The 70,949-nt window shown below is 50.7% G+C and overlaps 1 protein-coding gene and 1 long non-coding RNA gene across 2 annotated transcripts; one reads left to right on the top strand and one right to left on the bottom strand.

The window, feature by feature from the left end:
• Positions 1-4,566: 4,566 nt before the first annotated feature.
• On the top strand, positions 4,567-10,672 carry LOC144123032 (uncharacterized). Its single transcript, XR_013312972.1, has 4 exons — positions 4,567-4,628; positions 4,766-4,854; positions 8,415-8,441; positions 10,583-10,672. It is a non-coding gene; the product is annotated as an uncharacterized LOC144123032 (long non-coding RNA).
• A 32,172-nt stretch (positions 10,673-42,844) lies between these two features.
• LOC144123806 (uncharacterized) lies at positions 42,845-60,451 on the bottom strand. Its single transcript, XM_077656552.1, has 3 exons — positions 60,222-60,451; positions 59,423-59,949; positions 42,845-42,852 (listed from the first exon to the last, which is right to left on the bottom strand). Exons 1-3 carry the CDS (start codon positions 60,449-60,451, stop codon positions 42,845-42,847), a joined length of 765 nt encoding a protein of 254 aa, XP_077512678.1.
• Positions 60,452-70,949: the final 10,498 nt, after the last annotated feature.

The following is a 70,949-nucleotide window of genomic DNA, read 5'->3' as shown; positions in this document are numbered from 1 at the left end:
CTATTATATTTATTACAAATGAATCTAGCCGCGGTCCTTTGGAATTTTTCTAACCTAGTTATGTATTTGCAAGTGAAGGGGTCCCACTGACAGGAAGCGTACTCCAAGCATGGTCTGAATAACGCTTTGTATGCTGCTAATTTAACATTTACAGGGACTTTTGAAAGCTTACGCCGGATAAACCAGAGAGACCTAAAGGCTTTGGTGCAGATGTTATTAATATGGGTATCCCATCGTAGATCTTCTTTAATAGTAAAGCCTAGGTATTTTACTGCCGAAGATTTTTTAATGAAATGCCATCAACTGAGTAAGACTGCAGCATAACTGTTTTGGTCCTGCATATACGAAGAACTAAGCACTCACCAGTATTTAAATAAATGCCCCATTTCGGGCACCAGTCCGAAATTTCTTCGAGACTTTTGTTGAGCTTAATTTGGTCGGTTTTAGATTTAACTGAGGTGTAAAGAACGCATTCATCTTCGAAAAGCTTAATCTTAACATCACTGCTTACAGCGTTTACGATATCATTAACATAAATAAGAAATAGAATTGGCCCCAATACTGAGCCTTGTGGCACCCCTGAAGTTACTGGCAGGGTCTCTGAGCAGGACTTGTCAACTTGAACATATTGACACCAGTTTTCTACATAATCCCTAATACATTTAATGAGTGTACTTATTATTCCGATGGCATAAAGTTTCTGTAATAATTTATTATGAGGGACTTTATCAAAGGCTTTGGCATAGTCTAAGAATATAGCATCGATTTATTCTTTGTTATTAACAGCGAGTGCGAAGTGCGAACATACGCTAAGTAGTTGTGTCACAGTAGACAAGCCACGTTGAAACCCGTGCCACGCGTCTGATAAGAGATTATTTTCTTCCATAAATGCAGTCAAGTGGCGGCAGATAATGTGTTCTAGTATTTTACAGCTTGTCGAAGTCACGGAAATCGGGCGGCAGCTGGAAACAGACAATCGATCTGTTGATTTAAATATAGGGATGACGCGGGCATTCCCTGAGTCTGACGGAACAGAGCACTGCTCTAGCGAAGCCTTGTATATTATCAACAAGTAGTGCGAAATCCATTCAGCATAGCGGTGCAGAAAAACTGCGGATATCTTATCAGGGCCATCTGCTTTTTTAGCGTCAAGATGAAGCAAGTTAAAAATACCTTCCTGGGAAACAACGACATCAGACATGCGAGACCGGAACCCTTCTGGCTCAGTAATAGCACTGTTATCTTTCAAGCGTATACGGATTGAAAGTATTTGTTAAATTAATCTGGAACTGTTTAAGCATCTGAAACCGGTGAGCTGTCAACCAATAATGAAATGCTGCTGGATTTATTGCCGCTTAAGTACCTCCAAAATTTATCTGGCGCTTCTTTAAGAAATTTTGCGTAAAGTGACGGTGCAAAAGGTGTCCTTAACTTTTCTCATCTCAGTTTTCAGCGCGGTACTTATCGTGTTCATAACAGAATCCCGAGGTCGACCTGAGCGCCTCATTCTCTTAAGGTTTCGTTTCATATGAACCTTTTGTCTCGAAACCCAGGGATTATGTTTTTTTAACCCTTTCGAGAACAAACATTGCAGTACAATGATGGCAAATTTTTTAAAACTTACACCACAATGCATTGACATTTTCCTCAGCCCTAAAACAATCCTAATTTAATTCTAAGTAGTCGACAATGCTCACCTTATCTACCCTATTGAAATCTTTCACAACAACCGTGGGCTTATTTTTTGCAGAACACTTTTGAAAGGAAAAGCTGGCAGACACTAACTTGTGATCTGAGAGACCATTCATGACATCAACGGATCTACATTTCATTGCAGTGCTTATAAACAATAAGTAAAGTGTATGACTAGTTGTAGCAGTAGTCCTGGTTGAAGCAGCAGCAATCTGAGCCAGGTCGAAATAAAAAGCAATGTTCAAAAGAAGGTCAGAGTGCATAGAATTCATGCCCATTGCATTCATGGTTGACCACTCAATATTCGGTAAATCAAAATCCCCAGCTAAGACAAATTTTACGTGCTCCCCCCGGAAACGCAGTACATAGTCATATAGTTGCTCAAGAAACCCACGATCTGTTGTTAGAGAACGGTATACAACACCGATAACAATAGCATTACCGTAGAAACTAAGTTTACAGAATATACTTTCGTGATCGGGAATAGCCGGTAAAACAGTCACGTTCATGCTTTCCTTAACAACAATGGCTACTCCACCCCTTCGGGAATGTCTGCCACATCTTAGTATTTTGTACGACGGGGGAATAACTTCATTATCAAGGACTCCCGCATGCAGCCAGGTCTCCGTCAGCAACGTAACGTGTGGGTCATGGCCATAAACTAGCGTTTCAAATTCAGCTAACTTATTTACAACACTTTGTGCATTTATTTAGAAAAAGCAATCGCAGAGGGTAAGTGTTACTCTCTTGTCAATTTGACGCTTCGTTTGCGGCCATCCACCGGGTGATTATCCGATCGGTCCACAGCATAGATTGGCTTTCATCATCTTGCACTGATTCTTCGTCTGGATTCGTACGAGATCTAACAAACTTGCGTCTTTCGTTCTTGACCTCATCTCACACGTACTACGTTTCCTTGTTGAAAACTAGCTTGTCATATGCGTACGACTGTCTTCAACGATTAACCTAGATTCCTTCTTATTTTTTGAATTCTCGTTGAATAGTCGTTAGACATCGAAAATATAGTTTTCTTAAGTTTCTTTGCATTTCTCAAGAGCTCAGTATTTTCATTGTAGTCATAAAAGCGCATCATCACTGGACGCGTATTGTTCAACCCCCTTCTTCCCAGGTGATGTATGCGCTCAAGACTGCTAACTTTGATTCCCAGTTTCTCCAAATATTTCACTCAAAACAGTATCTCTCAGTGAATTCGACGTTTCATCTGCACATTCTTTCATTCCATTACTGATAAAATTATTGTGCCCACTTCTGTTTTCAAGGTCATCAATTTTCCTTACTAGTACTTAAGTCTCGTCTTTCAGCTTAGAAACAAAACGCTCACACTCTGCTACCCTTTGCACAGCATCTGAGAAGGACTGGAGTGTCTGTTCAATTGAAACCAGCCTTTTGTTTGTTTCTGAAACATGAGATTCTAGGCTTTCCCGAATAGACTTAAGCTCATTTGAGGTCACTTTTTGGTTTTCGAGAATAGCTTCCAGCTGCTCAGAAACCGTACGATTGGGGCCGAGGTTCATCTCGATATCCCCGCTTAACAAAAATACAATAGAGCATAACGATTCAAAACAACCCGTGACGCATTCACACAGAACCCTTTGGCAACGGACCCCAATCAGACACGAGGTATCACTTTTAAAATCGAGACCACTAGGTTTTCTACTAACATGCGCAAAAGTGATGAACCAGGTCAGACGCGTCTGCATCCTTCCTTCAGTTCCTTGCCCACTGAAGAAAAAACTGGAGGGGCGGTGCCCATCGGCTCAAGTGATGACGATGTTGCTCCGAAGTGCCTTTGCGGAACAGGAAAATGTTCGAAATTCCAAACACCACTCCCGATCCGCTGGACGTCACTGTCAGAGAGCGACACAACCCGCACTTGTGGATGAAGCTTGTAGATTGGCGGCGTCCTGGCGTGATTTACCCCTTGGGTGGCTAACAGTTCATTGCATGCAGTCAGAACCTGCGCAAAAATGATGAACCAAGTTAGACGCGTCTGCATCCTTCCGATTGTCCCTTGCCCACTACAGAAAAAAACTTGAGGGGTGGTGCCCGTCGGCTCAAGTGATGACGATGTTGCTCCGATATGCCTTTGCGGAACAGGAAAATATTCGAAATTCCAAACACTACTCCCGCTCCACAGGAAGTCACTGTCAGAAAGCGACACAACCCGCACTTGTGGATGAAGCTTGTAGATTGGCGGCGTCCTGGCGTCATTTACCCCTTGGGTGGCTAACGGTTCATTGCATGCAGTCAGAACCGGCGCAAAAATGATGAACCAAGTTAGACGCGTCTGCATCCTTCCGATTGTCCCTTGCCCACTGAAGAAAAAACTTGAGGGGCGGTGCCCGTCGGCTAAGGTGCTGACGATGCTGGTCCGATATCCTTTTGCGGAACAGGAAAATGTTCAAAATTCCAAACACCACTCCCGCTCCACAGGAAGTCACTGTCAGAAAGCGACACAACCCGCACTTGTGGATGAAGCTTGTAGATTGGCGGCGTCCTGGCATGATTGAGTCCTTAGGTGGCTAACGGTTCATTGCATGCAGTCAGAACCGGCGCAAAAATGATGAACCGAGTTAGACGCGTCTGCATCCTTCCGTTGGTCCCTTGCCCACTGTTTAAGGGCACTCGAAACTTCTTACTCAAACTTTTTTATGCAGTTAGTCTGCACTTTAGTCGAATTTAGCGAAGAGCATATTTGTGCACTTTTCTTTCTTGATTACACACACTCGCACAAAGAAATTGGCGACTGCTAGTCGCAGCGATATAGGAGCGCCGATTATGGCAACTAGTTTCATCGCAAGGCGATGTTACCAAGCAGTAAAACGCAACTTGCAACATTTTTCTACTTTGCAGGGCTGAACCACGACCGGATCAAGGCTATGCTGCAGTGCATGGGAGAACACATAGACTCGGAGGTACTTGTCAATTCATCGGTTTGCGTTTCATGTATTCGGACAACGAGAAGCACGCAGTGCACAGAGAATGCTTGAGTTCTTTTTTTTTAGAGTATTGCCAGCTCTGAACTATATGTAACGCGTTATTTTCTTCGCAGCTCAAGGGAAAGGCTAGAGACATCATCCACAGCCAGGGGACAACCTGACCGAGGTTCTTAAGAAGCAGTGCGATGCTGAAGTGGACTTTGTGAGTACACTGTCATGAGAGTGTTCTCAAATACGTTTCTTTAGTAATTCCTTCTGTGAATCCTTCTCGCTAAAAACCACTTCCAGTTCCTCAAGTGGAATGAAGTTTATTAAAATATTCAGTTTGATTTTGAAGGCGACTCTAAGGAAGACGACGAGCATATGCGCGAGCCGCATGGTCATCGCCTGGTGCACGCTCCTGGCTAGACTATCTCACATCGAACTGCTGTTGGCCCTGCTCCCGTTAAGAAGCTTCTCCGAATAAACCCCACCTTAAAGCAACAATTACTAATAAGTGCTTGCCGAAAGATGTCTTTGGTTCATCAGTGTGCATTTCGCGTAGCTTACCAAATATTAATAGTTTTTAACAGCCTTTCGCCTGTAGGTTTTCCGACATTCCATATTCTAAAGACTGCGTTATAGAATACAGGTGCTGACCATGGTAACCGCATTATACTTACTGGAAGAGCATTGCACTACTATTGATGTGAACGCATGTTTGTGTGAAACAAAACTAACATTCACAATGCACTTTTGAAAACCTTCCACAGTATTACGAGCTTAATACTGAGATGCCGCTCAATTCGCCGCTGCGTTTGAAACAAAAAAAAGCTGCGCGTGTCAATAGAATTGCATAACCAGGCATGCGGTGCGGCCTGATCTCGGTGGCCAGAACCAACAACGCACTCCCTCACCAGAACAGGATCTGGCCACGTTGGTGTAGCTTGACCACAGCCTCCTATGATTAAATAAATTAACCCTCGGCCCTCAGTTCGCAGCGGCTGCGGAGCAACTGACTTAGGCGGCGGCCAGACCTGTCACGCAGTGTAGGGTGCTAAAGATCTCTGCCTCCGGACTGGCCGCCATACGAAATTGAGCCTGGCAACTTTTAAATCTAGTACCTTATCCATTAAGGCTATCCAGGAGGGCTGTTCGAGCAACTAGCGGGTATTAAATGGGATGCCATGAGCCTTAGTAAGGTTAGGAGTACAGATGAGATGTACACAGTACTAACGGGCGGGCACGTTCTTTGCTATCGCGGATTACAAGTGAGACGAGAACTAGGTGTGGGATTCCTCATCAATTACGATGTATCTGGCAACATGCTGGCAACAGCTGGCATCAGTACAGTGTACTGATGGGCGACTTCAAAGCGAAGGTAGGCAATAAGCAGGCCAGAGACCATGTGGTAGGCGACTATGGCGACTATCACCGGCACGCTGGTCGGTGATCGTACAAGGTAGTTCGTAGTATAAAGAGCACCAATTGTGTCTTCGCACGCTCAAGAAGTACTTTGGTTTGGGCTAGTTGGTGCATCGCTTCTAAATGCGCCTGTCCTGTTGTGTTCTTGTGTCTCTTTTGTCCTTGTGCTTTTCGCGCCGTCCTGACATCATCTAGAAGCTTCGCATGCTCGCCCGGCGAAACATTCCCGGCTGTGCCAGTCAACTTCAAACTACTTAACGGAAATCGTTTATTGGGGACGGTAGACAAGGTACAAGGCAGTTAAGAAAAATTGCTGATGGCCTAGCTCTGTTAGGCCAGGATATAGGTAGCGAAAGCGCGGAGATTTCTGCATCGGAAGAGTGCATTCGCTAGATGCGCCTTTATTCATGGTTAAAGCTTGAGCCGTCGTAGCGGAGTGGCAGCGTCTCCGCCTCAAACGCCAAAGGCCTTGCTTCGATTCCGAGCCTCAGCACAGGATGTTTTTTTTTTATTCAGTGAGTGGGCGGGGGGTTTCAGTGGCTCCCATAGATGCCGCCACCGAATACGTTGGTTAGCGGTGAAGCGCAGGCTGTGTTAAGGCGCGTTTATGCTCCGGCGTGGCGCGCGCGCGCGCGCTGCACGGCGACGTCACGTCGGCCAAAGCGACACCCTCTATACTCCAACTGCGCTTGACCGGCGAAGCGTTCGGCGGCTTCGGCGCACTCTGACCGCACTGGCGGAGACTTGGAGCATGTCTCTATTTCGCGCCGCATGCGCCAGCCGCCGCCGACCCGGCCAGACTGATTCGGCTCCGCTGCGAGGTGCGTGTTGTGACGTAATTCAAAAGCTTTGGCAGTTGGGCGGAGCTGTTTTTTTTCGAGCTCTCGGCTTCACGGTACAGATCACAGTACATCCATTCACAGTACAGATCTGCAGGTACATGCAAGTGGGCGAGAGAGCCCCATCCAGTGGACCCGCTCGATTCAGCGGAAGCCGTTGAAGCGCCGTGCGTCGTCTTTAGTTTCAAGCCGCCAACTTTAAACGCGACTGCCCTTGAGCACCATCCGTTTCTCGTGGCAAAAAAATAAATAACTTGGCCCTTGCAACGATGGGATACCTCGACGCCGCCTGTTTCACCGTGCAACCGCACCGTTCAAGGAATCACAGTCCGTTGTCCCCAAAGCCGCGGCCAGCCTCTGGTGGGCGCAACGCGCCGTCCTGGTCCTGGCCCCTCGCGACTCCCCACACTGGGTTTATGATATTTAGTTTGCAACGGCTGCTCACTGAGGAAGGGGGCAACGACCCGCCGGCGCCTAACCTAACCGTGCTCCCTCAAAAGAATCGCAGGCTCTGTGGGGCTGAGGTCGTTGAAATGCGGACCGGAGTTTTTGCGAGAACTACGTCGTCGGGTTCGGGAACGGGATCCATCGTAGCGCTGGCAAGACGCTGGTGCAAACGTAAACGAAGCGACGGTAGAGACCCCCGATAGATGCCTTCAACTTGCGGCGGCGGTAGCTTTCATTTCGGCTGCTGCTAGACCGCACCGCTAGCCACCAGAAATCACGGAGTCTGTGTTTACGTCCCGTTTCACGTCACTCCGTCCTATGACGTCATAAGAGTTCTCCGTGACGTCATAAGAGTTCTCGAGCTTGAATCGCAGCGGCGGGAAAAACGTTTTCAACTTCGAATCTAAATTGTATTGAAATAAATGCATCTTTCGCCCCGGACAAGCGGCAACAAGGCCATGAAATGCCGAATTATCCGATTATTCTAACAAAAAAAAATTGTTAGAGTTCTCCTCAGTGCCCCTTTAAAACCTTGCCACATTTCCTATAGTTCAGATGACATCGGTAATCGCCAAGTGCGGCTCCTGTTTAGTAGTACGACAGCGAACATCGCTGCAATATTGCAGTCATAGATACGAGCCTATATTGTCGTTATGGATTATGAAAATCTCGCTATTCGTAAATTTTTTCGAACACTTGTTTAGTTTTAACGAATTAGCCAGTCACCCAGTCTCCCTCTTCCGTCTAAAGAACGACTTTACTAGAAAATTGTTAGCATCTCAATCTGTGCATGGCCTCTCCCACAAAACATACGGTGAAACGCCAAAAAAGAGCGATGTCTCCTCATTTCCTCATTTCAGTTTACTGTATACAACAAAATGTTTTCGAGCAGGTTTGCAATTTAAACTGCAGACATGGCTTATTGGGCATAGATTTTGCTGATGAATCGACGCAGATGTAAACATGATGGTAAATAGACAATTTTTTCTTGGCAGTGACACCCTGAGCAAAAATCTTTGCGAGAGTCACTCGATAAGTGCACCTTGAATTAGATTTTTTTTCCCTTTCACAGGGCGACCTGCTCAAGGCGTTTTTCTCCGTGAGTAGATTTTCACTCACTTTTTAATTGCTGAAGCGTACTCCCTGCATCATTAAACACATCTCTGCCCGCACTCGTCTATACCTACTGCAGTGCATAAACACCGACTTTAGTGACATCTGCGCCGTTAACTTCTCGGCTCAGGTACGTTAGAACAAAGATTGACAGAAAAACAGTGACGTTCTTCAGATACCACGCCCAGTAATACATTGCTGAAACTGCCCCGAAAAGGGTTACCTCATCGAACCTTGCAGGAAAAAGGGTGCCTGGTTTTAAACGGAAACGTACGAAGCGCTCATTGATCTGTTATCTAAATTTGTGCTTCTCCTTCAGTAGCGCTCCTTGGTTTTCCATCGTAAAACATTCCTATTAAAAGCTTTGATGCTGCGTTACTGTATTCTCCCGCTTTCACAGAACACATCATAATATACACGAAATATACCGCAAAATAATTACTCACAACCAGTATTTACTCCTGTGCCCACGTAATTTTCACGCCTTTGAATTACGTAATGTTATTGCGCCGATAGTTCCGACCCGCATGTGACAATCAGCTGCAGTGGTAAGGACGCAGGCAAACAAACATCTCATTTATATTCTTGTTAATGGAACCAATAAGTGGAATATCAATTGCAGCAGGAAGCAAAATACGGGGCTGCTAATGACTTTCGCCCTCGACAGCTCTATACTTTTCTGCAAAAATAAAAAGAATGGTTGAATAGAAGGACAATTAGGGCGCATTTATCTCCGAGGTGAACTGGGTTGGGTAGAATGAGGCGCAAAGAACACGGTACGGAAAATAATGCTCACGGAGCGGTTAGCATTAAAATAGGGCATTAAAAACAACGACTTTAGCGACGTCTGCGCCATTCATGTTTCTGATAAGGTCCATTTGCACAGAAATGAACGGCACTAAAAAGGTGCCATAAGTTTTGCTCTAGTTCAGGAGCAAAATCTGCTCCAGTAACGCAAATGTGCATATAAATTTCACAAACCTGCCACTTCGAACTATTACGTCGCCTCTTGAGTTCAATTTTTGTCGCAATTTTACTGCATTCTCTGAGTGAAAGAGTACAACGCTGCCTCAATATCACTGACATAACGGCGCCGATGTTGTGTTACAACCTGAGTAAAAGCTTTCTTAGCGTTTTGAACCAGTGGAGGTTAAGCGTGGAGACGACGAAGGGTATAGTGGGCTCCCTATGGCACTGAGTTAACTAGAGAGCAGCAATTTTTAACAAGAGGATGCAGACGGCTCTGAGAGAATTAAAAAAAGAGCTGCAGCACTGAAGAGAAGAGCACTTGGCCAGCTCGCCGAAGTAGTTGCGTTCGTGCGTTATCACTCGGATACTTTAGAAGAGTCCCAGAGGGCTTGGAAGCAGCAACAAAAAAAAGAGGGAGGAAGACGTAAGCAAAACATGAGAGCGCACACATGCTCAGCGCGTGCCTGAATGTGGTCACCACCGTCGCGCTTGCTGGCCGAAGGTAATTCCGCACTCCACGCGCTTGCAATAGGAGAGATGTAAAAGACCCCGGAAAGGCCCTCGCAGAGTCTACAGGACAAAGCTAAAAGAAATCAATCGAAACAATTGGCTGGCCAAGCATGGCTCAAGAAGAAGGCGTGGGATTCAGTCAGACGCAAAGCAATCAACGCATTATGTTGCGTAGTGGGCGATTCCTAATCTAAACGGGCGTCCGTTTTGCGCACTGAATCACCTAAAGATGGAGAGAAAAGATCTTTTCACAAACCCAACTGGTCATTGTGAATTCCACATGTACGGATAAAAAAATAAGTACAACCCTATCTGGCATTTTTCTCGCTCTAGACAGCTATTTGGGGGGCCCGAAGCTTCAATGAATTATTCTTTGAACTTTACTTATAACTGCTCATTAGACAAGGAACACAGGGCTCCCCAAAACGGAAATCCGGTTACTCACACTCTGTTCTTGAGTTGTTTTAGTGGGTCGCGATAATAGCGCGGACGAGGAAGCGGCCTTATGAGCCGATGATGACAGCTGTAATCAATAAAAGGTCTCACCTTAAATGCACTCAGTGATTAAGAAAGACTCTGATAACAGACCAGGGGCTTTCTAGTAGCACGAATGATTTTTGACGTGCCGCTGCTTTTTCTTTCTTTCAGGCCGAGGAGGCGGAAGCCATCACAAAGACGTGCAGCGAGTGCAAGCCTGGCCAAAGTTGACGTGGATCTATATGCCTAGTGACGCGTCCAACGCAGTGTTCGGAAAGCAGCCACTTTAGTTTTGCAGAACTTCATGAAATAAATGTTGTCGTTGAACCGATAGATGGGCGATAAATAATTTATGGGCCCCACCATTGCGATCTGCAGCGCGGATCTTTCCACCGCGCACGCAGACGCACATTTTGCTTCAAAAGGCTTGCGGTTGTTCCCTCCAACACCGCTGTATTCATGTGCTAAAGCAGGAAAGCATCGTGAGGGGTAAATTTTCTCAGAAGAACTAGTCGTTTGTACAATTGACAGTTTTCGACAGGCGAAATCAGCAATGTGCGGCAACGGTAGCGATTCAGCCGAATGTTCCTCTCCCGCCATAGCTAGCGCGAACGTATACGCCTTCATCGTCTTTTGGCCGCAGGTTCTACGGCAGAACCGTACATGTATAATGAGGAAGCGTAGCCGCATGAGGAAGACATGTGCTCCATATGCTACATGTAGTCTCGCGAGATGAGTGCCACCCCATGTGCGCGTAGTCTCCTCTAACCCAGGCCACTCCAAGCAATTTATTGCATTATGCGGGGGCTCAGTAGTTACGGCCAGAGGTGGGCAAATGCCTTCACTTTTACTTTTCTTCTCTCACCCTCAAATTAAAATTCATGGCCCTCCCGCACCCTTGCCCTCATTTTGAAAATGGATCCGGCCCTCCCTCGCCCTCACCCTTACTAACAGTCATTTTAAAATTCGACTTGTATTTTCTAGTCTGCAACTTTTGGCGATATTGCTGAGTAATAAACATACAATACAAGCCTTCAAGGCTCTGTTGAACGAGAGGCTAGATGCTTATACTGTTGTGTGTGAGCTGTTTGGCTAATACGTGAGACAAAACCGAGACAGTTAAGAGTTGGGCCCTATACTATCACCCTGGCTTTACTTCTGGAACGCACTGCATGCATACATGTGCCCTGCAGTTATAGCATTTCATTGTTATCTATATTTATTTTGCTTATACTGCAATGTCCACTGGTGATTTTAGCAGGGTGGGATACAGATAAGTAAGCGCAACGTAATAACACAGGCAATGAACAAAAGAACAAAGTAGAATAAAGTAGCTTGAAATTTTTGGAAAATAAGCATACACAACAGATTTTTAAACAATACTGGAAAGAAACGTCAACTTAGAAGATTTAGAAACGTGGTCATTGGTTAGGAGATTCCCTTCAATTACTGTTCGTGGAAAGAATACTTAAAACGGTTATTGCGCCTGGTAAATGGCGTTACTGTGCGCCAATGTATTTGCCTAGTGGCGTAACGAGATGAAAACGAAATTATTCTCGTGAGATCTGTCTTATAGTAACCGTTAATAAATTCAAAGACGAAGTATAGTCGTGACACACGGTTTCTTTGCGTTAATGGGGGCAGGTCCGCTTTGGTTAACAGTTCTGCCACATACGTACGTCCAAATCTGTTTTAATTGAAGCGAGTTGCTTTTCATGGCACCATTTCTATCTTATTAGTGTAGGTTTTAGCGAAAGTGTCCCAAAAAACGCATGCATAGTATAGTATCGGCATAATTATGTTTTTGTATGCGAGCAGTCGGACAGAAGGAGTAGGAAGTCTCAAAGCTCTCCACAGAAAGAAAACTTTGCGCTTAACATTAGCCACTATGTAGTCAATGTGCTTAGTCCAAGTGAATTCATTAGTGATAAAGAGTCCGAGATACTTATAATGTATCTCCAGAAAAGCTTGAAAAAAATTCCAATAGGTTGAATGGTTAGGCTTTTTATCTAAAGCGGCGTCTGCAGTAGTGAGCAGTACAGCTTTGTGGTCCGATACTCTATCTACTATCTGGCTATTTGTTTTGGCAGTAATTGATCCGCTAAGAAAAAAAGAGGTCGAGCATTGATTGAAAATTACCCTGAAATGTGCTATTTTCTTCTCGAATCTGCAATAAGTCGAAGCCAAAAGCAATGTCCAACATAGCTTCACCTTCGGGGTCGTGCTTTTTAACTGAAAAAGTTGACCAGTCTACTTCAGGCAAATTAAAATGTCCTGACAGTATAATACGATTATCGGGTTTAACATTCGTGCACGAATATTTTTTCAGTTCCTATAATACGGCAACGGTAGAGCTGGAGGGCCTGTACATTGCCCCAATAATATATCTAACGTTTCCACAGTACATTGTGCGAAAAATGCACTCTACATTGGGTACATCAGGCATTGGTAAAATTCACAGGGATTATTTAAACCGAATGCTGACATCTTCACCTCTACCATCACGATTCTTTCGGTACGAACTGTAGCCAGTGGTAACGAACTCACTGTCAAACATTGTTAAGCCAAGTTTCTGTCAAAACCGCTATTTCAGGCTCGTGCAAAAGTAGAAGGGCCTCCAGTTCACTTGTCTTGTTTATGACACTTCTGCAATAAACATTTAGTATTTTCAGGGTCTGAAGTCTCATAGTCCGGAGTCGGTTTGATTTCTTTCTAAGCCTAAAGCGAGGAGCTCTTGTTTCATCCCAACCATACAGTACGGTTTTAACGCTTTGCGTGTCATAAATTAGCTTTAAAGCTTGGCGCCCTCTTTGGCCAACGGACATATGCAAAAGTGATCATCTCCTTTGTTCTCTCCCCTTTCTATCTCTCCCTCCGTTCCCCTTCCCGCGTGTAGGGTAGCATACTGGGCGCTGCCTAGTTAACTTCCCTGCCTTTCCGTCTCTCTCTCTCTCTCTCTCTCTTGGCGCCCGCTTTCCCCTCTTCTTCACAGCTTTTCCATTGCTGCTTCAGTATTTCCCTAACTCGTTTAGAAAAGTCCTCAGCTAATGATTTTGAGCTTTTTTGGTGTTTAGATCTTCAGCTGATTTTGGTGTTTTGAGTTATCGTAATTTCTAAATTTTTCCACAGAAGTCCAGGAGTTTGAAAACGACTGGTCGCGCCTTCTTTATTTCTTTTTTACCCACCCTCTGGCATATTTCCACACCACTCACTGTTAAACCTTGTTCCAGAAAAACACACCATAAATTACTTCCTTTCCCGGTTCCTCGCTAGTCTCCTCACTAAGCTGTTTTATTTCTTAAATGATCAGGTTACTTGGCCTGCCTCTGTTTCCTAAATCGTCTATCTGGTTCCTAACTGTACTAAGCTGCTCCTGAAGTTCCGATATTGCCGATTCCATGCCTTTTACCTACGTGGCTAAGACATTTAGGCCCTACAGCTATTTCTCAGTGCCTTCAATCCACAGCGTTAAACCGAAACGTTGATTCTCAATTATGTTTTGAGACGCCTGCAGGCCCCCCATTGCTGAATTAATCTTGCTCTGGCCTTCTAGCAATTCCGATAGCATTTGCTTTTTAATCGGGCCAGGATTTGTTTCAACACCGCCACAAGGCAACAGAATTTTTGATAATGCGATCACGCAAGAAAGGAAACGCTGAATACACAGTGGGCAGGGCAGCAGCACTAGAAAGCGATCATCACTCCCGCAGCAATGTGCAGATTTGGAATCACTAACCTGTATGGCAAAGCAAAAAGGATTGCTTAGTATGCTGCCTCGTTTGCTGCCATGCCCACTGTGCTAAAATGGGCTCCTAAAATCAATCAGCGCATTGTTGTGTATGTGTACAAAAACTAATGTAAGAGTAGTTAGAAAACAATTCAATAGCGTTTACCAGGATAATTACAATAAATGCTAAGCACAGAATAGACCAAGAACGAGGAAATTTTGTAGGCCGCTTAATTACCATCACCAGACGACATTGCGATTGCACTGGATCTTTTCAGTTTCACTGCTTCTAATTTTCCGCCATTTCGTGCAGTTTGCTACATGCTCGTCTGATGACACTTCCACGCCCACGGTTGGAAAATGATGAAGCCCACGCTTCCAAACTACAGCGTGAGAGACTGGCCCTTTCAACAACAACTCTCGTGAAAGCGGCTACGTGACGAAGACAATGACATTGCAAGCACAGCGCGAGAGTTGGTCAGTTCGTAAAGTCATGAGGTTAGTGTTCCTTCCAACTGATTGTTCAAATTAGGAAAATGTATCAACCGACCGACTTTAAGCTGGGGCGGCAATCCTTCTTGGTGATTCGCTCAGCGTATACTTCTCGTTTACTGCTCTCTTTTTGCGATGTGTTTCGTGGCGTATCCTAAATGCTTTATAAATAATTCAGTTAATGTAAATAACATATATTTTCAATCTTACAGATGTCATACTTAAAGAAACGCTGTGGCAACGGCGTAGTGGTCTGAAGTAGCAGCCAGCAGAACTGATTTTTTAGTGCCGCCGCGAGTTCGGATCCCGCTCCCCCAGATTTAATTTTTTTGTTTATTTTGTGTCTTCCCCCGTTGCGGTGCCGGTGTTGTATCCCGTACCGTTGGGGAACTGCCCGGTCCGACTGCCCGGAGCAGCCGGAGCACCACCACGTCAAGCACCCGCCACCTACATACTTCGACCAACTCCCCTTTATTCCAGTTCAATGATGAATATATATACAGATGTGCGAGTCAGCTGACCAGATAGGGCGCATGCCTAGCGCCACCTAGTTTATACAAACATAACTACAGAATACAATACCACATTATTCCCCCTCAAAAGAGTTAGCAACTAACACTGGAAAAACACAATAAACACTCAATGTCTTTCATAGTCTTTAAACCACACTGGTGGTCTTCTTTGTCTCGTCGAATGCCTCAGTCCTGGAACGTCCCTTTCAACTGGCGTCTGAACAGATGGCTGCTGGGGTGGGTCGTGGTTCTCCTGCTGTGGTTCGCCAAGTGGTTTTGCTGATTCAGGCGAACAACTTTTCGGAACTGTAGGTGGTGGAACTGGTTGGGGGCAAGGTACCAGCCGACTCCGATTCCATGTGCGGCCATCATTGAGCTTGTAGGTATCTTGACCACATTGGTCCACAATGGTGAATGGACTCGAGTAGCTCAGAGCGCCCTTAGGCACGTGACCAGGCAACTTGACTCTCACCGGTTGACCTGTTGTTAGTGGAGAGTACTTTGCAGCTCGTCGACGGTCAGTGTAAGTCTTACTTGCTTGTTGCCTTTGTGCTACTCTGCTGTGGATGGACTTCATCGCTGCCTGCGGATCTTGAAAAAACTCTTTACCTGGCGCTCCTACAAGATCAAGTTTTGTTCTGGGATGACGGCCGTGAAGAAGGACGGAAGGCTTCACTCCTGTGGTCGCATGCGGTGTGAAACGGTAGACTCCCAGGTATTCGGTGATAGCTTCCTTCAAAGGCCGATGTTCCTGTGCGCAGACTTGAACGTACTCTTTGAGTACTCAATTAAACCTCTCTACCTGCCCGTTAGCTTGCGGATGATGGACTGCCGAATACGTATGAGCGATGCCACGTTCCTTGAGGAAACTGTCAAACTCCAAGGCTGTAAACTGAGCACCATGATCACTCACAATCTCGTCTGGATATCCTTCCCTGCTGAAGATGCTTCGCAGAAAGGAGATGACTGTTGCAGTTGTCACCCTTGCTGAGAAACAAACCTCAGGCCACTTGCTGTAGTAATCGATGGCTGTAATGGCAAAACGGCAATCTGCCGGCACTTCGGAAAAAGGGCCCACAATATCGATGCCTAGCTTCTGCCATGGTGCAGATGGGAATGCAACTGGCTGCAGAGGTGGTGTCACGGGTTTTGCAGACTTGTCAACAGATTGGCATACCGCGCAGGATGCAATGAATTGTTCTACTTGCTTGCACATAGCAGGCCACCAGTATTGCTCACGTAGTCGCTGCTTTGTCCTCGTTATTCCCGGATGAGACTCGTGGGCTGCGTCAAGAAGCCGTGCTACGAGGGACGAAGGTACTACAAATTTGTCACCACGAAGCAGGAGGTCTCCAACGACTGAGAGCTCAGTTTGCACCCGGTAGAACGGAACTGCTTCAGCAGGCAACATCTTCACTGCGGGCCATGCCGATGTCACCCACTTTATAACCTGCTGCAGCAACGGGTCCTGCATCGTTTCAATGACAAACTCTTCATGAGTAATGCATGTTGAGACAACACAAACAGTCTCTTCTTCCTCTTCCTCCACACGACCTGGAAGGGGCATCCTTGAAAGAGCATCAGCAACAGTATTCTTGTCACCCTTGTGAAATTCAATCGTGAAGTTGTATGCCAACAGCCTGGCGTGCCACCTCGCAATCCGGAACGGTCGGCGACCTACTCCCTTTGTACTAAGGAGTGTGACCAGAGCCTGGTGATCGGTGCGTAATATGAATGAACGACCCCAAAGGTACACTCTCCAATATTCGCATGCCCACAAGCAAGCAAGGGCTTCCAATTCCCCTACAGAATACTTCTGTTCCTGTGAAGTAAGCCTGCGAGAAGCAAAAGCAATCGTCACCAGTTCATCATTCCTTGTCTGTTGCAACACTGCTCCCAAGCCAATGGATGAGGCATCCGTAGTGACAATAATGTCACCCGCAGGATCAAATAGCTGTAAACATCTTGTGGCCAGGGAACATTTCAGTTGCTCGAAACAAGCTTGTCTTGCAGGGTTCCATGTGAATGTGGCATTCTTACGTAGCAACTCTCGAAGAGGCTCGACAACCACCGCATAGTCAGGTATAAATTTGGCGTAGTAGCCTACCATGCCCAAGAATGAGCGCAGAGTACAGACATTTGTTGGGGCTGGCACAGCCTTGATGGCGTCAATGTTACTTTGTAAAGGGCGTATTCCCTTGTGACTGATCCTGTGACCAAGGAAGTCGACTTCTTGCACATTAAAAATGCATTTGTCATTCAACTTCAATCCAGCCTTTGCAATCAAGTGCAAAACTTGTTTCAAATTCTTGAAGTGCTCTTCACGTGTGCTTCCGTACACAATGACATCATCTATGTAGCACAAAGTGTTTTTGCAGTTCTGCAAAATAGTGGCCATCATTTTCTGAAACGCAGACGGTGCTGATGCAAGACCGAAACAGACGCGCTTGAATCTGTACAGTCCACTATCGGTTATGAAGGTAGTCAGTTCCCTGCTTTCAGGGCTTAGCAGAACTTGGTGATATGCAGCTGCTAAATCAATCTTTGAAAAGTAATTTGCGCCATGAAGTTTGTGCAATATTTCTTCCGTGTGCGGCAGTGGAAATTTGTCAACGACAATCGCTTTGTTTGGTTCGCGCAGATCGACACAAATTCTTATCTTGCCGTTTTTCTTTGCTACTACTACGATTGGAGACACCCATTCAGACGTGTCAATCTTTTCTATGACATCTTCTTGCTCAAGGCGCTGCAGCTCTTCGCGTACTCGGTCTCGCATTGAAAATGGCAAACGCCGCAACTTAGCAACAACAGGCGTGATTCCTTCTCTTATCTTGACCTTATGGACAAAATTTGTTGCAAGCCCTAACTTGCCATCAAACAAGTGCGGAAACTGGCAAAACAGTTCACGGTCAAGGCCTTCTGGCGCTTGCGTAATATGGGTGCATTGCAATGACGTACCGTTGATTTGCAGACGCAGCGTTTCGACAGCGTCGATGCCGAGAATGTCAGTACCGTCCTTGACGACGTAGAAGAGAATGTCGGCCTGCCGATCCTGGAAGATGACTGGCGCCGTGAAACACCCCTCGATGGTTATTCTGCGGCGAGAGAAATCGTAGAGTGACGCTGATGTTGGCTGCAAAGGGAAGCGTTTCAACCTTGAATACGTGGCGTTCGACAGAATGGAGACAGCAGAACCCGTGTCTACGAGGAAACGTATAGGAACATCTTGTACGAAGACTTCTGTGTGTATCCCTCCTTTGCACTGCCGGTCGAGAAGCAACACGTTGAGATCGCCGGATGCACTGCAGGTGTCGACTTCTCGGACAGCAAGGGCCCTTTCGTCAGGCATGCCGCTTCTACAGACACGCTGAAAATGTCCTCGTTTGCCACATTTGCTGCAAGTTTTACCCCGCGCCTTGCATGTCTTGGAATCTGCAAGATGCCCTGAAGACCCGCAACGGAAACAGGACTTCGGCTGCTGCGAACGCGGTAACTGCGTTTCTGAGCGGCATGGCATCCGATGTTTTTCGACCTTTTGAACGCTCGCAGCCGATGACTGCAGCTCAAGTGAGTATTTCGTGGCTTCTTCGATACTGTTTGCAATAGCCAGTGCGCGTTCAAGAGTGAGCGAAGTGCCTTCAAGCAGTAAGCGTTCCCGAAGAACAGGGTTGCACGTTTTCGCTACAAGTTGGTCACGAATAAAATCGTCAGCCTGCTTACCGAAGTCGCAACTTAATGCCAGCTCACGCAACGCCGTGACGAACGCTGTTGCAGTCTCCCCGGGCAGTTGGGTGCGTTGTCCGAACCGATGCCGCTCCACGACGACGTTCGTTTTAGAAGTGAAGTAAGCGTCCAACGTAGCCACCGCTGCATCGTACTCGTCGCTCGTACCGCTTCCTTCCTTTCCTTCTGTAGGCGGCGTCGACGATTTCTCCTCCGGCAACGCGTAGTACAAGCGTTGGCCTTCCACAACCAAACAGTGTAGCAGCAAAGCTTTACGGCGCGCAGGTGGGTGAGCGTCGCTCCCGGACGCCAGGAGATAGTTCTTGAAAAGGCGGTGCCACTGCGTCCAAGGAATGGCGGGCTTCCCGGGCGTCGGCAGGAACTCGGGCGGTTGATGCAGGCTCATTGCTTCCGCGTTCGGTTACTTCACCACTCGTCGCCAACTGTTGTATCCCGTACCGTTGGGGAACTGCCCGGTCCGACTGCCCGGAGCAGCCGGAGCACCACCACGTCAAGCACCCGCCACCTACATACTTCGACCAACTCCCCTTTATTCCAGTTCAATGATGAATATATATACAGATGTGCGAGTCAGCTGACCAGATAGGGCGCATGCCTAGCGCCACCTAGTTTATACAAACATAACTACAGAATACAATACCACACAAATTAGGAAAATGTATCAACCGACCGACTTTAAGCTGGGACGGCAATCCTTCTTGGTGATTCGCTCAGCGTATACTTCTCGTTTACTGCTCTCTTGCTGTCTTTTTGCGATGTGTTTCGTGGCGTATCCTAAATGCTTTATAAATAATTCAGTTAATGTAAATAACATATATTTTCAATCTTATAGATGTCATACTTAAAGAAACGCTGTGGCAACGGCGTAGTGGTCTGAAGTAGCAGCCAGCAGAACTGATTTTTTAGTGCCGCCGCGAGTTCGGATCCCGCTCCCCCAGATTTAATTTTTTTGTTTATTTTGTGTCTTCCCCCGTTGCGGTGCCGGCTTTCCGCTGCAGTGAGGCCTTTATGCGGTCGTTTAAAATAAAATATTACTGAGACCACTTAAAAATAAAACAGCTCGTTAAAATTAAGCATTTGGGCTGAATAATAGTATCCACAAACTACCCGAGTCTGGAGTGAACAATTCTTGTGGTTGCCATTTTAGTGCTCTATTGCTTCCAATTCGCCCAAAACTGGTTGTCTGTCTGTCCGAAGCCTGCTTCTAGTATGTGGGCCACCTTGATCGCGCGACGTTGTGACGTCATCACAAGCTGCCCATCGGATTGTGAGAAAACTGTGCACCGTGGCAGTTCAATTAATGATCAGTCGCGAGAGATTCCTCAGGAAAAACATAGGTCTCACAAGCCCCACCGATGGCAGCACCTGCCATCGCAGGGCAGTGGCGCGTAGCTTAACCGCTGCACCACTGCGCCTGGAGCGGAATCAGGATTCCCAGGTGTCTGTGAATGTAGAGAACGACCGATTCTACCGCAGTAGAAGTCTAATATGATGCAATAACACGCAAACTTACATCGTATGATATATCAACCAAAGCAAGCATGTTCAGACAAAGGAACAGCATAGAAATCAAGATAAACCATGCGAAACAAGACTAACGATGCTAACGCACGATAATTCATGGTTTCATCGCCGAGCCTGCCAGCAGCAGCTATTGCTCTATATTTATTTGTTTTTGTCCTACGGCCCCCACATCATTCTCTGACTATGGAACAAAGTCGCCTCTAAGACTTAAACTACCGCCACATGAGCATGGCGCCATATACCTACGAGTAAATCAACAGAGGGGTACACGGGGATGAGCTGTGTGAAGGCATTGCGATACAGGTGGGGTTGGAAGAACATACGACAAAGTAAGAACGATAAAAAAAGAGAGCATGGAAAGAATGAACAGAAGAAAGAGCGAACGAAGGCTTGAATCACCGTGGCTTGAATGCACCCCTATGGATGCTGACGCGTTCAAAGCTTTTGAAGGACCTGGATATTCCGCGAACGAATTCTCGTTTCTTTTTACATGGTGCACGAAAGCAGAATACACGTGCTGTTCGAGAAACGCTGTGGCAGAGCCTCGAAATGGCGCTTATTGGCCCCTACGGCTGAAAGGGAGTCGTATTGTGGCTGCCAGCATATATTTATTTCTCGATAGCTAAAGTGCGGCGCACATGTGTGGACACACCTTAGAACCGAAGTTTTACTGCAGAACGCCGACTCGAATGGTTTTATATTTCAGAACGGCTTTATAACTTAAGAATGGTTTGAGAGCAGGCGTGTGCTTTGGTGATAGCTAGTTAGCGCTTGCGCATTGCAGAGAAAGAGCTAGAGCTGTAAACCGTTAGGCCTTTGCGTTTAGTCTTTCAAGGCAACAGGATACGACCGAAAACGTAATTAGTAAGAACCTGTGAGACACTCTAAAAACAATCGGTAATGAGATAATTCTGTTGTTGAAAGAAATGCGCTGACATAACGTAGTTGGGATTGCTTACAATGTGATAAGCAATGGAGTGACAGCCGATGCTTACAAGGATTAAGACAGCGTGGTTAGTTATCGCCACTGCTGTGCATGATTTGCATGATCTAAACTGAAAACACGCTACAAGGCAGTCAGGACAGACAGGCAGGGCAGAACGGTGGTCCTAAAATTGACATACAGAAAACCAAAGTAATGTTCAGTAGTCTTTAAAGGGAACAGCAGTTCACATTCAGTAATGAGGGGCTGGAAGTGATAAGGGAATAAGTCTACTTAGGGCAGGTAGTTACCGCTGGTCCTGATCATGAGGGAAATAACTAGAAGAATGCGAATGGCGTGGAGCGGATATGGCACGTTTTCTCAGATCATGAATGGCAGTCTACAAATATCCCTCAAGAGAAAACCATACGACAGTTGTATCTTACCTGTACTCATTTATGCGGCAGAAACGTGGAGGCTAACGAAAAGAGACAAGCTTACATTAAGGGTAACCCAGCGTGCAATGGAAAGAAAAATGAAAGGTGTAGCGTTAAGAAACCGGAAGCGGGCAGGATGGGTGAGGGAACAAACAGCGATTAATGACATCCGAGTCGAAATCAAGAAAAAGAAATGGGTTTGGGCAGGGCATGTAATGCAAAGGCAAGATAACCGCTGGTCCGTAAGGACAACATAGTAAATTCCAAGAGAACGTAAGCGTAGCAGGGGGCGGCAGAAGGTTATATGACAGGAGGCACTGCGCTATTGAAGCAGAACGACCACACAGTTAATACTCGCAACACAGACACTAGGTTAATTCCCCCCTTTTCGCACTGACTATAATTTCCAAGCATTACAGCACTATCTTCCAATTATTTTAAATAGATATAAAGATATAAATAACCCTACTAAGAAAGCATTGCGTGAATTATTTCTTCAGAAATAATTCGTGACTTTTCATTCGCGCCCAAGTACAGCTGTTCCCTTGTATGTTTTGCAAATTTCTTTTTTGCACTTCGGTATTTTCATTAATGATGATGTTGGCCTTTTTGACAGTCCTGTTTTTCTGAAAACTGTAACCTGATTATGTGTTCGCTTTTTATTTTGTGTATGTAAAGATTTTCAACTGAATCTGCTCCTTTTTTTTTTTACTGAGTCTGCTCTGTGCCTTGTAACGGCTGCCTGGGCCTCGTCAAGCTGTTTACCTACAGATTTTTGTCCAGGCAGCCAGCCAGAATTTTCTGGGAAATAAATGGAATTCAACTGAAAAAAAGGTGGGCGGATGAGATTAAGAAGTTTGCAGGCAAAGGGTGGATGCAGCTGGCAAAGAACAGAGTTAAGTTGAGAGACATGGGGAAAGCCTTTGGCCTGCAATGGGCGTAGTCAGGCTGACAATGATGATAAAATAACTGGAACTGTTGGAAGCGGCAGTGCTCAGTCACCAAATTTCACCACCCAATCCCATTTTTTCATCTAAAGAAGCCAAACATCTGCAACAAGCAACTGGTTTCCTGGTACAACAGCCGAAGTGGCTGCAAACACTTTGTTCTCCTGAAAATGCTGCACAAGAGCTCTGTTGTCAATTCTGCTACAACTTCCGCTACTATGTGCGGGACGCGCCGCGTGAGCTCTTGAATGGAGAGAGGCCAAGGAGCCCTGAAGAAGACGGATGGGGAAAGCAAATTTTCGGATTTGCACGGAAAGACTAATGGCTAACAGGGCGAAAAAGAAATGACATGTAGAAAACCTGAACGGGGTAGTAAAGAGGGCTAAAAACAAGGTTGAGTAGGCAGAGGCTGTGATCATTTCGATGAAAAGAATCTGAACCCAAGCGCGACAAAAAAGAAGAAATGAGAAATAACAAAATAATTAATTTCGATAATTAAAGAGACACTTTCGTTTTCTTTTATGCGAGAGCAGAGCTTCCTATTAAAAGAAATGCACCAGTATAATTATTCGTGTATAGTGTGCGGTAAATCCGAAGCACGCATTACGAGGTGCACCTAAGTCTGCTTACGTGCGGAAATGCGAAAGCTGTGTGCGATCCGCCACCTGCGCCATCTGCTGGGCTAGCGCTTAACGTTGCGAGCGAGTATTCAGTGGATGCTCATGACGGCGCTACGAATATACGCCAAGCACGGAGGAAATCTACCGGAAACATAGGAAATTTACCACTCGCTTGATTGGGACATATGTAATTAACATGCCGATAATTAATCATGCAGGTATCACTACAAATCTTGAAGATATGTTTTTAGCTGTACATTCACTAGACGTGCCTTTATTCAGCTTCAGACGTCGAAGTGTGATAGCGTAAACAGCATGCCGAAAAAAAAATAAGTGCGGAGGAGTGACAGCATCCCCGTTTCGCACGGCCGCTGCCAGGTTCGATTCTCAACTATACCCCAATTTTCTTTTCTTATTTTTGTTCTATAATTGGTACCATTTGTGGTGGAGACATTCTGCAGACAGATTTTGCGGAAAGATGACCTTGAACTGAGCCATCCTATGCTTTTGCATTAATGACACAGAATATTTTGTTAGAATGCAGCCCGAATGATTCACGCGTCAATACAGGTGCAGTCAATATACCGCCCACCCTATGTTTCAGTGAACGAAGGCAGTGCGAAATCAGCTTCGCTAAACGTGAGCAAAAACCAGCACGAGCAATCGTAGCGTGAGAGCAAAGAACTACTCTGAGGACGGGACATCGGACGTGAAATTCACTCCAGCCACTGCTTCTTTTTATTGGTATCTGTATCAATTCATTGCAAGATTAATTGCAAAGACGCACAGTTGCACCAAAAGTGACACAGAGAACACGAGTGGTGGCCAAACTTGGAAGACCTGCTTGCCAGCACGCGCTATCAACAGGTGCGCAACAAACTCGCCGCCAAGTGAAGCGCAAACCACGGTGGTCACGCAAACTGAAAATGGTGTCATTCCTGAAAAAGTCGAAAGCTCACGCCTCCGAGTGCTAGCTTTTCTGCGCGATGCGGGCAATCAATAAACGCATGCATGAAACCTTGAAAGCTGCCCTGGACAGCAATGATGGTTGCGGCGCGGCGTCGCTAGTGCCGGCGCTAAGGCGAGCATCAGATAATCGAGATGGATGGGACGTAAGTGCGGACCCACCCCCGCTCTTTGCTGTGCATCTGCTGGTAGAGCGTGCTGGCACGCAGTTTTGGCCAGTTTGGCCACCGTGCGCGTGCTCCGTTCCACTCTTGGTGTGCCAGTAAGTGTTATGGTCCAGGAAAAAGCTACGACGTTTTATGAATATTTCTTCAGCTCTGTGGCTGCTGCTACTGCCCGTTTCTGAGGGATCTTAGCACCCTGGCATTTATCCACTCACGTGTCTAATCTTCCGTGCCGAATTAAACTGATACTTATTTGTCTAACCAATATTACCAGGTTTGGTTTTATACTTAATATGCAAGTAACGTGATTTATGCCATTGACGGCAACAGCACTTTGCTCAAGTTTCCGGCTCATTTATTGCACATGGGCCTGTGGAAGTCCCCCATGGCTTCGCCTCCAACAATACCGCTCTTCAAGTTGCAGAAAAATATAGAGGTATGGCAAGAAGCCGCCGTGTTAATAAATTTCGATATAGAGAACACGAATAATTTTTGGAAACAATTAATATTCGCTCACCAATGCCCTAAAATGTGTCTGAGGAGGAACGAGCATAATACTTCAAATGGAAATGGTATACCTAATCTTTTTTTCAATTTTCAGAAGTTTGCATCACCTTTTAGCTCTACGTTTTATAGTGCACACTGATAAAGGTGCACATCGCGATAATTTGTTCATAGGAGGCGACGTTAAAATATTGGCTCAGAGGCTGCTGTTCGCCTGCAAGACAACGCATGCGCCGGACCTCCATATCTTGAACTGGCCAGCAAGCTTGGCTTCACTCCCGTTCTGCCTAAGCGCGAGGTGAACACGCGCTTCGCCCACGAGTACTCGGCCTTCACTGGGGCCGTAGTGAAATATCGACCGCGAGGAAAGTGAACTCCGCGCAAACCAGTGAAGCCCTGAGGCTTGCCGGAATGGCATCTGGTAAACAGATCTTTAACCTTCTGCAGCTGCCGAGAGAGCTGATTGCCCTCATCTTGACGTTCCTGGGTCCTGAAGACCTGATGGCCGTCGAAAGAACTTCGCGGGAGTTGTCAAGACTGGCTCGACTCCCGTGCGTGTTGCGAACCACGAGGTTCCTTATGAGCAACTCGGTAGATTCCTTTCGAGCCCACCTAGACGAGAGTCGGGCGGCGGCGATATCAGAGCTCGACTTGAACAATTTCGTGGCCGCCAACTCGGACACAGTGGAGAGGTGCGCCTGTAGGTGCGTCAATCTCACTACACTGCGCTGTGTGAACACCCGTCTGTGGCCGACAGCGGTTGTCCGCCTCCTTCGATACAGGCTCCGTCGTCTGCAGTTCCTCGAATGGTCAGTCCTGGGAAGCTTACCTCCGGAGGAGGATATGCTCAGCTTGTTGCACACCTCGCCTTCTTACACACGACCAATATTTCCGGAATCCCTGCGCGGCATGTACGTTGAATTGATACCGAGCGAAAGCAACATCAATTTCCTGTGCCTTTTTCACGAGCGTTGTTCAAGCTTGAGGAAATTGCATTGCCACGAATGGAGGACTCACACGCGAATTAGGGTGGGTTACGAAGTCGCATGCAGGGTGCTCGCGAGCTTCCACGAAGGCACGGCTGGAAAGTTTGAGACGTTCACCTTCACCCACGACTGCACCGCTGCAGCCCTCAGAGCGGAACGAACGGCGCTTGCTGACCCGGTCAGTGCAGCGCGTATCCCCGGAAATCTTCTCAGCATGCTCAAGGCCAGCCTCAAGATGTCTTGGAGCGTGATCCTGAGGCCTAATCCAACACCGGCAACGAACTGCGTGGTCTTAGACAGGAGAACGGCACACCTTGTCCCGGGAAACTTTTCCAGTCTCTTCATTGTGATCGAAGATGACTTGTTTGCAGCTCTCGAGTCAGCAACTAGTTACGACTGGCGCAGTAGCACGCGAGCGTTGACGTTGGTGGCTTCGCCTGCACAGACAGTGGCTAGCACATGTTCCGCAGCTGCCATGCATGCCGCGTGTTTCCTGAACTTCCTCAGAGGATGCCACAAACTGCGAGAGCTTAACCTCGCTTCGTTTCATTTCGAGGCGAACGTCGATTGCTGCGCTGCTCTGGCGGACGCCGGCCTCGTCGGTCTGTGCGCACTTGCCCTCCCCCCGTGTGCCCTCAGTCGGCTAGGCTGCCTCGAACAGCTTGCCAGGGCACGGTTCAGGCTGGACGAGCTCGACGTGCGCGCTGACGTGAGCGCGCGGCCATCGACTTGCGCCGTCTGCGACTCTCCTTTCATATGCAACGAACAGGTGTTCGAGTCGCTGCCCCTCCTAAGCTCTCTCAGGCGTCTCACCTTGTGCGACCTGCCGAACATTCAGGACCTGCGTTTTCTCAGGGGCTGCGTTGTCCGTGAACTCAGACTCCGGAACCTTGGCCTTGCGGGCTTTGCGGGCGAAGGAACCACAGCGGCCCTGACGGAGGTAAGGACCGGTAGAAATTTGCCCAGGCCAAACGTGTAGATTTGTCCTCTGCCACTACGTTCTGAAACTAAGCGAATAATATTTGTCGTGCGGTTTCCATACGTTCGTGCCGGTGCGTGCAAAGAGAGGTGCATTTCGCATAATCTATTAGATAAAGCATGGCGATTAGATCTGTTCCGTACATTGAACTTACGACAGCTTCAAGCTGAAGTTGCTAAATTTTTCAATGCATTTATTCAGAGTAACCCACCCGCTCTCCTTTTTACCATACCAGCAGGTTACGCAAGAGCAATACCCGTTTATTTCCGCACTGCATCAAGTGCTGGTTTTTATAATACTGGTGTTATGTAGTTCACCGTCACTTTTTTCTTATATGTGAACAGTTTCATCGAGGCGACCGTTACGATGGCTCTTTACCAAGCGTCAAAGGTTGCGACACATACCAAGTATTTCCTGGCATTGTTATGAAATTTTACATGTCCAACATTCTTGTAAAAAAATTTTGAATGGGGCAAAATTGTAGGTACAGTTATCGAAATGTCGAAGTCAGTAGTCTATTCCTCCAATGTGTAGCAATGTATTTTTCCGTCGCGCGCAGACAGCAGTTAAGACTGCCTTAGAAAACCAATGGGGAACTGTTTTGGCGGTCGCGAAAACGTTCTACCAAAAAAATGCAAGCCTATTGACGCAAAATCTGCGGATATGTTGATTGTTATAGCGAAATCTTACAATGTACGGATAAATTGCGTTTATAAGTTCTTTTTCGTTCAAAAATGCTTACAAAGAATTTCCGCATTGCACCTCACAGATGATGCAGCAAGTGCACAGCCTGCTGCTGGAGAGCTCCACCGTCCCCTTGGACCTGTCCTTTCAAGGGCGAGGGCAGAGGCGGACATCGCAGCTGCGCCGGTTCTGCGTTAGGTCGCCCGGGATGGAGTGGAAAGAGTGTAAGTACCTGATGGAGAGTCTGTGCCGTTTCTTTCCGATCGCCGAGTACATTCACGTGCACACATGGCTGCCCGGCTTGGAGTCAGCGCCCGTCTCATTCGTCACGTCCCGCACCAAGAAGCCAAGCAGCGGCAACGGGGTATTGTGTCTGGAGCCCGCGCTGCACGCCGACCGAATCGTCCTCTGCGATGCGTGCAACCTTGTTTCTGCGGAGAGGCCGCGTAACTGCGGACCACGTAGGTTCTAAATCGGGAGCCACTAGCATAGGCTGGCAAATGTCGCCTTCTGTGCTGCCCTCGTCTATGCCGCAAAGAAGTGCGTGCGCCCAATGCCGAACAATGAGAATGCAGCCATGGTGTGTCGTCGGATCCTAACCTGGAAGATACGCTTTTGAGAATGCAATTGGATACTTCCCCTCAACTGCCACGGCGCTCTTGGCTCTTTTCGAGAGGCACGGCTCTGGCCAGGCTTTGCCTGCACCATTTGAAGTTTTTTGACCGACAACGAACATTAAAGGCTTGTTCTGCTCCTTCTTTACTTTTGAATGCTCTAGCTCCTATACTAAAATGACCAGCATTTTCATGCTCTGTCGCAGTCATTGTTTTATCACCTTTATCTGACGACGATAAACACAGGCTACTAAGCGTGTAACTTGGTGGTAGACCTGCAACTGGAATTAACTGTTGAAGGTTCGGAACTTCAGAAGTTGAACTTTAGGCCGATTTTGAAGGTGCCGCTGCACAAAATATCTGCCTCTTGATGTCTCAATCCGGTTCCTGCTTAGCTTCAGCTGCTTCGCGGCAGTGAACATTTCGAACCTTTCACTTTCGTTAGGACTTACTGATTGCGTCTTTCAAGTGAAACATTCTCCTAGCTAAAGCGGTATAAGTACACCTGCTTCCCCTAGGATAAGGTTGCCTTTGGCTTTGTTCGGGGTCATAGCCCGAACTTATGTTTGTTTGGCGGAACTTGTATTATTGGTGATAGTGGCTTGTGCGTCTGGAAACACTGTCAGCTGGAACGGTCGCTAAGAATGCATTTGTGATTTGTTTTATGACGTGCATTTCCAGATCATCGTCATCGCGATGGCACTTCCAATCGCCTATATACTGCACACTTTTCGCTCTATCATGACAAAATTCCAAAGTTGAACCAACTGTGCCCGAGACGATGTCAAACGTTGTGTATGCGAATGAATGCGCAGCCTGTAATGATTGAAAAGTTTTCACCATTCTGTATTGCTCTTTTCTAATCAAACAGTTGTAGGAGCATTTTTAGGCATCGCGAACATTTCTTTCCATGCTCCGTTCAGTTGGCACGATTATTAAGGCTGCGATAACGTAGTATAAGGAAATGTTGGGCTAGTTGGCACATTTTTGATCACAAATACGGCGCCGCGACAATCGACACGAAAGGATGCAGAGCATCAGTTTTGTTTAAAAGAGGACTGCACGCATTTTTATTCGAGGAACTGCAATTGTCAATACAACAATCTCTGTAATGAAAAGAGAGATTGGAAAAAAGAGCACGTTTCAAAGTTGTGTTCTGGTGGTGTAGACACGTGTTTAAGTATTTCCCGGATTTTCCTATATAGTTCTTGCTCAAATAACAGGTGCAATACAGACCACACGGTCCGCAGATTCTGCAAACAGCAACTCATGTATTGCTTGGCATATTTTATCTTTTATTTCTTTTGTTCCTGTGCTCTTCTGTCAGCGACAGCGAAAAATTTTGCCTAGTTCATTAGGAGCCAAAAACAAGAGTTCTAATCTATATGCGGTGCCTACTTGCTCTAGCCCGTGGGAAACTTCAATCTTTTGGTAAGTTTAAGCTAACCTGTTCCTTCCAACAGAGAGCAAAAGAAGTGTGCGGTAATACCGTACATTCATCAATTGTACAAACTGGCTAAAGCAAGGCACTAGATATGGAGCAGAATTCTTGTTTTCGCTCCTGATAAGCTAGGAGAAATTGTCACTATCGGTGACCAAAAAACAGAAAAACACCAGGAAAAATTGGCAGCGGCTTAGCTCGGCTATGGGAGGATATACGTAGCGAGAGGTATATTTCCCTGGTTGAGCTTGTTGTGATCACTATGTTTAGCAATGAGCGACATTGAAGCCAGCCTGGCATCTCCGTTTAGCAAGCCGTTCATCTCTCTGTTCGGGCGTCTGCGCTGCTCTCGTTGCCTTCAGTAGAATTTCAGGTCGTTCGTTTCTTCGAGGAAGGTTTACGAACCCTTCCTCTAGGATCGTTCGGCGTGGAAGATGGACAGGAGGCGTGCTTGTAGATGATGGCAGCAGAGCATATATTTACAGCATACATATACAGAGTAAAACCGGAAATAGCAGGAATGACTTTACAAAAGAACAAACCTTGCGCTACTTTACCCATCGACCCGACGGGTTAGAGCCTAAGTAGCACCACATTACATGCTAAGCATGAAGCCCCAGCTGAGACTGGACTGCCCTCCATCCGTTCACTTGCAATTTTAAGCCCTTAACAAAGGATTAAGGGCGGTCATTTTCAGTGGCCCGCACTAAGCATCAATACTCCAATAAAAAATAACATGCGAGACAGGGACTACCCCGTGGGTTGGGCTTAGCCTCGAACTCAGGGTCTCGTTAACAAAACAAACAATCAAAATACGCCACCACTCTCTCTCAAGTAAGAGTAACCACACGCTTTCCCTTCGGAGCTTTTCTTCCGACTTTCCTCAGGCACACCGCCACCCCCCCCCCCTTTCTGCACACGTTGCTCGTCAAGTTCTTGACACTGATGCGCTCCCACTCATCATCAATTCGTGTCGCCAGCCAGCAACACAAGAGGAAGGGAAAGGGCCACGAAGCCGTCACACCACCGACGGCTGTAAGAATGAATGGGCTTATTTGCCGCTCATTGCCAGAAAAACACCGCAATTGCCCTTTTGAGTGCTCTTTCCCGCCTCGGCAAACCAGATAAGGAACGGTCCTGTTTTCTCAAGCATTGGGTGAGCACGGCATATTTGCTTTAACAGGTGTTCGTCATTGCTATCCTTGAAAAACGTCTTTGTTTGGCCACGAGGCACTGCGGGACGCTGTGGGACATCGGGTGTCTCTGCGACGATAGCCTGCGTCGTAAGGGGGTCTCGTCAAGACGGCGGCGGTGCGTCAAAGGACCGTATCCATTTCCCGCATCCACTTTGCTTTCGGGGGCTCTCGCTTGTAATGGGGAGCTGCTTCCACGTGTGCCCGCGTCCTGCAAAGGGACGCAACTGGAAAAGAGCGGCGGCCTTACATCTTCTAATGGCGCGTTCACACTTGGACATTCGGCGGCGAGAGCTAGCGGAATCCGCTTCCGCCGGAATACCCAGCGGAAAGGCCGATCGGTCCAGGACCGAATTCTGCCGCCGGCAAAAAATCCGCCGAATCTCCTCAGCCAATAGGAAGGCGAGTACCCGCGGCGACAAACATGGCGGCGCCCTTCGATGCAGGATGCCTCGCTTCGGACTGCATTCGTCGCTGTTACTGACTTTTTTAGCGCGTTTACTGGTCATAAAAGAGCTGGCGCTCTTTCGATTTGTCTTATCTCGCCCATGAGAAAACGCTTGAGCGATAAATTTGCTTTCATTTTTATTTCGGGTGACGATTCTTCGCCTTTTAGGCTTTTAGGCTTTTAGGGCGTCGGTTTCTTGACAACAATGGTTCCTCTCCTAACCACCAGATGGCGTCACTAGGCGTTTAAAATACTTTTCTGTAAAGGGCTTCACCCTACAGTGGAAGGCAGCGGGGCTGACTTACCCAAGGCATTGGGGTTTAGGGATAGTGAAGGGAAAGTGGATTTTAAGAGGTTAGAAGTAACCAAGCGAAGGTTATCTGATTGGTGGCTAAAAGCAAGACAGGAGTAAAATTTCACAAGACATGGCTAGGTGGCTTGAGCCACCGCCCGATGTAAAGGGTTCAGCCGTATCCATCCATCCATCCATCCAATGTGAGAATGTTATAAATGGCGTAACATCCGACAAAATAGCTGCATTTAGCGTACGCAAGCGTGCATACGGTTTTGGTATGTAGACAGCATCGATTAACCTCTTGCCACATCTGTGTACGCCGTGAGCAGACGACACACAGACGATGAGCGGCGATGCGGTGGCCGGGAAGTGTGAACGATGCAGCTTTTCGGCGGCAGCGGATTTCGCTTGCTCTCGCCGCCGAATGTCCAAGTGTGAACGCGCCATAAGGGCGCGTTCACACTTGCCCAAAAATCCGGCAAGAGTAGCGGATTCGGCCGCTTTAGACGCCGACGAAGGCGGAAAGCGGGCGAGGGCGATCGGGCTGCACCCAAATTTTTCGCGTTCGCCGCCGCCGCGACAAACATGGCGGCAGTCTTCGACACAGGACCCCTCTCTACAGTTACAGTGGCTGGAATAGCCCTCGCGTCGGAATGAATTCGTCGTCGTCGCGGCCATTTTCACCGCGGTCACTGGCCATAAATGGGACACCGGTCCATCGCTTCGTCTCACCTCACCTATAAGTAAACGTATAAGTGATAAATTTGCGTTATTTTTATTTAGAGTGACGATTCTGCCACTACTAGGCTGAAGAGGAGCGCCGGTTTTGTTGACCGTACTAGTTCCCGTCCTGACCAGCAGATAACGCCACTAGGCTAGGCGTTTCGTTTCGAGTCTGTTTGCATACGCTGAACTAAAAATGGGGATGTGCCTGCGCGTTTACGTACGTAAGCATGCATACGTTTATGGTCCACAGACTGGCGTTCACAAATGCCTACTCCCACTTAATCGCAATGGCAGACTCTCCTGCGTGTGAGATCTGTGGGTGCGACGAAACTATGGAACACCTTCTTTGTAACTGCCCTCGGTTTCAGCGTGAGCGCGCACTCTTGGCTGCAACACTCCGCCGTTTAGATCCTCGGCCCCTTACTGAAGCCAAGATTCTGGGTCCTTGGAGTAAGCCTTCATCGCAGAGGACAGCTTTGAAGGCACTTTTCAAGTTCTTGAAGGACTCTGGACTGAGTGCTAGATTGTGAACTATCAGTGTGTGCTCTGTGTACCCTGCAAGTAACGGCCAACGGACATGTGGAAAAGTGGTCATTCCCCTTCGTTCTCTCCCCTGTCTATCTCTCCCTCCGTTCCCCTTCCCACGTGTAGGGTAGCGTACCGCGCGCTGCCTAGTTAACCTCCCTACCTTTACGTCTTTCTCTCTCTCTCTAAGCATATCTGTGTACGCCGCGTGCGGTGGAGTGGTGGCCGGGAAGTGTGTGGAAAGGCGAGAAACAGCAGTGGCACGGCGGTTCCGCCTCGCCCGGGAGTCAACAGATGTGATTGGGCCCTAGCTTTTCCGGCGAGCGAATCCGCTTCGCTTATTTAAGCTCCGTCACTCTCTGTTGAGTAGCCTAGTGCCAGGCGACAACCACAGGATCGGAAGAGATAATCTTCTCTTGTCTATACCGCCGTTTAGCAGTGGCTGGACTCTCCTTCTTTGCATCCAGTCAAACGTTGTGATACAGCCGCCCATTACATCTCGCCCTTTTATACGCAATGCTGCGCATGCGACGCGCGATTCGGGTGATACAGCGGCGCATGCGCACTACTGCTAATCCACGTGACGTCACACACGACTCAGACGGTGGAGCGGGCGCACGGCCGCGGCGACGGCGAAGCGCACGCCGAACTTGCTGCTCCTCTCCGGTTGCCATGGTAACGCCGCATGCGCACAACTTACCTCTCCCAGTGACCGCGAAATGCTAGACTGGTAGCCGAGTGTAGCTCTCGCTAGAAAAAAAAAAGCGTGAGTGAACTAATGTACCGAATAAAACATGAGTTGCAGTTTGTACCATGGGCTGAGGGTGCGGTCTCTGATGTCCTTTTTACTTGAGGCAGAAACTATATAGGTCAAACCAGGGATGCATAAACACCCGATTACGCCAGCACAACACGTGTTTAAAATGTTCTCTTTCGTCCAGCCTGGCTTTGCATTACAGAGAATGTCTTAATAATTCAAATTCGTCAAATAAAAATGCATCCACTCTCTTTAAAGAAACTAAACTTCTGTATAGCATAAACATACGTTAACTAGAGAATTATGTGAGGTATATCATATTCACAAGTACAGCGACACATGCGTGAGCACTGCTGTTCTTATCCACTATTCTAAATTCAAGTATCCAGGTTCCTATTCGAACACATTTTGTACCTTGTTAGGGGACCCGCATGCGCGCCTATTTGTAGACTGAGTACATATTACGGCCTCTAAGGCGTCAAAGTTAGACCAGCAGTACTTATCAGGGGCGTAGCCGGGGGGGGGGGGGGGGGGGCTATCGGGCTTCAGCCCCCCTAGAAATTTTTTTCGAACTGTCGAGCACCGCTGACCAAAGCAACCACCGGCACCGGAAGTCATTTTGATTTTGCCACCTACAGTGTCTTCTTCAGACTAGAAAATACAATTTGGCGCAAACATTGCTAACTCAGGTTAGATTTCGTGGCAACTCCCATGCACCTGAAGCCATGTAACGCAAGGGGCCCCATACTAGCGAAAACTTTCAAGGGCCTATCGATGGCTCGCTGTTACGACTAAAATTTCGGTGCAAATCCTCGCAATACCTGACCGGTGACAGCTGCTGCTGGGCTGTACACTGGAACGAAAGACAGCGTCGCTGCATATGTACAAAAATATAAAGGTTCTTGAATGGCAAACATTCATTAAAATATTTGTCCTCTACTTGCTAATTGAATGGCCTTTACGTTTTTCACATCAGCGGCATGCACTGCTTTGCTGGTTCCGGACAGATATATTTCTAGACTTCATGTGATATTTTCTTTACTTAATAAATACGCAAAAGCATGGAAGCATTGGTATCAGTTATGTCTGCCACGAGTAAACGATAAGGGGATAGTTGCTATGACATGATTACAAGACATAAAACTAAGCAGGGGACAAGACACAGAAGAGAAGCAACCAGGAGGAGCTCGTCCTGTTTTCTTCTCTCCTGTGTCTTGTCCCCTGCTCAGTTTTACGTTTTGTTATCATGTCTGCCACGATTTTTAAGACATATGAACGCATTCTTTTTTTAAATACATATTTCACTTGTCTAGACAGTGCGTAGCGTTATCTAATGCACAATGGCATTGTCAATGGCAATGTAGTTATTATTGTTGCGTTTGATTCTTCCACAAATTCTGACGAGACAGCGTCCCCATGCAGATGGTCAGCGCATCCGAATGCAACCTGATTAGGCAGCTGGTGGGGGTGTATCGGGCCGTGGTAAACCGCCGACTGCGTTCATCGCGGCGACCACTTAGAGGCAGAATTGGAAACTGCGTGGCAGCGGCTTAAATCAAGCCGCAGTGCGCGGAGCAGAAGGGGTGGAGAGGCGCCCCGGCAGCGGCTTCGAGCAGCAAGGTATGACTTTGCAGGCTGCGTGACAGTGCAGGTAGTCACAGCGGCCGATTGCGTGTGATGGTTTGCTGCGGACAGTGGACGACTGCGTTTACGAAGTGAGCGGGCAGGCTTTCGTCTTTCACACGTAGGCAGCCTTAAGTGATGATGATGATGATGATGTCCTCAGTCTGCGGTAAGAATGAGTCCTCTGGTTTCTTCCGACCGACAACGTTGACGAGGAAGAAGGCAGGAGCACAGCAGAAAATTGAATGCACATTCCTCAGAGATGGATGTTCTTCGGGAAAGGAATAAGAAATTGGGGGGAGCACGACGCGTGCGGTAATTTCTCTCTTTCAGGTGAGGAAATGGTCGTTGCGCCGCGCAGGGGGAGGGTAGGAGGAACAGGATAGTGGGAGAAAGTAGAGCTAGCAGATGCGCAGTCGCGATTCCCGTGTTCGCGTATTCGGGCCGGGAGGGGGAGGCCGCGCCAAGAGCAGAGCGCCGATGCGCACTCGACTGGGAGACAAAGCCGACTGAGAGAGCGAGGGGCGTGGTTTGGAAGCGCGCGGACCGCAGGGAGGCGCAGGTCTCTCGGCCAATAGGCACCCTGCATCCGCCAGGCGCCACCACCTTCGGTTGTCGTGAAGCGCCACCGCGTAGCCGCTTTTGCGTTCGCCGGGGGATAGCTGCAGCAGACGACGCGCCTCACGCGGTGCAGCGGTATGGCGGTAAACGGCGTGCCCCTTGTTTTATCGACGGGTTTCCTTGAACTTCAAGACGTTGACGCTTTTTTTCGTGGTGCAAACCTAAAAAAGGGTCAACTACTACTGCAAGCGGGCCACGTCTATGACGTCAGTGAAGCTGTGCTTGCTGCTGGCTCCGAAATCGTGGGAAAATGCATACCGCAGACAAGAATAAACGCAGCGACAAAACGCGTGACGCTTGAGGTAAGTTTAGTTTCTTCGAAAGCACTGTACAAGTGCTCTAAACAAATGTGAGATTCCAGATGCCGACTTACAATTTTTTATCGCTGTACTGGTGCTTTAGATCGACGGAAGCCGAAGAATCCGCAGAGCTAGCTGTGACTGCCGCGCTGGCGTGGTGGGAAAATGTAAGCACACGGCGGCCGTTGCTCTCTACATTCAACAGTACAAATGTAGCTCCTGCACGAGCCAACCGCGAGCCTGGGGCCTTCCGTCATCGCGCAAAACTTACCCGAAACTGTCCAAAGTTCATGGGCCGAGAAAGGAAAACGGTATCTTGTTTTGGTCACGCTCTCAAATGCAATCACCCCACTCGTTCCGAAAGCAAGATCCCTTGATGATATTTGCGAATGTACATTAATGTAATCTTATTTTACTTTTCAGTGCGTGCGAAAAACATTGATGTCGGCCATGTGATAAGGTTTTTCGCGGACATCAAATGTCCGTTGACTGACATGCTTCGCGCAGAGGCACTACCCAACGACGAAGTCGCCCCAGCGGCTTCCGAATGCTCTGAAAAGGAACTAGAACTTTTTGGATGGCCCAGAAAAGGAGAAAGCTTTCACTGTTATCAATTACAAGAAAGCGGAGGCAGAATGATTTTCAAACGACTTAACTTTCCCGAGAGGTTTGAGTAATTTATATTCTTTATTCAGCATGTCATTAATTAGGAATTAAGGAAACAGCGATGCTACTCGGTCGGCGCGCTTGCTCGCTGCGGCCCCCAAGGGACGCTCGGGCCGCCGCTAGAGGCGCCCGCGTCGGCGCCGGAGTTACATCTGCAGGGTGCCTATAGGGAGGTGGCTGGATGTGCGCGTGAATCCCGGCAAGCGGCGTGTTTACCGAGCATGGAATGCGGGGCAGCAGGCCTGAGTCGATAATCTTGGTACACAGTTACCGTTACCCATCACCATCTGACGTAACTGTGCGGCACTTCAAAAGGTGCGGTTTGTAGGGGATATCCGCCAGGAAGGGGGAGGTTAAAACCGCTCCAGCAGTTGGGCATCTCGTACATATTGGAGCAGAGCCCCGAAGGCGCGTCGCGTTTTCTCGCGCGGGCCGGCTGGGAAAAGCAGTTGTTGTGCGCTCTCGCAGGGTAGAGCCAGGCGTCTGTAGCTTGCCTCCAGCACTTCTCTGTGCTTCTTGAGGGCAGGACACTTTGAGAGGAGGTGATCGAGCGTTTCCACTTCTCCACAGTCTTTGCACATGGGGCTGGCTGCGCCTCGTAGACGATGCATGCGCTCGGCTGTCCAGACGCAGCCTATGCGCATCCTAAGGAGGGTGGTCCGGTCAATGAGATCGAAGTCACGGGAGCTTATGGGCTTCGGTGCTTTGCCTGCGGCTACTCTGGCATCCGGGTGTTGTGCGACGATGCGGGCTTTGATGTTGTGCCGAGCCACATCGAGGGGGGATATTGCAGTGCACTTCGGTGTGCCGTCGGCGTGAGCTTGCTTGGTTAGTTGGTCAGCCTGCTCGTTGCCGCTGATTCCGACGTGGGACGGGAGCCATTGGAGCAGAACGTCGCGGCCGAGTGCTCGTGCCTGGCGTAGCTTGTTGTCCAGGTTGGCATACATGGGCAGTGTATGGTGCGACCTCCGCAGCGTGGTGAGCGCAGCCTTGGAGTCACTGAGGACGACAGCTGGAGAGAGGTCTGGTGTCTCCAGGATGAGATCAGCTGCCAAGTGCAGGGCGGCAACTTCTGCGGTTGTGGACGAGGCACTGCATGTGAGGCGGCTCTGCCTGGCGATGCCGAGAGAAGGGACTACACATGCGGCAGCCGCCGATGCGCCTCCTTCCAGCACGGATCCGTCGGTATATAGTTCCACTCGGCCGCTGCAGTCCTCGTGGAGAAGCGCAGCGGTTTCTTGCTGTAGCGCGCAGACGGGTGTGTTTTTCTTGGATCGCACGCCTGGGATGACGGTCTGGATGCTGAGCGGGGCGCGCAGGTGGGGCGGAAGCGCCGGGCTGCAGCTAGAGGGCGGTCGGGCGATGTGCGCGCCAAACAGCTGTGCTGCGCGGCCCATGTGCGAGTGGCGGGCTTCGGACAGTCGGCTGAGGAGTTGCGAAGTTCCCGGAGCTCTTTGCATGCGCTCGACAGTGTTGAGGGCTGTTAGTTGTGCCCGGAGAGAGATCGGCCATGTGGCAGCTTCTGCATAGGTGGCAGGTACTTGCGACCAGCGCGGCAGGCGCATAAAACGGCGGATCGCAGCGCGTTGGTCTACGTCGATGGCGCGCCACAGGCTGGGGCGCAGGTCGACGAGCGGTAGAGCGTACAGGAGTTTAGGTACCGCTATCCCGTTGTAGAACCGGTATGCCAGCTCTGGGGAGCAGCCTTCTCCTTTGGCTTGTAGTCGGTTAGCCACATCGGCCACTTGGCGCGCCTCTTTCCGCAGTTTAGCTACAGCTGGTCGCCAGGTGAGCTGCGCGTCGATAACGAGTCCAAGATAGCGGGCACTTTTTTTCCACGGAAGGGGGACCCCTTTTAGCTGCAGGTTGGGTATAAGTTTCCATGCAGCAGGACGAGGGTGGAGCACGAGGGCCTCTGTTTTGGAAGTTGACAAGCTGAGCCCCACGGTGGAGAGATATTCTCCGACACATTCTAGTGCATGTTGCAACTGCGCTCTAACTGTACGACCAGACAGTGTGGGGCCACTGCAGTAGAGGGCTATGTCGTCAGCATATATGCTGACGCGCACCTGATACAGAAGGGAACGAGGGATAATGTTCGGGATGTTAGCCAGCACGATATTAAATAAGAAGGGACTAAGAACACTGCCCTGCGGAACGCCCTTGGTGATGTGGCGGGGTGTGCTGAGCGAGCCACCAACTTTCACACGCATTGTTCTGCCTGAGAGAAACGATTTGACATATCGGTATAAATTCTCAGCCACGCCTATGTTTACCAGAGCATCAAGTATAGATGCGTGGGCGAGCGAGTCAAAAGCGCTCTGAATGTCGAGGAGGACGAGGTAGGCAGCCTGCTTCTTATATTTTGCTTCCTCTAAGAAGGCCGATATTTCCGCTATGCAGTCGGCGGTGCATCGGGAATGGCGGAATCCGCTTTGTTCTGGTGCCAGTGCACCTCTCACGTCCGCCATCCATTGAAGCCGCTTCAGTGCCATATATTCCATCGTTTTCCCTGGGACTGAGGTGAGTGATATCGGCCTGTAAGAGTTGATGTTTGCAGAAGGCTTTCCCGGCTTCAGGACAGGAATAACGATGGCAGTGCGCCAGGACTGGGGGACATCTCCGGTTGCAAATACTTCATTGTAAGCTTCAAGCAGGCGCTGACGTTGGTTACAATTTAAATTCCTCAGCATCTGGTGAGTGACTTGATCTGAACCTGGGGCACTTCGCCGCTTGCGCTTGTGTTCGAGCGCGACATCCAGCTCGTGCGTTGTGAAAGGCTCAGTGCACAGGGCATGAAATTCGCGCGAGAACCATACGAAAGGTACGAATGGAGAAACAGAAAAGATGGAGGCGATGGGCGTGTCACTCACCAGAGTGGGGACAAAGTGTTCAGCGAGGAGGTCGGCCAGCGCAAGAGCATCTATCCCTTTAGCCACCGCTATGGAAAGGGCAGGGAAGCGTGGTGCTTTGGAGTGCAGCATTGATGAAAGAATCCGCCAGCCGCGAGCCTGAGCACGGGGTTCGTCCAGGGCACGACACACTGAAATCCAGCTGCGACGACGCAGCCGTTTGGCGTGACGCAGGCACGCAGCATCCAGACGCTTGTAGATAGTCCAGTGTGCGGGCTTGTTCGTGCGCCGTGCACGGCGTTGAGCCCTTCGACGCGCAGCACGCAGGTTCAAGAGTTTGATGTCTGGCACAGGTGTTCCGGGGAGCACAGCACAGCGTATTATGGCACCACTCGCACAGGCGGCAATGTGATCGAAGAAGTTATGTGGTTCACATGGATTTTGCTCACATAGCTCGCGGAAGCGCGACCACTGCACTACACTGTATGTCACTTTGTCCGCAGGGCGTTCAGTTCGTGGCAAGATGTCAATAGGCAGGTGGTCTGATCCTGCAGTATCGGGGTGCGTAGACCAGTCGTAGGCACAATCTGGGGAAGCCACGCTGAGGTCGATAGCTGTAGGAGTGCAGCTCGGACGCACAAACGTTGGACTACCTGTGTTCAACAGGTTCAGTCCCGCAGCGCGAATAGCGTCTAGCACGTCACATCCCTGTCTGGATGAGGTGCGGGAACCCCACTCAACATGGCGACAGTTGAAGTCACCACAAATGAGTAGGTTTTGCTTGATTCGTTGAGTGAGACGAACGATGAGCCGTGCGTCCCACGGGTTTCCAGGCCGCACATAGACACTTGCAACGGTGGTGTCAGTTCCCCCGAGTCGCACTGTGACGGCAACACACTCGACGGGGCCACCGGTGAGGTCTGCAGTAGGCACTACATGGTGCGCAAAAGATGCACGGACATATATAGCTGCCCGAGGGGATCCAGGTGGGTGTGCGGCGTCGGTGCAAGGAATGTCAGCACAGGTCACCAGCGCGCACTCGGTTGGGCTGCTGTAGCCCAAGTATCCGGGAAGTACGAGGTCCTCTGCGCGCGTGTAAGTCTCTTGTAGCGCGATGACGTCGTACTTTTGTAGAGGTAGCATGGCTGCTAGCTCAGGTTGACGGCGGCGTAGATGGCAGCAGTTCCACTGCAACACACGCGGCCGGTTGACGCGACTGTTTCTAGCCATGATGGTTCAGAGCTTGCTGTGCTGCAAGTGCAGCTGCACATAACTGGCGGGCCGGAGATGCGCTGGGCAATTCCTCTATGAGGGCACGAACGGCAGCGGCAAGCGCGGCGATGACAGCATCACGCTGGTCGAGCTGAGCGATAGGTGCGCTGTCTGGCTTCCTCCCTACCACCACGTCACGGAAAGACCGAGTGGTATGCGGGAGCGCTGGGGCACAGTTGCGTGCAGTGACACTTCCAGTTGGAGTCGCAGTGACTTCCGTCGCCGGTTCACAGTGTGCTTCGATGTCGGTATTGCTTCCCGTTTTTGCTGCTGGTCTATTGGGCAGGGCGTCAGCAAGCGTAAGGTCCTGCTGTGTTGGTGCAGGGGGGCCCTTTTTGGTTGTATCCGCAGGAGCTGTCTGGCTTGAAAATGCAGCAGATGTTTGTTTTGCAGTAACTGCACGGCGAGCGTCACGGCGAGACATGGGGTGATGCGATGACGCCAGAAGGACGGCCACTTTGCGTTCTTGTTGCCAACGGGGGCAGCGCGGCTCGGTTGATGTGTGCGTGCCGTTGCAGTTAATGCATCGCGGCCGGGGTGAGTCACATCGGGACTTGTGGTGATCGCGTCCACAGCGGAGGCACCTCGGCTTTGCGGTACACACAGCAGTGGCATGGCCGATGACACCGCACTGCAGGCATTGGAGCGGCCTCGGTAGTCAGGCGCGGACGGGGCGGCGCAGTTTGAAGAGGGAGACCTCTTCGGGTGGGTGGGTGCCCGCGAAGCGGAGTATGATGTCGTTTCCGCTTCTCGTGCAGGCTAGCACCGGCACCTTGCACTCGATGCCCGACATGATGTCCTCGGTCGAGAGCGCGCGGTCCACGCGAAACACTCGACCGGTGCAGCTGTTGCCGCCGGCCTCCTTGGCTCGGACCTTGATGTCGCAGATGGTGGTGATGCCGAGGAGTGGGTCGAGGTCGGCAGATGCGTGCGCGTCCACGGCGACCACGTTCCGGCGGAAATTCACACGCACAGCTTTCACCCCCGGTAGTTTGGACAGTTGAGCGGCGATGGCGTCTCTTGTTGGCTTAAGATAGTTGGCCATCCTGTCCACGGGATAGTAAAGAACGGTGGCGATGCCCGACTTCTTTCCCTGTTGTGGTGGTGCTGCGGTGAAGCGCGCTGCCGACGGCTGAGCGGCAGGAGCCAGGGGAGCCGCTGCGGTGGTTTGTATGCGGCGTCTTGGGGCATTCCTCGCTGGCTTTTGTACTGCGGCGCCAAGCCCCTTCGCTGTCGCTCTGTCGGGCTCCGCGGGAGGGGGAGTGGGGAGCCGCCTGGCCGGAGGGGCACTGGCTCTTTTTTCTGCGTAGGCGAGAGCAGCACGTTCGTAGTCTGCCTCTGTGAATGCTTCGGCCGGGGCGGGGTTTGTTGTGGCGGCAGGGGCGGGGAGCACATTGCTGTCTGCTTCTGGAATGGCTGGATTTTGGGAATCCAGGCATGTCTGGGTGTCATCGTGTTGACACGCCGCGTCAGCTGTACTCGGCTTGATTGAGAGCAGGGCTGGGCCGTGGGCTGCTTCGCTACGGCTGATGGTGACAGGTGTGATGCTGTCGAATCTTCGTAGCCGCGGTGGCGGCGGTGTTACAAAGGTTTCAGCGCATCCACCTTTGCTTGCTTCCTGGCCGCTGGCCGCATTCACCGAGGATGTGCTGGCGATTGCGGGTGCGTCGCCAGGTGGAGGGGTCCTCTGTATCGCAGTGACCAGGCGGGCCGCTTCTCCTTGGGTCTGAAGGGTGGCGTTCGCTTCAGTGATCAGTTTCTGCAGGCTGCGGGAGCACCCGAAGCTGTTTAGTCGCCTGTGACGATGGAGGGCGTTTCGGATGCCATCCTCATCGAGCATGTGGAGGGCATCTTCTTCGTCCGCCATGGTTCAGATGGTAGGGGTGCCGATGGTCAGGGGGCTGGAGGGGCCATGGCACACAGGCCACGGGGAGTGGGCCTGAGCTAGGCTATTGCGTAATGGAAAAAAAGGAAAACTAAATGAAAAAAAGGGAAACTCTGGGACACGGGAACAGGCGGACTCGATGCCGCGAAGGGAGCGCTCGGGTAAACAGGAGAGGGCACGAAAAACACGTTTTCTCCCTACGGAGGTCGGCGATCATCCCATGCACATTCCTCAGAGCTAGCATATTCCTGAGGGCTCACTTACCCAATAATCAACCGGTATTCACTCGAACTACGAGGAGGAAGAGGAGCAGCAGAGGAGAGAAGGTGTTACCCTCACACAATGGCACATGCCCACATAAGGGGCCAATCCTCCTATGTGGGCATGTGCCATTGTGTGAGGGTAACAACAACAAGAGGAGCAAGAAAGGCTGGTTGGTTACGATCTTTCTGTACATTACGATCAGCGCCAATGTTGCCAGCGCTTCTGAAGTAAATTTACACTGCAACTATACGCTTCACGTCGCCTTCAATACAGTGCGCCACAGTCTTTTTCGGTCATGTTAAATAGGGCTATGAACAGCACTGGTGCACTTCTGATTTGACGAGCACCGCTGCCAAAGCTAGCACGCCTCTACGCACCGAAAGGCTAGCTCGCTGTTGTAGCTACGCTGAGAAAGTAGGCGTATTTTCCCGTGACACAGTGCAAGTACAGTGATATGCAGCGCTGCCGCTCCAGGTTTTCGGTCAAGCCTTCACCAAGTAAGTAGGAGCGATATGCGTGACAGAATGATTTTCCATTGAGGCCGAAGTGCTTCCACAGCTTACAAATCGTTGCATGGAGAATGTCCAACACAGTTTGCCTTCTTACTTTTCTATTTCTTGCAAAGCCAGGCGTGAATTGCATTGGCGGGCCTTCAACTTTCTTCACCCCTGTGACATCCCCAGGATTCTGGACCATGCGCCTCGAAAAACCGGTCGCGCCATCTCGCGACAGCCGGCAGCGCGGCGGTGCGTAACTCAATGGCGACGAAAAATAAAAATTGATATTTCGTCGCGCATAACAGTTAGAAATAAGCTCTCTCGCCTAGATGTTAAATGCATCTTAAAGTTTCATTTAGTCGAGTTTCATCGATGTAGCTTACATATTGTGTTTGCCATGAGCAATGATCTATGACAGCATGGAGCCTATGGCGAGGTCCTGAAAAATGCCCCACTTGACTTCAATTTATCGCTCACTACAGCCCTATTTTAAAATATATCGACAAGCTCTAGCAGGTTCACGTAGGGTAATGTCCTACCTTTAAGGAAATATAAGGTATTTTACATTCCAATGGCGTAAAAGTCTTCCTGCGCTATTTCACTATTGATAATGCATCATCAGCTTTTTCATGAAACGTGTGGCGCCCTCTCTCGGTGCGTTGGAAAGGCACACGTCCCTGCTCGCGGCCGGGCTCGAGTAGCGGAGGCGGCTCGATTCCGGCCGTGCCCTGCTACAGTGTCCCTGCTTTGGTAGGTTGCTTTGGGAGGTTGAGCCTGCCGTACGAATGCGCAGTTTTATCAAAAGTGCCCCCATCGGAGGGAGGCTATGGCCATGGGCTGCTACATAAAATGCTACAAGAAAGCGTGTGCCTTCTATGAGGTATATAGAGGAAATTATAAGAAGACTATTTTGCTTGACAGGTACATTTTTCACTAAGCGCGTACAGTGACCACACCGGCATAGGTGATAGTGGAATTGCGTACGCAATAACAGTGCAAAGCAATGAAGCTTCTAGGTACTTTCGTTCAAGCAGTGAAATTTGTAATTCCCGGACGCTCATACTTAGAGCTCACTCACCGATACTTGTATGTGGTTCTTGCACTGTGCATTCAAAATTGTAAAATCGTGTCTTAATGTCTACATTTCAACACTCATGTTATTAGCCTCAATAGCAGAAAGCTCTTCCAATCTTCTGTCGATGTGGTGCAAGTGCAGCAAGGATGCGTTGAAGTGAATGTTGCATGTGTTGCACATAAGAGGCGGCAAACCTGATGCTGCTTTTTATGCCAGTAGGTTATTTGTCCAATGTAACAATTAGTAGTGTGGTAGTTCACATTTTTGTCTAGGTTGGTAAAGTGCTTCTCACGATTCGATCGTTCGCCGTCGAGAAGGGGTTTACCATTGCTGTAATCGATGCTAGTTTCGGCAATTCTGTCAAAGATGTACGTGAAGGATGAACCGCTAACGAAGACTTCATAGAGTGGCATGCTGGGAACTATTCTGAAGAGTGTGCCATCAGTTCGGCAAGCCAGTAACTACGCCGTTACCCAGAGCAGCAATCAAGAGTCAAACTCTAGTTAAATGTTCTTGATTATAATCTAAATCTGCTAAGAAATGAACAGAAGTTATTGTCCGATAACACGATGTTTAAAAGATTACTGGTTTTCTCCAGTACGGTGACTCGGCGCTCCACCCAACCCGTTTGTGCAATGCGCCGCTAGCGCGATTCATTAGCGACAGGACGCTACATGCTCGCGGCCCTGAATATGCAGTGAATTTACCGTGTTGCGAATATGTGCAACAATACCCATAAGCACTTTCGCACGAGTGGCGCGAACATATTTTTTTTTTTGCATAAGTTCCAACCTAACCTCGATTTTTTTTCTGCTGCTCTCCTATCTACTTGTCGCTATCCTCTCTCTTTGCTTTTAATTCCACCGGTTGCAGTTCCAGTGCTTGAGGGATTAGATAGCAATCGCTGGGCCGGCAACATTTTTAGCTTCCTTTTTGTATTCTCGTCAGTTGTTGTTGCCTCTGAAGCTGTTGGCAAACTACTACTTCTTGGATGTGTGACTCCCGGGGAGTTAGCGCGGCTTTTTAAGCGCACAAAACCGCGGGAGTCAGAAGAGGGAGCCGTTTCCACGGAACGATCCAGCGACTTTTAAATGTGCCATGCATCTCCATGTTCCTGGTGCTGGCTCCCTTCCCCTGTAGAGCGGACGGAGAGAATTTCAAGCCGTGGAGAGAAGGGGTTGGGGGGCGATGAAAGAACAACTTAAACCGCGAAGAAAAGTTCGGGGAACCTGAAATAGCTTCAAGCCATGAAGAAAAGAGCCACCGAGAGCCCGGCGATCCTTCCATGGTTATAAACCGGACCCCCCTTCCAACGCGTACACGAGCGCCCGCGCGCTGATGCCGACATCTAGCACGGACGCCTCACCTAGGCTTGCTGGCGTCTCCTGCAGTGCGCATGCGCAGACCGGTTTCGGCTTACGCTAAGAGCGCGGACGCTGAGCGCATACGCCCAGGAAGGGCCATTCGAGTTGGCGCCTCTAGGCCTTTTTTGGGGTGGGATGACTGTCTTTGAAGTGGCACAGGAGGCCTCCGATAATGATGTCCGGCTTGTGTGTAGTTTGCATCCCTTCCTTTCTGAGAACACTGGCCAAGGTTTCGCAGACACCCTTTACGTACTAACTGCATAGGCGTTTTTGCCACCACCGTGTCCTTAGCATAAACATATCGAGTTGTTTTCGTTGCATCTTTTTCAGTTTTAGATGATACATCGAGTGAAGAATCTTGGGTATCCATTGCCTAGAAATGTTTTCTTTTGCTGATGATGAGTTTTAATGGCGCACTGGCAACCTCGCACCAAGCGCAATGGGTTGAAGTGTTTTCTTCAACACAATGTTAGGTGGAAGACCATTTTCCGAGCACTTCAACTCAAAGAAACCAAGCGCCAGGCTTCGAGAAAACTTCTACCCATTGGAAATTAGTGGGTACACGGCGACACTGCGGGACTAATCACACACCGTCCTCGAGCCGCATGCTCAAAGCGATGTGTCATTGCTGTTGTCGCTGATATTAAAACAAATATGCAAGAATTGGGAATCGTCTTAACCAAAACTTGCTTGAATTCCACCCTACCCTTAGGGCACAATTTTCAGCACTGTTCCTCCCAAAAAGGCTACGGGAACAAGACGCACAACACGCAGCATCAAACGGAATAAGAACGTGGAGAGGCGGTAACGGAAAGGGCCAAGGATGATTTGAGCAGGTGCATAGGTACGGAGAAATTCTTTTTCAAGAGCTACACGGGCAGCCGGTAGCAGGGTGGTAAGAGGGAGGAAGAAAAGGACAGTGGGGAGGGGTCTCCTGCTGTGCCTTTGCCTGCCTTTCTTGTTTTTTCTCCTTTTACTTTTCCTCGAATCGTGGAGCGCAGTCCATGGTTGCTTTTTGGATGCGCTGTTTCTGTTCCCTATGGTGCGAAGCACGAGCTGCACGACATAGTCGGCGCCTCTGCGAAAACGGCCCGGAAAGGTCATGGACGCACTCTTGCCTCCAGGCTGTCACAAAAAAAAAACTTACAACCGCTAATGTGTCAGTCCTGGCAAAGGGTTTCTCCACACGCAGACAAAAATCTCCCAAAAAAGACATCAGAATTTCTGTAGAAGATTCTTTACTGCCTTCCGCCAAACTAAGGAATTCCACCAGCCTTGTTAAAAGCACAGCGCATGGCACAGGTAGACAGTGCCACCAAAATCAATTTCGGACGAGTTAGCGTGGTTACGCCAGTTGCAACTAGGAGTGCTAGCACTTCGGTTTTCAGTGCTGTTTCAGTGTTCGGTTCCGTTGCGCATAGATGCAGCTGATGAAGACGACGATATCCAAAATACAGCGCAAGAGACTAGTATTTTATGACGCAGAATGTTCGGCTGCGGCGGTGTGGCAGTCGACGGCGGCAAAAAAGCGCTCCGCTGCCGCCGACGCCGGCGAATCGCCCGGAAAAACGCTCCATGCGGGCCACGCTTAACGCAGTAACCAGCAAAACGTATGCGTTCTCGCCGCCTCGGGTTCGAAACTCACTCGCGGCCGTAAAACATTTTCGATTATTTTATTTCAGGTCAAGTAAATTTCAGACATACAAAGAGGCCACGTCGAAATCCAAAATTGAAGCCTCAGTGCTGCAATGAAAAATGCGACCCCGTTAGCCCGCTGTTCTACCAGCTTGTGGAGGCAACGGTTGGTACCAATGCGGCCACTCGATGGAACCGCATCACCGAGTGGCCGTGGCTCTCATCTGCTCACTCACTGAAAAAGGCAGCGCGTTGGAAATGTTTTCCTTAAGCCCCAACTCGATGGGCACATCCTAGGTGTACGGCAGAGCGCCTGCGCGCCCAGCCCCGCGCCGCGTCGAAAAAAGGCATCTACCTCCATGCTCTTTAGTGCTGGCGCGTTCCCCCACGAGCCGACTGAAATAATTTCAAGCGTGAAGAAAGGGGATTTGGGGGAGCTGAAAGGACCACTTAAACCGCGAAGGAAAGTTCCAGGAAACTGAAAGGGCTTCAAGCCATGAAGAAAAGAGTCCCCGAGAGCCCCCGCGGTTTTCCTAATGTTGTAAACCGGACCCCGCTTCGGATGCGCGCGCAGGCGCCCGCGCTCAGGCGCGGATATCTGACGTGTACAGATATCTATGACTTGACTTCTATTAGCAAAAATTGCCTGCAATTAGCAATTGCCTGCTCGCGATGTTCCACAAGTCTGTATGCCTCAGTTTTTATCCTTTTTACTTTTTTAATGAAATATTCATCAAAAATTTTTGTAGTGCAGTATGTGCACACTTGCAGCTTGAACGGTTTACTATGTCTCTTCACTCAATGCTAAAACTCGCATTCTCGCTGGTACGACTAAACGACAGTGAAATGCTTTGTTTGTGCTTGTGGCGACTTATATGTGCAGTAAATGTTCTTCGTTCTTCGCCATATTTGTGATAATCTTCCTTGATGTGCAATATTTACACGCTGTATCTGTATTCATGTATGATATGTTTATATTTTTTGTATCGCGCCACGCTGTGTTGTTTTGTGTTTTTTGGGTTTAATCAAGATTAGGCCAATTGTGTTTTATAATTACTGCAGTGCACGCTTGAAATGCCTTCGCAGTGCACCTCTGGCTGTCTATGTTCCCTGCGAAACGGCGCGGTTCATGTGGCTGACCTCATTGTAGCGCGAATGTTGTACCTCTCCTTTCCTCACAACCAGCCTAGTGATGTGTGGCGGTTGCAAGTGGTACACGTCTATGTAGAAAGTGTAAAGTTTTGCCATACTTAATATTTACTACCGACACTTTCTCAAGCTGGTTCTGTGCATAAGTGCATTGTGTATTTCTAGCAAACTGTCGAAATGTATCGTTTAGACTTTTTCTGCGCCATGATGTGATGCGATAATAAATGTATTCTGTCATGTCAAGTAAACTGCCGCTTTGATTTTTTGTACGAGTTTTTGTAGCGATTATTACGGCAGCATTTCGAGCCTTCAACGTGGCGGCGCCGTGGTGGTGGCGGCACCGCCACCCTGTGGCTGCGTGGCTGTAGATGCGCCGCCACCCTGTCACGTGGTTGATCACGTGGTGCGGCTGATCACGTTGTTGGTCACGTGTTTGGTCACGTGTTTGGTCACGTGCCCAAGTCCCACTCGGGCAGCTGTAGCTATCGCGTCCCTCCAGGTTTAACCAAAGCTAAACCACCGTTATTTTTTTGCAACTTGCACAAAAGGACAGGAACAAAGAATTGAGCAAAACACTCAACAGGTTAGGAAATTCGGTAGGCTGAAGAAGTTAAACTGAATGTACGCATTGCTACATTTAATTTTCGCTATTTTCAACTTCACCCCTGAACCTAATATGGCCTCCTTTTGGAGATTCTCATTTGCGATGGCATGTTCTATCTGCGGCCGCCTCAGCATTCACAGTTGACGGCGAGGGGACCGAATTCCCGGGGGTATTCAGCGTCGGTCGTAATCGAGTCACGTCACCATGCTGGTGAGTAACGTCATGTAGATCCGGGCGTCAGGGTACGTTAGTAAATTTCAGCTTTAACATAAGTGATGTGTCTCCACTTGGATCCCAATTTAGATCAGTTACGGAAAACAACAGAAGGAACGAAGAGGACCGGGTGGGACGCATTGCTGCCGTTATATGATCTCTAATCGTCTTTGAAACATTTGTCAGGAAGTGCTTTCAAATACGTGAAAAGGTATGTTTGGCGCATCACAGCTCCAGCTGCCGCTGAGCGAGTTCTTACAACGTGAAAAAGCAATGCTTGCTTTCCGATCCCTCATAGTTATGTCACACCCAAGAATAATTGTGGAATCTCCTTCATCACGCTTTTCCATAAGCCGTATAATATTTCCATGCGTTTTGGTTTATGGTTTATCGTCTCAAAGCGACTCAGGCTATGAGGAACGCCGTAGTGAAAGACTCCGTAAATTTCGACCAGCTGAGGTTCTTTAACATGCACTGAAATAGAACAGTACACGGACCACTAGCATTTCGCCTACATCAAAATCCAAGCGCTCCATAACGATCGCAAAGTACAACATTGATGACTTGACTACACAACTCCTCATTGCGGCAGCACTATGAGCAGTACTTTTGAACAAAGAAAAGAAATCGCGCTGAAATTAAGAAATTTGGGGAACACTTAGCTCCGCCTTGTTGGTATGATGCTATAGCATTAACAGGTCTTTTCTGCGGCTTGGTGTCCTCTGCATATTTTGTATTCGAAATTTCAGGCTATTTCGCATGGTCTCATGACGTAACATTTAGCCCGGCGAGCAATGAGCACTCGACCGTATAACCAGCCAACAGCCACCCGCTAGGTAGGTAGGTAGGTAGGAAAGACTTTTAATGCTCTAGAAAGGTGCTAGTAGCAGACGAGAAAGAAGAGGTCCATCTTCCTTCTTTTCACAGGGCTCCGCTGAGCTTCGCTGCTCGTTGGGCGTGCTGGATCAGACCTTGTTGGCAACCCAGATCGCCGCTGGAGAGCCGGCTCTCCCACTGTTCCGCACTCAGGTCTTTGCGAAAGCTGTCGTTTTTACTGCATTCCCACGTGATGTGGTACAACGATGGTTTGCTGCCACACCACGGGCAAGTGTCCCGATATTGCGTCGGGTAAATCTTGCTAAGGATATGCAGGTTTGGGAATGTTCCTGTCTGCAATCTTCGCCAATACACTGCCTCTAGTTGATTTAGATCAGGATGAGGCGGCGGAAAGCGGATCCGTACCCCCTTATAGTAGTTGAGAATGTCTGAGTACGTAGGACTGACTCGGTCGGGTAGATCGTCCGATTGGGAGGAAGCTCGGCTCGTATACCCTCGAGCTACCTCGTCGGCGCGTTCGTTCCCCGCTATGTCGGTGTGTCCTGGCACCCAGTAAATGCTATGTATGACTTTTGGTGGGGTCGCGCTCTGGAGGAGCCGGAGCGCGGCGCGACCTATGCGGCCGTTCATGTAGTTACGGCACGCTTCTCTCGAATCTGTAAGGATGGTAAGGGACATGTTGCTTCGATAACCGGCTACCGCCGCTAGAGCTACGGCCAGCTCCTCCCCTTCGGTTACCGTGCAATCCCTCACTGAGGCGCTAGCTAATTCCTTTAAGTTCGAATCAATAACTACCGCCACTGTGCTGTTATGTGAGCTTCTTGTATACGGAGCCGCGTCCGTGTATACCGTTGTGGATTTTGTAGCTAGATTTTGTTGTACATACCTCGCCCGGGCTGCCCTACGGGCCGCATGCAAGTTGGGGTCCATGTTCCGGGGAAGGGAGCGAACCTTTAGCGTCTGGCGGATTGCGTCCGGTATGCTCGCAGTACGATTCTCGAATTCCGCAGTTCCGCCTAGCCCCAGTCGGCTAAGGAGCGAGCGCCCCGTAGGAGTCTGCTGGAGCCTAGCTAACTGCGTGACCAGTTGGGCTTCTTTGATCTCTTCGAAGGTGTTGTGAATTCCAAGAGCCAATAGTTTTTCGTTGGAGGTGTTCATTGGTAGATGCAGGGCTGTCTTGTAAGCTTTGCGGAGTATGGTGTCTGCACTATCCACTTCTCCTTTGTTGAGGTTGAAGTACGGGAGGGCGTAACCCACGCGACTAACCACCAGGCTCTGAACCAGGCGCAGGGTATCCCCCTCTCGCATGCCGCTCCGCTTCTGCGACACGCGCGTGATCATTCTGGCGACCTGAGTGGTCGATTGCTTGAGAAGGCCGAGCGTATGGCCGCATCGCTGGTTGCTCTGCAGCCACATTCCCAAGACGCGTATCTTGTCTCGTTCGGGAATTAGCTGTCCTTCGAGGGAGACATTGAGGGACCCTTCCTTGTGTTTCCCTTTGTGGACTCGCAGGAGTTCTGATTTTTCAGTGGAGCAGGCGAGGCCTCGTGCACTGGCATATTCTTCCACGCAGGTAGCCGCTGCTTGCAGTCGTTCTTCTTTCTGGCCGAGCGACCCAGTGGTAACCCAGACCGTGACGTCGTCAGCGTATATTGCGTGCTGTATGCCTTCGATCTTCTCGAGTTGTCTTGCGAGGCCGATCATGGCCACGTTGAAAAGTAGTGGCGAGATGACGGACCCTTGAGGTGTGCCTTTGTTTGGGGTCGAAAATTTAGCGCTACGAAGGTCTCCGAGCCCAACCGTTGCAGTGCGGTTGGAGAGAAAGGCCTTCACGTAGCTGTGAATTTTCTCGCCGCAGTGGAGGTTGTCGAGTCCTTCCATTACAGCCGTGTGGCTAACGTTGTCAAAGGCTCCTTTGATGTCGAGGGTCATAACCACGTTCTCGCCTACGCTCGGGACGTTGGTGAGGACTTCCTCTTTGAGTTGTAAGAGGATGTCCTGGGTGGAGAGGTGGGCTCGGAAGCCGAACATACTGTGGGGGTACAGGTCTTCGTCTTCCATGTAGCTTTGGAGCCTCCGAGTAACGACTCGCTCGTAGAGCTTGCCTAGGCAGGAGGTGAGTGAGATAGGTCGGAGATTTTCGATCTGGAGTTTCTTACCCGGTTTGGGGATCATTACGACCTCTGCATGCTTCCACTCTTCAGGAACCGTTCCTGCGGCCCAGTGCCCGTTGAGGAAGGTGGTCAGTTGGTCGACCGCCTCGTCGCAGAGGTTGCGTATGAGTGCGTTCTGGATCTTGTCTGCTCCCGCCGCAGTGTTGCGCGTGCATGCCTTTATGGTAGCGAACACTTCTTCCCTGGTGATCGGCCTGTCTAAGTGGGTGTTCGGTTTCCCCATGTATGGTTTCGCGTATGCCGCAGGCAAGGTCGTGCCGTAGCATTTCTCTTTGGCCTTATCTAGCAGTTCCTCTTCCGTACCCTCGAAGGTGTGGACGAGTCTGCGGATAGCTTTCCCGCTTTCGGCCCTGGTTTGGGTAGGGTCGAGGAGGGTCTTGAGTATACGCCACGTTTTGGCCGTGCTGAGGGTGCCGTCCAGCGAGCTACTGAACTGCTGCCAGCTCTGCCTGGCCAGTTGGGTCGCGTACTCCTCCGCTATCTTGGTGACTTCTGCGATCTTGAGCTTGAGCTTCCTGTTAAAGCGCTGCTTCTTCCAGCGCTTGGTGAGTCCTCGACGTGCCTCCCACAGCCTGATGAGCCGAGGGTCCACCTCAGGTGTTTGCTCGGTGCGATCCACTTCCTGAGTGTACCGCTTCTGGATGTCTTTAAGTTGTTGACGCCAATCATCTATGGAAGTAATCCCCCCTTCCAGGTCCGCGCAAGCCTTGCGGAAAGCCGGCCAGTTGGTGATCTTGGCCGTGCCGAGCTTGCGCTTGATGTTGGTGGCTGCTATCGTGGTCTTCAGGATATAGTGGTCACTGCCTAGATTCTCCAGCAGATTCTCCCACGTTGCGTGCTTCACTCCCCTGACAAACGTTAAGTCCGGACACGTATCCGGGCAGATCGAAGTGCCAAGGCGCGTGGGATGAAGTTGGTCTGTTAAGAGGGTACATTGGATCGCTTCCGCCGCGTCCTCGACCTGTATACCTTTGTGATTATTAGTGGGGTATCCCCATTGCTGTCCGCGAGCGTTGAAGTCGCCTACAATGAGCAACGAGTTGCTTTTCGCAAGTTTGCTGGCCCCTAGAAAGAGTATATCAAAATTCGCGTCCCGCTGGCGAGGCGGGCTATAGAGGTTTACTAGAAAGACACTGTTTTCCTTACGCTTCTTTTTGGGAATAATTTCCGTCACTAAGTGTTCAATTTTGGTGTTGGGAATTGGGTCATGGGCTATGGCTACCAACTTTTTGCTGACCAAGGTTGCCGTGCGTCCGCTATCGTAGCACGTATATCCCCTGAGTGACGGTGTCGTGTTAGTTTCCTGTAAAGCTATTATATCGGGTGTTGAACCTTGCGTATGTAAAAACTGCATTAGGAGTCCCTGCTTTTGGCGGTACCCCCTGCAGTTCCATTGCCAGATTTCTAGTGGAGTTTGTTTAGCCATTGTTATGGGCATTGTTCTGATTGGAGCCTTCAGTTCCGAAACGGCGCTCGTGTATGAGCCTGTCCCGGGCCTCGTTTGTTATTCGTTGCGTATTTTGACTTTTGACGTGGCTGCGGAAACTTTGGTCCTGCAACGCAACTTTTTGCTGTAGTAATGTGATGTTCTGTTCTGACAGGTTGAGTTGGACCTGCAAGGCATCTAATATTGCATGAGTTTGTCGGAACTGTCCTTCGGTGCGAATCGTGAAATCCTCCATGCGCTGCATGAAAGTTCTGAATTCTTCGGGGCTCACTTCTAAAGGGGTTGGAGATCGTTGCACTTCGGCCGCCGGAGTCGGGGGCCGCGGTACGTGCCCTGTTCTCTGAGCCTGCATCTCTTTAATGAGGTCATCGATTTTTTTTCGGAGATGTGCATTCTCCTCTCTTAGAGCTTTAATTTCCTTCGAGTTACGCGTAATATTATCTTGATCCGAGTGCGGAATCAGTGGGCTTGGAGATCCCGCTCCCCAGCTCACCTTGACGCCGCCCTTCTTCTGTTGTTTCTGCGGCGGCTGCTGCTGCTGCTGCTTCGGCTTGGCCGTTGACCGGTTTAGCGGCGGGAAAGAGTCATCCCTGGATCGGCTCTGGCTGTGATCTCGCACGGTGCTACGGCCTCGGCTCGAGGAGCGGCCATGGTCCCGCTCCGAGCTAAGCCACCTGGGTCGGCGCTCTCGACTCAGGTGCGGGTTCTGCTGCTGCTGCTGCTGCTGCTGCTGCTGCTGCTGCTGCTGCTGCTGCTGCTGCTGCTGCTGCTGCTGCTGCTGCTGCTGCTGCTGCTGCTGCTGCTGCTGCTGCTGCTGCTGCTGCTGCTGCTGCTGCTGCTGCTGCTGCTGCTGCTGCTGCTGCTGCTGCTGCTGCTGCTGCTGCTGCTGCTGCTGCTGCTGCTGCTGCTGCTGCTGCTGCTGCTGCTGCTGCTGCTGCTGCTGCTGCTGCTGCTGCTGCTGCTGCTGCTGCTGCTGCTGCTGCTGCTGCTGCTGCTGCTGCTGCTGCTGCTGCTGCTGCTGCTGCTGCTGCTGCTGCTGCTGCTGCTGCTGCTGCTGCTGCTGCTGCTGCTGCTGCTGCTGCTGCTGCTGCTGCTGCTGCTGCTGCTGCTGCTGCTGCTGCTGCTGCTGCTGCTGCTGCTGCTGCTGCTGCTGCTGCTGCTGCTGCTGCTGCTGCTGCTGCTGCTGCTGCTGCTGCTGCTGCTGCTGCTGCTGCTGCTGCTGCTGCTGCTGCTGCTGCTGCTGCTGCTGCTGCTGCTGCTGCTGCTGCTGCTGCTGCTGCTGCTGCTGCTGCTGCTGCTGCTGCTGCTGCTGCTGCTGCTGCTGCTGCTGCTGCTGCTGCTGCTGCTGCTGCTGCTGCTGCTGCTGCTGCTGCTGCTGCTGCTGCTGCTGCTGCTGCTGCTGCTGCTGCTGCTGCTGCTGCTGCTGCTGCTGCTGCTGCTGCTGCTGCTGCTGCTGCTGCTGCTGCTGCTGCTGCTGCTGCTGCTGCTGCTGCTGCTGCTGCTGCTGCTGCTGCTGCTGCTGCTGCTGCTGCTGCTGCTGCTGCTGCTGCTGCTGCTGCTGCTGCTGCTGCTGCTGCTGCTGCTGCTGCTGCTGCTGCTGCTGCTGCTGCTGCTGCTGCTGCTGCTGCTGCTGCTGCTGCTGCTGCTGCTGCTGCTGCTGCTGCTGCTGCTGCTGCTGCTGCTGCTGCTGCTGCTGCTGCTGCTGCTGCTGCTGCTGCTGCTGCTGCTGCTGCTGCTGCTGCTGCTGCTGCTGCTGCTGCTGCTGCTGCTGCTGCTGCTGCTGCTGCTGCTGCTGCTGCTGCTGCTGCTGCTGCTGCTGCTGCTGCTGCTGCTGCTGCTGCTGCTGCTGCTGCTGCTGCTGCTGCTGCTGCTGCTGCTGCTGCTGCTGCTGCTGCTGCTGCTGCTGCTGCTGCTGCTGCTGCTGCTGCTGCTGCTGCTGCTGCTGCTGCTGCTGCTGCTGCTGCTGCTGCTGCTGCTGCTGCTGCTGCTGCTGCTGCTGCTGCTGCTGCTGCTGCTGCTGCTGCTGCTGCTGCTGCTGCTGCTGCTGCTGCTGCTGCTGCTGCTGCTGCTGCTGCTGCTGCTGCTGCTGCTGCTGCTGCTGCTGCTGCTGCTGCTGCTGCTGCTGCTGCTGCTGCTGCTGCTGCTGCTGCTGCTGCTGCTGCTGCTGCTGCTGCTGCTGCTGCTGCTGCTGCTGCTGCTGCTGCTGCTGCTGCTGCTGCTGCTGCTGCTGCTGCTGCTGCTGCTGCTGCTGCTGCTGCTGCTGCTGCTGCTGCTGCTGCTGCTGCTGCTGCTGCTGCTGCTGCTGCTGCTGCTGCTGCTGCTGCTGCTGCTGCTGCTGCTGCTGCTGCTGCTGCTGCTGCTGCTGCTGCTGCTGCTGCTGCTGCTGCTGCTGCTGCTGCTGCTGCTGCTGCTGCTGCTGCTGCTGCTGCTGCTGCTGCTGCTGCTGCTGCTGCTGCTGCTGCTGCTGCTGCTGCTGCTGCTGCTGCTGCTGCTGCTGCTGCTGCTGCTGCTGCTGCTGCTGCTGCTGCTGCTGCTGCTGCTGCTGCTGCTGCTGCTGCTGCTGCTGCTGCTGCTGCTGCTGCTGCTGCTGCTGCTGCTGCTGCTGCTGCTGCTGCTGCTGCTGCTGCTGCTGCTGCTGCTGCTGCTGCTGCTGCTGCTGCTGCTGCTGCTGCTGCTGCTGCTGCTGCTGCTGCTGCTGCTGCTGCTGCTGCTGCTGCTGCTGCTGCTGCTGCTGCTGCTGCTGCTGCTGCTGCTGCTGCTGCTGCTGCTGCTGCTGCTGCTGCTGCTGCTGCTGCTGCTGCTGCTGCTGCTGCTGCTGCTGCTGCTGCTGCTGCTGCTGCTGCTGCTGCTGCTGCTGCTGCTGCTGCTGCTGCTGCTGCTGCTGCTGCTGCTGCTGCTGCTGCTGCTGCTGCTGCTGCTGCTGCTGCTGCTGCTGCTGCTGCTGCTGCTGCTGCTGCTGCTGCTGCTGCTGCTGCTGCTGCTGCTGCTGCTGCTGCTGCTGCTGCTGCTGCTGCTGCTGCTGCTGCTGCTGCTGCTGCTGCTGCTGCTGCTGCTGCTGCTGCTGCTGCTGCTGCTGCTGCTGCTGCTGCTGCTGCTGCTGCTGCTGCTGCTGCTGCTGCTGCTGCTGCTGCTGCTGCTGCTGCTGCTGCTGCTGCTGCTGCTGCTGCTGCTGCTGCTGCTGCTGCTGCTGCTGCTGCTGCTGCTGCTGCTGCTGCTGCTGCTGCTGCTGCTGCTGCTGCTGCTGCTGCTGCTGCTGCTGCTGCTGCTGCTGCTGCTGCTGCTGCTGCTGCTGCTGCTGCTGCTGCTGCTGCTGCTGCTGCTGCTGCTGCTGCTGCTGCTGCTGCTGCTGCTGCTGCTGCTGCTGCTGCTGCTGCTGCTGCTGCTGCTGCTGCTGCTGCTGCTGCTGCTGCTGCTGCTGCTGCTGCTGCTGCTGCTGCTGCTGCTGCTGCTGCTGCTGCTGCTGCTGCTGCTGCTGCTGCTGCTGCTGCTGCTGCTGCTGCTGCTGCTGCTGCTGCTGCTGCTGCTGCTGCTGCTGCTGCTGCTGCTGCTGCTGCTGCTGCTGCTGCTGCTGCTGCTGCTGCTGCTGCTGCTGCTGCTGCTGCTGCTGCTGCTGCTGCTGCTGCTGCTGCTGCTGCTGCTGCTGCTGCTGCTGCTGCTGCTGCTGCTGCTGCTGCTGCTGCTGCTGCTGCTGCTGCTGCTGCTGCTGCTGCTGCTGCTGCTGCTGCTGCTGCTGCTGCTGCTGCTGCTGCTGCTGCTGCTGCTGCTGCTGCTGCTGCTGCTGCTGCTGCTGCTGCTGCTGCTGCTGCTGCTGCTGCTGCTGCTGCTGCTGCTGCTGCTGCTGCTGCTGCTGCTGCTGCTGCTGCTGCTGCTGCTGCTGCTGCTGCTGCTGCTGCTGCTGCTGCTGCTGCTGCTGCTGCTGCTGCTGCTGCTGCTGCTGCTGCTGCTGCTGCTGCTGCTGCTGCTGCTGCTGCTGCTGCTGCTGCTGCTGCTGCTGCTGCTGCTGCTGCTGCTGCTGCTGCTGCTGCTGCTGCTGCTGCTGCTGCTGCTGCTGCTGCTGCTGCTGCTGCTGCTGCTGCTGCTGCTGCTGCTGCTGCTGCTGCTGCTGCTGCTGCTGCTGCTGCTGCTGCTGCTGCTGCTGCTGCTGCTGCTGCTGCTGCTGCTGCTGCTGCTGCTGCTGCTGCTGCTGCTGCTGCTGCTGCTGCTGCTGCTGCTGCTGCTGCTGCTGCTGCTGCTGCTGCTGCTGCTGCTGCTGCTGCTGCTGCTGCTGCTGCTGCTGCTGCTGCTGCTGCTGCTGCTGCTGCTGCTGCTGCTGCTGCTGCTGCTGCTGCTGCTGCTGCTGCTGCTGCTGCTGCTGCTGCTGCTGCTGCTGCTGCTGCTGCTGCTGCTGCTGCTGCTGCTGCTGCTGCTGCTGCTGCTGCTGCTGCTGCTGCTGCTGCTGCTGCTGCTGCTGCTGCTGCTGCTGCTGCTGCTGCTGCTGCTGCTGCTGCTGCTGCTGCTGCTGCTGCTGCTGCTGCTGCTGCTGCTGCTGCTGCTGCTGCTGCTGCTGCTGCTGCTGCTGCTGCTGCTGCTGCTGCTGCTGCTGCTGCTGCTGCTGCTGCTGCTGCTGCTGCTGCTGCTGCTGCTGCTGCTGCTGCTGCTGCTGCTGCTGCTGCTGCTGCTGCTGCTGCTGCTGCTGCTGCTGCTGCTGCTGCTGCTGCTGCTGCTGCTGCTGCTGCTGCTGCTGCTGCTGCTGCTGCTGCTGCTGCTGCTGCTGCTGCTGCTGCTGCTGCTGCTGCTGCTGCTGCTGCTGCTGCTGCTGCTGCTGCTGCTGCTGCTGCTGCTGCTGCTGCTGCTGCTGCTGCTGCTGCTGCTGCTGCTGCTGCTGCTGCTGCTGCTGCTGCTGCTGCTGCTGCTGCTGCTGCTGCTGCTGCTGCTGCTGCTGCTGCTGCTGCTGCTGCTGCTGCTGCTGCTGCTGCTGCTGCTGCTGCTGCTGCTGCTGCTGCTGCTGCTGCTGCTGCTGCTGCTGCTGCTGCTGCTGCTGCTGCTGCTGCTGCTGCTGCTGCTGCTGCTGCTGCTGCTGCTGCTGCTGCTGCTGCTGCTGCTGCTGCTGCTGCTGCTGCTGCTGCTGCTGCTGCTGCTGCTGCTGCTGCTGCTGCTGCTGCTGCTGCTGCTGCTGCTGCTGCTGCTGCTGCTGCTGCTGCTGCTGCTGCTGCTGCTGCTGCTGCTGCTGCTGCTGCTGCTGCTGCTGCTGCTGCTGCTGCTGCTGCTGCTGCTGCTGCTGCTGCTGCTGCTGCTGCTGCTGCTGCTGCTGCTGCTGCTGCTGCTGCTGCTGCTGCTGCTGCTGCTGCTGCTGCTGCTGCTGCTGCTGCTGCTGCTGCTGCTGCTGCTGCTGCTGCTGCTGCTGCTGCTGCTGCTGCTGCTGCTGCTGCTGCTGCTGCTGCTGCTGCTGCTGCTGCTGCTGCTGCTGCTGCTGCTGCTGCTGCTGCTGCTGCTGCTGCTGCTGCTGCTGCTGCTGCTGCTGCTGCTGCTGCTGCTGCTGCTGCTGCTGCTGCTGCTGCTGCTGCTGCTGCTGCTGCTGCTGCTGCTGCTGCTGCTGCTGCTGCTGCTGCTGCTGCTGCTGCTGCTGCTGCTGCTGCTGCTGCTGCTGCTGCTGCTGCTGCTGCTGCTGCTGCTGCTGCTGCTGCTGCCGCTGCTGCTGCTGCTGCTGCTGCTGCTGCTGCTGCTGCTGCTGCCGCCGCCGCTGCCGCTGCCGCCGCCGCCGCCGCCGCTGCTGCTGCTGCTGCTGCTGCTGCTGCTGCTGCTGCTGCCGCCGCCGCCGCCGCCGCCGCCGCCGCTGCCGCCGCTGCTGCCGCTGCTGCCGCCGCTGCTGCCGCCGCTGCCGCTGCCGCCGCTGCCGCCGCTGCCGCTGCCGCTGCCGCTGCCGCTGCCGCCGCTGCCGCTGCCGCTGCCGCCGCTGCCGCTGCCGCTGCTGCCGCTGCCGCTGCCGCTGCCGCTGCCGCTGCCGCTGCCGCCGCCGCCGCCATTGTTGTTTCCGGGACTGCCGGCCGCCGGTCGTGCTGCCCCGGAGCTCCTCAGTAGTCTTGAGGCGTCGACGGCACTCCTTGTGATCGAAGCCGCAGCCTCGATTTCAGTAGGGCCGGTGATTGCCCCGGCATGACGCCGTGAATTACCGCACGCTTCAGGTCGTCCGGTAGGGCTGGATAGGTGTTGGTTGCATAGGTCTGGTCATTGATCGTGAGCTTTTCGATCTTCCTGAGCACGTCGCCGATGTCCAGGTCGGGCGTGCTCGCAATCATGATGTTCGATCCGGGCCGGAGTCTCATGATGAAGTCTTCTTCCTTGATCGTTCCTCCGCTGGCCGCGACGAGGGCTTGCATTGAGTGGTCGACACGGATTTCGCTGATTTTTAGGCCTCCCTTGGGGCGATAAATGATTTTGATATCATCCTTCGGTAGCGGCGGCGGACGTGGCCTGATCTGCCGCTGCGCTCCCGCCAGATGTGGTTTTAATGTAAAGCGCGGCACGCCACTCGCTCGCGTCTCTGCTCCGCCAGCTGCGGCTGTCGGCGCTATCTTGTTGCTTGCTTCTTCCCGGGGATCGCCTGGCCCCTTCGAGCCTTTTTAGGCGCCGTTTGTAAGAAACAAGCTGCCAACGATCCATGTCTTCGTCTTGCAGTGGGTCGATGTCGGCCCCGTCGTCCCGCTGCGGTGGCGAGGTCTCCATGGCCTCGGTCACTGCGTCCCCAATTCCGGGGCTCGCATTGACCGGTGGCGCGGCAGGAGATTCGTCCGTACTTTCAATATTCGCCGAACCTTGGGCCGAGGTCCGGGTAGGTTCATTCATGATAGGGTCGTCAGCGTCCCGGAGTTCCATGCTGGCCGATGTCTAGACACGCAAGCACCGCACGGGGCCGCCCCGGGAGCGCGCTAGGCCTACGCTAGGCTCAGCGCTCCCGGCCGCAGGTGGTCACTCGAAAGTCCGATAAAAGTCCAAAAAATGGGCCTACCGGCTCAAGAGTGGTGCCGCCGTGGTCCAGGTGACGTTATCCGTCGATGTAGCCGAAAATTTTCGGTGGCCCACGTGAAAATTGGGTCGGAATCTTCGAAAAGACACGGAGCCGATGTGGAGTGCGTCCGTCCACATGCGAACGCCCAACGCGTCGTCCCCACCCGCTAGTGCACCTCCCATCTCGGACATGTGACGGCGCTTGGTCATGTCACCAGGTATCGTAATCTAGTATCTTAACACGGCTCAGCCACAGCGTTTAATGCCGGGATGCATGAGGCGTTTTTACGGCGTGAGGCCGGCGATTTTCACCCGATGGTGAGCGCCGCCACCAATGTGGACCTACGAGATAATTTTCGCACGTCGTCCGACGACGGTTGATGAGGCGGCGGCTGACGCGAGCGAATAGGTGCGCAGAAAGCCCGCTCTTTTCCGATATGACTGCTTGCGCACGTCGCCGTCGACGAGGCCGCCATGGCCGACGAGCACGTGGCGACTTGGGGGGCGGGCATGGAAACGTGACTGTCTTGAAGATAAACGATTCATCAAGTATAGCATGTCTTTTTTTTATGGGGACATGAATTACTGTCATATGAAAATGGGCGCGCGCGTTTCCTCAAGGCCGGTGGAAGAAAACCACGCGCGCAAAAAGCCTGTGTTGTCTCGAGCGTGTGGTTCTCGATATCTGGACATGTTCATGCGGAGTAATGTGATGAAAAAAAAAATCCGACGGATCTGGTTGCATGTTACATTCTCGAATTTCCTGTTTACATTATCCCTACGTCATAAGACAGGCCGGTGATCAGCCATGGAACTTAAAAACTTCACATCCTGAGCCGGCCCTCGCCCTCCTAACCAAGCCAAACTTGCGACAAGCCAAGTGGGAGCTCCGCGTTTTTGCGCCACTGCATGCAATGGACTCTACCGTGGCGCGCGCGCGCACACCCACACACTCAGCCCAACACACACACACACACACATGCAGAAAAAGGCAGTGAACTAGGGCGCCAGAAAGTCGCGTGCATGCAGGTACAATTCCTATACAAGCGCATCCCGAAAATGGTTACACGTTTAAATGGTATTATTCAATAATTTGTACGCTGAGCAACCTGTCACCATACTTGCGTATAAATGCAGGAAACACATGTGTGCAAGCAGCCTAGGTAAAATGATCAGCGCCGTTCGTAAGTAGAAGGCAGCATATTTTCATTTTTGCGAAAGCATAGCAGCTCATAAGGAGGAAAATCAGGCGTTGTCCTCCCCAGAGGTTTGGAAAAACCACGTGACCTAATCAGAAAAAGAAAAATTAAGTTTCGTAAATAAAATACTTTCCGAAGTGGGTTCCGCACCCACGAAGGGAACCCGCCGCATTGGCTCAGTGGATAGGGCGCGATGTCAGTGCACGCTAAACATCCCCAGGTGGTCTAAATTATTCCAGAACCCTCCACTACGGCACCTTTTTCTTCTTTTTTTTTCACTCCCTCCATTTTCCCTTTACGGCGCGGTTCAGGTGACAGCCGATATGAAAGACAGATACTGCGCCATTTCCTTTCTCAAAAAACCAATTTTCAATTTTTACTTTCAAGGTTAGTTTCTAAAATTGGTTTTGAGGAAAGGAAATAGCGCAGTAACTGTCTCACATATATCGGTGGACGCTCGAACCACGCTGTGAGAGGACTGGCCTCTGGCCCACTTGAAGGTCAAAACCGTAAGCACCGCGAAATCGTTACGAGGTAGCATAGTGAAGCTTTCGCATCAAAAGTGAAGGAAAATAATGTTGCCGGCCGTAGCAATTGCTATCTAATATCTTAACCACCCGAGCTGCAGCCGGCGGAGGAGAAAGGGAAATGATATCGAGGAGAAATATAAAGGGGAGCGATAGCAAGGAAGCACAGGATCGAGTATTCGGGTGTGGCTCAATCCCCGGTCCGCTTTCGAAGGGGGATGCCATTCACATACCTGGCTTAATATCTCATATGGGCCCTTGAGGCTTGGGTGTTACGCATATTTTTGAAAGTATGGCGAAGTGCTTGGCGTAACGCACTCTGGCACAGGTCAGCCCGGTATTGCACTGCCTCCGGGATTGGCCCGTGGCCTACGGGCTATTGCGCGCGCTTTTCTTCTGTCTCTTTACTCCCATCTTTCACCTCCTACTATCAGCACGCAGGCAGCTGGGCGTGGCTCCGCAATGAGCCAGTAAGCAAGCCCGTGCTTTTCCTTTCGTCCTTCTGTCGACAACTCAACTCAACTCGAAAAAAGGAAGCACAGGGGCTCGAGCTGGGTTTGGGTATCGTCGCCTTCATCAACTTCCATTCGGGCGGCGTGAACTGATCAGCTTGGCTGGCCATTGCATTAGAGCAGCACGCCATCGCCGCAGCCGAACACCACGCTGCAAGCTTTCTCCTTCACAGCTCGTCAGTAGACTTAATTGTTGTCCGTAATTTTTTTCCCCGTTGCGAAAAAACTTGACAATTATGGTGAGTCAGGTTATAACTGCAACCTCTTTCGAAAAAATAAAAACACTGACGTGTAAACAAATGCGCAACACAAGGTTCTTACTGATGCTTATACGGCCGCTAGTTCTGTTCTGTCACCAGTCATCAGATTTTCTGTACAGCAAAACACCATTTACCATGAAGACACAGACAGTCCCACGGGGAGAAGTTGGGTGCAGCGCTAAAAAAATTCTATTCCACGCATTATGCTCTGGACTCACTGAGTGATAGCTGGGCCTTGGCACAATTCTGGAACGTTTAGCCATATCTTGTGTGATGTGCATATATACCGCCAGTAGTTTTTGACAAATGGCCCCTCAAAGTCGGACAAAGACGGGGCGTGTACACCGCTTCAACCCCAACCCGACTTCTTTCTTTTCTTGCACCGCAGTAAAGGAACAGACTAGGGGAGCCGCACAGTCAGCCCGTTTCGAACACGCTGGGTGGAAAAAAAAAACAGAAACGCGAAGGGTGCCCCCCTCCCGAGGAGCTTGGCTTGAGGGGAGGACACACAAAGCGGACAATGGGCGAAGCTTACTAGCGTCTCTCTCTCAAACCGGGAGGAAGAATGTAAGAGAAGGAGGAGGAGCTCAACTTCATGCGGCCCGTGGTGGCGGCGTTGTGAACTAGGAGCGGATGAACCAGAATCCTGGCCATGACCGTGGGTTCACATGGAAGGAGTGTGGTAAACAAAACGCACAAGGCTTGAACGGGTACTATATTTTCTGTCGTTTAACTACAGCAATTTGACTTCATTGCACGTTCGGTAGCAGCGAGAGCCTGCGGCGCGCTCTGCATCGATTGGCAAAGATCAAGGATAATGCTGCGCGAAGAGGCACAGAAGGAAGAAGGAATGGATAGGTGGAAAATGGCATCGGATGCCAAATAATTTATCGTACCAACGCAGCGTCCCTTATACGTACACCATGATCTTATCAGGCAAGGCATGCAAACTCAGAATAACAAACTATACAAGGTACAACACACCAAAAAGAAGCAATACGAATGTAGAGATATTTCATTCGAAAAGTTAACTGGGCGCAATCGTTGTATGCTACCTCGCATGTATCGTATTTAAAAAAAACAGTTGTGTGTGTCTGTGCCCCCTGGGCGGTGCACTGATATCGGAACGCCTAGCGTTCTTTGTGTAGCAGACGTCAACGATTCAATTTGTAGCGAAAGCTACGTTACCCGCAGTCTCGCTCTTTCGCTGTGGCTGTCGGTCTCAAGTTCTGCGCATGCGAGAGGGGCCGAGTTACGTCAGCGCCGCGCAGCTGGTGCGCCGCGCGCCGATCGCGGTGCAGACTCCGCTCGCCCACGACCGAGGAGAGCTGAGTGAAGTCAGAGTTCCCACAGCTGCCGACCGCGGCGCAGACGCCGCTCGCGTCCGGCCAAGAATACTGCGCATGCGCGAGGAGCAGAGTGATGTCAGGGCATGCAGCTGGCACGCCGTGGCACTGCGCTCTACTGCGCATGCGCGGCAAGGGGAGGAGGGTCTCGGTGTATTATATATAATGGAGGGTGGTGGCTATGTGGCTGTGGAAACCACACTGCCATGGCGGCCAAGGAGAGCGAGGCCGACGCTGCGCGGCGTAGAAGACAGGATAAACTCGATTCGTCGGATCCCGAGGTTGTAGCCTGTCAGTGAGCCGTCCAGGCAAGAAATAACGAGCAGCGCAAGGCCAAGATAAATGCGTAGACGCCGGAGCAGAGAGAAGAGCGCATCGCTTAGCACAGACGCCAGGACGCGGAGCGGAAACAGCGGCATGTCCTGGCCCTACTGGAAGATCGGGGCGAGGCGATAATGGATACGACCTAAGAACTGAAGAGGAGGATGTAAAGGCTCGTCGTTTAACTTACCATAATGGCCTGTGTCTTGCCCACTCCCCCGCAGTGGGTATGTGCCAGCATTGTTTGAGGCCTGCCTACCTACCAACTAACCAAGCGATTAGACCAGTGGGGAACTGCAGTTCTCGCATGGTGTATACTGGCATAGCGGAGCTAAGCCACTACCAATTTTTTTTATTAATGCGAGGACATCTCTCACTTTGCTTGGCTCATTGTCCGAGAACACCATGGTCATCAGAAACTTTTGGCAGGCATGCTTGGCAGAAACGCGGCACGCGAATGACGTCACGAGCCCGCCTGGAGCATTATGCAGCCGGCTTAAATTGGTTTCATTGTCATTGGCGTTGGCAACCTTGCCACTGGCATCGCCATATACACCAAGCCAGTACTTTAAATACCACCCGTCGAGCTCAGAGACTACTTTGCAGACGAAGAGATGTGCGCTGTAAACTCAGCCACGTAATTCAGCGACACGCTCAGTGACAAGTCATATCCTTACATTTACACATCGTAAGAATGCTCAGGCGCCAACATTATTATTTCGCTCTTTATCCTTGCCGATAAACTTCGTTTTTGTTTTCAAAGGTATGTCAGTTTTTGTCATGCCTTGCAATGGTCTGGCAGGTGCCCGTGTCCATAATTCTGCAATGAGGAATTGCGATCACGCGATTTCTTGTTACACCATCCGCCTTTTTGGCCAATTTAGACACGCATGTGACGGGAACCCCGTACATCACTTCACACTGGCACTCAGTAAATTGCATCTCTTCCCTCTTAGCGCATTGTTACGGTTAGCTCTACATCACAGAGGAAATGTTTGCTGCAATGCATGATTCAAAAGGAAAAAAAACGACGTTCAGACCATAAACGATCGGAGGCTTTCTCGATAGAGTCGAGCCCACTTGTAACGTGCCTGGCGGTCGCACGGATTGCGTTCGTTATATCCTGAGTTCATAGTAAATGGACTTCTCATGTTAGAACCGAAACTAGTCAGAACGTGTAAGTTTGTTACGCACGTCTGTTTATTCAAACATGACCTTATTACGGCGCTTTCTAAACTCTCCGGAGCAGTCACATACCCATCGCCGCTAGCGCTGCCACCCACAAAATGCTTTAGAGAGGCGACACAACTAATCGCGGCGGGAGTCTCCATGGCAGCTGGTGGTAGGCCAGCCTCCTCGTCGTCACCTTCATCGTTTTCCTGCCAACCGGACAGGGTTCCTAGTTGCAACGCAGTAATATTTGCGTCAGTTAATGGTACTTCGTTGTCGGCGTCATCACCGGCAACATCAGGCTGGTCTAGCTGCGCGTCAACGACGCGTTGCCAGAAATGTATACATCCGTCCGACAATGCGGGTATTCCACAGCGTCCTCTATCGCTAATGGGACTATAAACTCTGTCTTACGGAAACAATTCTTGTTCACTGTAGGCAGTTATTTACAACCTAACGAATTTATTCCACGGCTGGGAACAGTTACCCGATCTGGGACATCGGTCCCTGGTCAGTCAATTGCTGTCAGTATGCACTATAGTGACAAGGCCCTGATACGACACCTCGATCACACGAATTATGCCATTGTGAAGTGGCAGGTCTGGCTCGTCGCGTTCGGTGGCAGCAAAGCGCGGTCACCGCAGTCGGAGAAGGCAGCATGTGGTGCCCCGCACGGGTGTCGAGCACGGACAGGACGTTCCTGTTTCTTTCAAGCCACTCGGCGAACAAGCCGCCTGTCGTCCCTATACCCCCTCTAAATAGTGATGCTCGAGTCGAAAACAAAAGTCGCGCATCGCCCTGCCCCTTGTGTCGTGCGCATAAAAGCGTAGTTTTCACACCATTGCTCAAGAGAACTTGTTGCTGGCCTAGTTCGTTTTGGTTCATTCTGAAATATTTAGGGTGCAAAGACAGGACGAAGGTTGAAAAACACAGGACGAGGCGCCACTTCCAACTGATTTATTACATACAAGAAACATTGTTGCCGCTCAAGCGCAGACAAGGCAAGGAATATCAATATGCGGATGATAAAGCGCGCTCCAAGAGTTTGTTTTCAGCCGTATTCAGCACGATCGAAGTTTCGCTTATGTACAGGCTGCCTTTCATTTTGATAAAACAATTGGCAGTGGCTTAGTTCAGCTACGTCAGGATATAATCGTATCGAGAGCTGCAGTTCCCCACTGGTCTAATCGCGTGGTCAGTTATACGACGAGCCTTTCCATCCTCCTCTTCAGTTCTTCTTCTTCGGTCGTATCCGTCATCGCCTCGCCCCGATCTTCCAGTAGGGCCAGGGCAAGCCGCTATTTCCGCTCCGCGTCCTGCCGTCTGCGCATGGCGATGCGCTCTTCTCTCTGCTCCGGCGTCTCCGCATTTCACTTGGCCTTGCGCTGCTCGTTATTTCTTGCCTGGACGGCTCACTGCCAGGCTACAACCTCGGGATCCGACGAATCGAGTTTATCCTGTCTTCTACGCCGCGCAGCGTCGGCCTCGCTCTCCTTGGCCGCCATGGCAGTGTGGTTTCCACAGCCACATAGCCACCACTCCCCATTATATATACTACACCGCGACCCCTTCTCCCCTTGCCGCGCATGCGCAGTAGAGCGCAGCGCCACGGCGCAACAGCTGCGCGACTTTGACGTTACTCGGCTCCTCGCGCATGCGCAGAACTGGCTATCGACAGCCACAGCGAAACCGCGAGACTGCGGGAAATGTAGCTCTCGCTACAAAAAACGCTTCGATAAGTTTCCTGGCTATCGCGTCATTACATTTGCTTAGAATGCGCATGTCAGTGTAGCATGGCTCACAATTCTTAGACTAGCATTTAGCAATGTGCTTCGGTAAATGCGGGCCTTCCTTCTTTTGTTCTACATTGCGCTCATGTGCCCTCATTCGCTCATTGACACATCGGTCGGTTTGTCATATATGTAGGAGTGGCCGCACGACAGTGTTTTCATGCACCACCCAGTGTACGTATGACACCACCACAGGTCTCCCCTCTTTTCGAGGGACTTCTGGCCTTTTTATCCGAGGACCTCGCTTTATTTTTGTACCAGATTTTTGAGCCACCGCTGTCACGAGCGAACGAGCTAACCCGGCTACCGTCAGCCTAGTCAATTGTTGATTAAAGCTATCCAGCATTCTGCGAGGGCATGACTTCCTGAGCGTCGATTGCAGGCAAAATATGACAATCCCTCTTTTAACGATCTTAGAATGTGAGGAGTCAAGCGGCAGAAGCGGCTTCTTTGAACGGTGGACGTATCACCAACACAATCTATCTCCATAAAACTCCAGCTTCAGATCTAAAAACAGCAACACATTAAGGTCAGGAAGTTCAAGTGCAAATTTCAGGCCTCTTCCATGCTGTCTAAATGAAGTTAAAACACCTTCCACTGTTTTCTCAAAATGGGCACTTCTTTGTTTGGTTAAACCAATCATAGAATTGTCCACGTAACTAAAAGCTTTAAAAACCTTGTAAGTGGGTAAAACCTGATGGCTGCACATGGTCAATCTGGTATGAGAAAATTTGACCCAGCACAGGCGCCACACAAGATCCCATGCAAATGCCTGCTTTGTGCAGAAAAAACTTTATCAAATGAGATAAAAGTAGACTTCAAGTAGTACTCTAATAAAGCTATAAAATCAATAGAAATTTCATCTGAGTTCTGAAATGAAATCGGGTCATTTTTCTTCAAGCACCGCCGCGGTGGCTCATGCACTCGTTAACTGCAGTAAATAATGCCCCATGAGAAACAGAATAAAATAAATTCACAATGCCCACAGAAAAGGCACTCCCAGCCTCAGGGTTGGTTGCTAGAAAGTCACAGATTTCATCGAATCTTTTCGTCAAAAAACGGATCATTAACATGCAGCTGAAAAAAAATACTTGACAAATAACGGCTAAGATGTTTCTGCCAGGACCCCTTATCCGGTAAAAAAAAAAGTTCTAAACGCAATGTCTTGCTTATGAGTTCTCACAGAAAAGAAAACCTTCAGCGAAGTGCTATGTGTGCCGCTAAATTTATTAGCAAGATTTTCCAAGCCCATATTGTTACGCAAGGACATCGCAGTGTATTTTACTTTTGTGGCCTTTGCATTAGACGAGCGAAATTCTTTTTAACTGCCTGAATCGCTCTTATTGAACAATTGTCTTCAGAAATGACTACAAATGCTCCTTCCTTATCTGCTTGGAGAAGGCGCAGTTGAGTGTTCAATGTTTTTGTTCGGGTTTTATGTGTGTATTTTTCTCATTCAGTTTTCATTTCTTGTACTAATTCTTTGTAAATTCAGGCAGAACTGACTTAATGATATGCAGATTAAAATGTTTGATAATCATTACAAGGGAGAATTAAAAATAATGCTGTACTCGCATATTTGAGTACTTTACTAGATGTCTTGATGCTCTTTGGGTTAAGATGGTCTTGCCTCACTAACGCACAAATACATTTCACCAGTTTATTCTCAGCGATAAGAATAAAACTAAGTGCATGGCATGAATTTTTTCACTTATTTTTGTTTTTAAGGCGACAAGCTTGCGCACCTTGTCCCCGACCAAGTCCAGAATGTTGCTAACTGTGATCCACGTGGCAACAGGTGGACTAACAAAACTGTCCAGAAAGCACTGCAAGTTCGCTTCGCATGTGGTAACAAGGATTACAGCCTCCTGAAGGAGGACGTTATTCCTTCACCGTCAGAACGCACCCTGCAGAGGAGTATCGAGGAAGTAAAGTTTGAACCAGGTGTGTATGCAAACTTCACTGGCTCATGTTGCCACTGCAGACTTATTAGGCAGCAGTGTAAGCACTACTAGCTTCCCTTTATTTTTAAGGAATCCTTGATGAACTGCTACAATACAATAAAAGTTATCTGTCTCATACTGCTTCACATTTACATCCCTAGCAATTTGAAAGCCGGTATTCCTAATTGTATCGAATTGGCCTGTAATAGAAAAACACATGTACGCGAGCATTTATTAGCCCCAATTTTTTTCATGAGCCAATAGGTTTAAGCGCAGTTCTTTGCTGGAACTGTCACGGAGTGGAGTAGTCTTTCTTCGGGTTAATGCTGGTCTGAATATGTTGTGAAGAAATTGGAGGATTTATTATGCGCCACCTAGAATTGTTCGGATGACTGTTGACCTGGTCTATATTATGGCTTGCGGCTGTTGTGGCTGATTGGTTTTATGGATCTTACATTTTAGTTGACTCTCTTTTTCGTTGCAGTCAAATTCTTGAAATGCCTGTTTTCCTATATCAGCAGCATCATGTGACTTCAGCCATGTGTTTGCTTATTTTCAAACGTAACATGGCCTTTTTATGTGTATCTGTGCCCGCACAAAATTTTTCCATGTGTTACCTTGGCAGTGTATGTACTGATATGCTCCCAAACGCCTGTTCACTTTGTGTGCGTGTGTGTGTGTGTCTGTGTGCGTGTACATGCACACAAGTCATGTCGCAATGATGTCCTTGCTATAGTCTTAAGTTCAGCAGTGGAATAAAAAAGCAGCAGTTGCCTGTTAGTATGGCAATCATTTTTTTTTC

Source organism: Amblyomma americanum, chromosome 3 (assembly GCF_052857255.1).
Source record: "Amblyomma americanum isolate KBUSLIRL-KWMA chromosome 3, ASM5285725v1, whole genome shotgun sequence".
Lineage (NCBI taxonomy): Eukaryota > Metazoa > Arthropoda > Arachnida > Ixodida > Ixodidae > Amblyomma > Amblyomma americanum.
This window is presented reverse-complemented; position numbering and strand designations above follow the sequence as displayed.

Excerpts from the sequence above, each read along its gene's own strand:
- LOC144123806 (XM_077656552.1), bottom strand. The coding sequence starts at position 60,451 with ATGCAAGCCCTCGTCGCGGCCAGCGGAGGAACGATCAAGGAAGAAGAC. Across the intron at positions 59,950-60,221 it reads ATTCACGGCGTCATGCCGGG|CGGCGGCAGCAGCGGCGGCA; the intron begins GCAATCACCGGC and ends CGGCAGCGGCAG.